Raw genomic sequence first — 70,913 nt, 5'->3', positions numbered from 1 at the left:
GGCCATATGCCACATCCCCTCGTGCCTTATTGCTTAAATATATGTTAATTAAAGAACATATTTCTACCGATCTGTCAATCAAAATTTTAAACGTCCCTAGCTCCCCTTCTCCAGCCCCGCGTCTAAACTGACAATGCAGAGGTTTAATTTTTTTGTCATGCGCACAAAATCTTTCTCATGGTTAATGGCATTTTATTTTATTATATAATCCGAACAATTATTTAAAATATGTTTTCACCTGGTGGGTGACAGAGGAAGACGATATTTTCTTCAACTGCCTGCAAGCAAGAGTTTTCAATGAGCTAGCTAACACAGCTAGCTAATGAACGTTAGTTAGCTAACAGCTAGCTAGCTCCTTTTAGTTTGCTGCACCACCACAACACGCAGTGTGACCGACCAAGGTTCTAACCAGATGGTGTTTTTGTTTCTAACAATAGGCCTAGGGCATACATGTTTAAAAAATAAATAAATATATATATATATATATATATATATGCATAGCTGATATTCCCCCTGTCACTCATGGGGAGGGGGATATTATATTGTAGATAATAAGAGTGATAAGGTTAACATGACCTACCCCACATTGAAGTTTAAATACCCGAGTAGGCTACTCTGTCTTGATACTGTTCAATTATTTGCGACACTGTGATTGACAACCTGCAATTTTCTGTGACTGATACAATAAGTAACAGTTACTTGCTTAGTAAATAACCACTATCATGTAGCTAACGTTAGATATAACGTTACCCAAATCCTAATGATAATTTGTGAATTCTCTGACGCAATATTATCTTGAAGAAAAATCACGATTTTCATGCTGAATTGTCTCTGTCAGATAGAGAACCGTATAAAACGGGCGTGTTCGGTCACAGAGCTACAGTATCAGTTAACTGGGCTGAATGACTTCCTTATTCCCGAGCTACGGTAGCGAGGAATTAGTTTACCTTGCAATCTAATGTGTGTAGAACTTCGGAGTAACTGCTCTTCAAATACTTGGAAAAAAGGTCAGTAAGATTGACTCAATTACATTCTAGTAATAAAAGGTAATTACTAGAGATACATTGTTGCCATGTATCTTATTTTGTTGAAACAATGTGTTAAAACCCGTATTGTGTTACCACTGAAATTGATGTGAAATTATCGTTAAAAACTGCCAAAAGTCAGACAATTGATTTCAAAAACTATATACCCAAATAATGTATAAAGGAAGTCCTTTTGCATTCCTTGATTATACCTATCTGTCACTTCTTTGTAAATTAGAGTCTTTAAAGCCGTGCTTTGACTGTGACAGCACAATGGAATGGCTGTGAATTCACATTCACTATCAGAAGGATACAATAATACTTTCTTTACTTCTTTCCCTAACAGGGTGGCTTCTAGTCACACAACGTCTGCATTGCTTGTCAGCAGGAATATTGTGCACTTTAGAAGAGGGATGGAATCAAAAAGAGAAGGGAAGGACAAGTTCTTTATAGTGACACGGGGGAAGGCGAGAAAAGGGTTCGCAAGAGGATGTATCGGCCGTGTGGAGGCAGAGATGCAGAAGGGAGAGCTGATGGGACTGTTGTACGGATGTGGCAGCAGTGGGGGTAACCCTAAGAGTGGGGGCATGGTGAAGATGGAGGATACATACCCCCTCACCTGCCACCAGGCCCAGCTGCTGCTCTTCGTGTCCCCCTCCAGCAAACGCCTGGAGCTCCTGTGTAATCCCCAGCTTTTTTTGGCTATCTGTGTGCTGTCTCAGGATGACCTGGTGGTAGTTAAGCACAAGAAGGGTCACCAACCAGGGCTGGTTAGGAACCTAATGCTGATCGGTAAGAAGGAGAACCAAGGAGACCTGCTGATGCTGGGCTTTGAGGTTGAGTTTGTGGTGAGTATGCAACTTATATAAATCTGGTATCTGGTATGTCCATATCAGCATAGACACTGCCATAGAGAAAGTTGAATAACTTTGAGCATTTTGCCCAATGTATAATCAAATAATCAGGAATTTCTACTGTCTTTGATCCTCTCATCGATAATTGAAAAATGTAGCCTAATGATTACACAGTATGACAGACACTGTAAACTGTACATGTCAAGTACACCTGAACCTCTCATTGATTTACATGAGTTTCAGGAAGTGACAGCAGGAGACAAGAATGTCTCTCACGCTGCGATCACACCGACACCGTCATTGCATTTTGGTACACCAGAAGTACATTAATTTCCAATGGAACGCTGCATTTGCCTTGCAGCATTGCGTTGCAGAGGCAGTTGCAGTGCATTCTGTATGGTGCATATTTGAATTTATCAAACGTATGCGTCAAACTGTATGCATAGACAGCTTGACAGAAATGGTAGCAGAAGGTTGTTTTACTGTTTTACTTTTGTTGCACACATATCCAGATGACGCTGTGTACCATTTTGCACAATGACACTGTAGGTGTAAAAGAGGCATCAGGGGAAGATCCATAATGTTACCGGATTAGTTACACTACATAACTTTTACGTAACATCTGAAACTTAATAACACTGAGGAATTTGCAGTTGTTCGAATGTATTTTGTTGTATTGCTGGCTTACCAGTAACAATTCTCAGCATTGCTACTGTATAGGGATTGTGTTTACTTGATCTATTTTTTCCTTTCCATTTCAGCAAGAATCTAATCAAACAGTGTCATCTAAGAAGCCTGCCCCTCTTCCCCTGTTCAGTGCAGCAGACATTGTCCAGGTTGTCCCAGCGTACTCTGTAGGCCTTGGCCCTAGCTGGAAAGACAGTCATTCAGAGGGTCAGTAGTGCATGTTTACTTGCTGGTGTTCAATCCCCATGCATTGTCATTGATCAGTAAGCAAGCTCATAGGCCTACGTGCATTTATTTACAAAATATGACACATTTACCTGGATTTTCTAGTCTTTAAACCCATTACATACTTTACTTGTTTTCTTGTAAGGAAAGAATATCAGCTTTCAGAACCCAGTGGCTTTGGGCTCTCATTTCAAACGTGCTTTGCACAGACATAATTCTTTGAATGGTTATCATCATTTTAGGACTTGCTGCGCATTGGGGTACCTGCAAGCAAAATACCCCTCCACCCGCCTCCCCCTTCTCAGAAAGAAATGCTAAAATATAAGTGCTACACGTTATTGGACGGCAATGAGCAGCACCTGTGGCTAGACAGTGGGCAAAGTGCGGTTCCTTGTACAGAACTGGTAAAACTGGCCCAGGTGCTCTGGAATGTAGCAGCAGAGATCATCACATGCTCTGAGCTCTCTACATACCTCTTATGGAGATAGACATGTTTACCACAGATCAGTCTCATGACATGGGTCTTGTGACAAGGACAGAAATCATGTGATCCGTCATTCTTACCCCTCTTCAACTTCTTCTCCCCCAGGTCTTAACAGAAAAGCGGGGTCACGTATCAACTCCATGCCTAATATGGGATCTTGTGGACGACAAGTGAGAGATATAAACCACGTAGACCAGAGTGTCACCCCACCAGAAAGCCTGTCACACCACACTTTTGATGTGGGATCCCTGGTGGAGGTAACGTCCAACACTGGGATCACTGTATATGGGGTAATCCAGTGGATGGGAGTCCTTTCAGAAAATAAAATTGACTGGGCAGGAATTGAGCTGGTGAGTGTAATGTGAACTGTTTAAGCAATGTTATTGAGCTTACCTATTATTCTCCTTTTTGAGATTTCAATATCTCAATCAGATTTGATTCCTCAGCAACTCTTTTGCCATCAGGATTATGAGGTGAATAATTGCTCAGATGGGACGTATGGAGGCCAGCGGTATTTCACTTGTAAAGGGGGCAGGGCCCTATTTTTGCCTCTAACAAAGTGCAGTCCAGATGGAAGGTTCCTATGTCTCCGCTCTGAAAAGGAGACCTTCAAAGCCACAAATATCCTCCCAGGTTAGACACTACTTGTATAGGTCCTTCCTAACACCAACACATGCAGAAACAGTGTTGATAATCTCAGGTTGTGCCGTTGTAATAATAGCCTTATAAGCATTGGTTTGCAGCCCACACCTCAAATCAAAGTTTATTTGTCACGTGCGCTGAATACAACAGGTGTAGACCTTACAGTGAAATGCTTACTTACAGGCTCTAACCAATAGTGTAAAAAGGGTATTAGGTGAACAATAGGTAGGTAAAGGACTAAAACAACAGTAAACAACAGTAAAAAGACAGGCTATATACAGTAGCGAGGCTATAAAAGTAGCGAGGCTACATACAGACACCGGTTAGTCAGGCTGATTGAGGTAGTATGTACAGTGGGGCAAAAAAGTATTTAGTCAGCCACCAATTGTGCAAGTTCTCCCACTTAAAAAGATGAGAGAGGCCTGAAATTTTCATCATAGGTACACTTCAACTATGACAGACAAAATGAGGAAATAAAATCCAGAAAATCACATTGTAGGATTTTTAATGAATTTATTTGCAAATTATGGTGGAAAATAAGTATTTGGTCACCTACAAACAAGCAAAATTTCTGGCTCTCACAGACCTGTAACTTCTTCTTTAAGAGGCTCCTCTGTCCTCCACTCGTTACCTGTATTAATGGCACCTGTTTGAACTTGTTATCAGTATAAAAGACACCTGTCCACAACCTCAAACAGTCACACTCCAAACTCCACTATGGCCAAGACCAAAGAGCTGTCAAAGGACACCAGAAACAAAATTGTAGACCTGCACCAGGCTGGGAAGACTGAATCTGCTATAGATAAGCAGCTTGGTTTGAAGAAATCAACTGTGGGAGCAATTATTAGGAAATGGAAGACATACAAGACCACTGATAATCTCCCTCGATCTGGGGCAAGACCACACAAGACCTCACCCCGTGGGGTCAAAATGATCACAAGCAAAAATCCCAGAACCACACAGGGGGACCTAGTGAATGACCTGCAGAGAGCTGGAACGAAAGTAACAAAGCCTACCATCAGTAACACAATACGCCGCCAGGGACTCAAATCCTGCAGTGCCAGACGTGTCCCCCTGCTTAAGCCAGTACATGTCCAGGCCCGTCTGAAGTTTGCTAGAGAGCATTTGGATGATCCAGAAGAAGATTGGGAGAATGTCATATGGTCAGATGAAACCAAAATAGAACTTTTTGGTAAAGACTCAACTCGTCGTGTTTGGAGGACAAAGAATGCTGAGTTGCATCCAAAGAACACCATGCCTACTGTGAAGCATGGGGGTGGAAACATCATGCTTTGGGGCTGTTTTTCTGCAAAGGGACCAGGACGACTCATCCGTGTAAAGGAAAGAATGAATGGGGCCATGTATCCTGAGATTTTGAGTGAAAACCTCCTTCCATCAGCAAGGGCATTGAAGATGAAACGTGGCTGGGTCTTTCAGCATGACAATGATCCCAAACACACCGCCCGGGCAACGAAGGAGTGGCTTCGTAAGAAGCATTTCAAGGTCCTGTAGTGGCCTAGCCAGTCTTCAGATCTCAACCCCAGAGAAAATCTTTGGAGGGAGTTGAAAGTCCGTGTTGCCCAGCAACAGCCCCAAAACATCACTGCTCTAAAGGAGATCTGCATGGAGGAATGGGCCAAAATACCAGCAACAGTGTGTGAACCTTGTGAAGACTTACAGAAAACGTTTGACCTCTGTCATTGCCAACAAAGGGTATATAACCAAGGATTGACCAAATACTTATTTTCCACCATAATTTGCAAATAAATTCATTAAAAATCCTACAATGTCCTACAAAATCCTACAATTTTTTTTCTCATCTTGTCTGTCATAGTTGAAGTGTACCTATGATGAAAATTACAGGCCTCATCTTTTTAAGTAGGAGAACTTGCACAATTGGTGGCTGACTAAATACTTTTTTGCCCCACTGTACATGTAGATATGGTTAAAGTGACTATGCATATATGATGAACAGAGAGTAGCAGTAGCGTAAAAGAGGGGTTGGCGGGTGGTGCGTGGGACACAATGCAGACAGCCCGGTTAGCCACTGTATGGGAGCACTGGTTGGTCTGCCCAATTGCAGTAGTATGTACATGAATGTATAATTAAAGTGAATATGCATATATGATAAGCGGAGAGTAGCAGCAGTGTAAAAAGAGTGGTTGGAGGGGCCTCCCAGGTGGCGCAGTGGTCTAAGGCACTGCATTCGAGCCCTGTTGCAGCCGGCCGCGACCGGGAGGCCCGTGGGGCGGCGAACAATTGGCCTAGCGTCGTCCGGGTTAGGGAGGGTTTGGCCGGTAGGGATGGCCTTGTCTCATCGCGCACTAGCGGCGACTCTAAGTGGTACTTCATGTTTTTGTTTGATTTGCATCAGTTACTCCATTGGAGGAAATCGATGAGAATGTCCCTCCTATCCCTGAGTCGGAAGCCTTGTCTTTGCTCGTGGGCAAGATGAAGGGGATCCAGGGGCACTACAACTCCTGCTACCTCGATGCCACTCTCTTCAGGTAAACTTACTTCCTGTTGCTCATTGTTCCTAACTCATAGTTGTATGACAATTTTACACTGTTGGGCATCATTTTTTGTTAAGCCCAGTTTCTTGTAAGAATGACTTAATTCTGTGCCAGGACCACTGCCAAGCTAACAAAGGTAATACATCTTTCCACAGTCTGTTCAGCTCCTCCATGACCCTGGACAGTGTTTGCCACAAACCAGCTGACACAGAACAGAGCATATCTCGCTCTCTGAGGAGAGACATCGTTAACTGTTTGCGCCGGTATAAACATTCTGTACTTTTTTCTAGATCCTCTTGACCCTCAGGCGTGCCTGTATTATCAACTGCTCTTCAAAATAAGGGCGTTATGACATTGTAATCTACCCAGACTGAGAAAGAAAATGCCTTTTCTCAATGCATGTCTGGTATTACTCTGGCACATTGGTAGTGTATGTTCAGGCCCAGTATATGCACTTTATATGAATGTGCATTTCCGTGTGTTGTGTGTATTTCTGTGTTGCCACTGAGAGTGACATCAGTGGGTGTAATCCACAGACAAGGTTTTGTGCCTGCTGAGAGCGTAATGAACTTCCGCAAGCAACTCGGCTGTGACACCTTTGTAACAGAAGAGAAAGGTACTCACACACTTCTCATAGTGTTGTTTCTATGGGTCTCTTAACATAAATGTGATACCAGCTAAGGGAAATTATGTCTAAATTATCATTTTTGAGTGGCTGCAGTGTCTCTGATTTCTCTTAAATGGTGTTATCCTGCCTCCCTGCAGACCCTGAAGAGTTCATCACAATCCTTATACAGCGGGTGCTGTGCATGGAGCCATTGCTTAAACTCAGGTTTGAACCAGTCACCTTTCTCTGCTGCTTAATTTGACCTCCTGACCCATATCTTTCTCTTTCTTGCAGGTTATGCCGTAGGCTACTTATTGCTCCTTGCTTCCCCTCCTCACTCTGCTCATCTCCATTCTAATTGTCTGGACTTTTTTGAGTTTCTGTTTGGTCACTCTGCCATGATTGAGTAGCTTAGCTTGATTGTTCTCTGGGTCTCAGATCGAATAACAACACATCTCAGGATGCCTACACATTCCAGATTATTCTGGATAAGGAGCAGGTGACACAGACTCCCACGGTTCAGCAGCTGCTGGATACCTCCTTCCTGTCTTGTGGCCTCAAGTTTGAGGAGGTTGGTGATACTGTGCAAGGTTGTCTAAGGAGTTATGTTTACGAGGCCTTGTAAGCCGCCCACGTTCTTTTTGGAAGGCAATCCCTTTGCTCTAATGTTTAATGTTTCTAATATATCCCTCAGATCCCATCCTGTCTCATGGTTCAGATGCCAAGGTTTGGGAAAAAGTACAAGATGTTCCCCCACATCATCCCTTCAACAGAGCTTGACATCACAGATCTTCTGTACAACTGTGAGTTACACCATCAGTCAATGTAATGAAGACTGACAGAGTGTTTTTGCAAAACGCTGGTCACACGTCTGCCACGCATGTATCTATGAATTAAAGGCCATATAGTAAATCCCTAAGCATAGCTTGCCATAGTAAACTGTCTTCAGGTTGAGTGACAGCTTCCCACCTTCTTTCTCCCATCAGCCCCCCGAGAGTGCTTCCTCTGTGGGCGTTTGGCAGAGTATGAGTGCCCCCAGTGCCTACAGGACCGCAAGCTCCAGCCAGGAAGAGTCAAACAGTACTGCACTACTTGCAAGACACAGGTAGACACCGTTAAGCAGCATTACTGTTTGATTTACATCTTTTCTACCTGCAAGTGTATTGATTTATTTTTCTTTATCTTACTGAATCTCCCTCTCTACTTTCCCTCTTCCCCTCCTCCATCTCCACTTCTCCCTTTGTGACAGGTGCACACTCATCCGTCTCGGAAGGGTCACTGCCCTAGAGCCCTGGCAGTGCCAGCGGAGGTTCCGGCAGATGCCCCTTTACCCAGGCACATGATGCAGTTGTTCGCTGTGCTCTGCATCCACACCAGCCACTATGTGTCTTTTGTGAAGTATGGGCCTGGCCCTCGCTCCTGGCTCTTCTTCGACAGCATGGCGGACAGATGTGGTGAGATTGATCTCAAAGAACACAATTATTTTATAAATACGAATTTAGTCTATTACCATCACAGGTCTGTTGAAGCACTGTTTATTTTAAAATCTATTCAGTGGATGTGTGTTAATGGCATCGGGTTGGTAAAACAATCTAAAAGGAAGAACATACTACTATTTTCATTTCTGCCGAGGTGCTGAACAAATAATCACGAATGTACAATTGCAGACTGTTCCATGCTTTGATGTTATTTGTCTTTCCTGTTCACTAGATCTCCAATAACATGCGTTTGTCTCTGAACCTCCTGACTTGATGTTGAGATAAGACTAGACATATGTCATGGTGCAGTGTTATCTATCTTCCACTCAGATAAATAATAATCTGCCCCCTCTACAGGTGATGACCACAGTGGCTACAACATTCCAGAGATCAGGGCTTGTCCCGAGGTGGGTGACTTCTTGTCTCAGTCAGAGGAGGAGCTAGTGTGGGCTGACCCCTCCCAGGCTGGAGAGCCTGTCCGCAGGCTGCTGTGTGACTCCTACATGTGTTTGTACCAGAGCACACCCATGGCCCTCTACAGATAAAGCCAGCACAAGGCTGAAGTGTACTGAAGAGAACACAGTGTTCTCACAACAGTGCTAAAATAACCTTGGTTTAAGCATCGCCATGGCATCAGTTTGTTTTCACAAAAACAAAACACTGATGATTAGTTGAAGAACTTAAACTTTAAAGGGATGCTTTTATGATAACTGAAATAATCACCAAGGTCTTCTCAAATGTTTTCCTTTGTCAATGTAATTGACCTTTGTTTCAATAAAGGTTGATTGATGAAGTTGGGTTTAGGAAGGGCAATTGAACTATTGGTACTGTTTTATTGTTGTACATTTCTATGTATACTGTAGATTTATGGAATTGAAGTGGATCTATGACTGCTTGTGGAATTCTGTTGAATGTCAGTGTTTTCCTGCTTTTTTTATGTTGAAGGAATGAAATAATATATTATATACTGTAGTACCTTGTGTTTTATTGACTGAAAATGTTGTTGAATGAAAAGGGCTAAGTTATCCATTCTCAGTTTAATTTGGTTGTAATAGTCTGCTTAAAATGATCAAAATGTGCATTTAAACTATTTCAATTGTGCTTCAGTTAAGATTGAATTATGCCCAGAAATCCCCCAGTTCTTAAAAAAAACATATTTTGGGTATGGAAGGGAGATAGAAAGAGCCATGCTGTAGATCAGGGGTCCCCAATTACATTAAGCCACAGACTGATTTTTATTGAGTAGATGTTTGGGGGCTGAAACAATTATAAATAATTAGTAACCTGCAAATTGACTGAAGAAGCCCAAACAGATATAATATTTGACAAAAACATTGATTACATTGGGATACAATCACATTATTGCTCTATTTATGCGTGGGAATACTTGGGAACAGATTTCTTAACTTAAAATCACTTTGATCTGATTTCCTGGTAATTGTACAGTCTTATGTCCAACAACGAAAAACCTTTTTATGAAAATAAATTAAATCAGAACTTGGGGCCAAATAAAATCACTGGGACCGAGCTCCCTGCCATCCAGGACCTCTTTACCAGGCGGTGTCAAAGGAAGGCCTTAAAAACGGTCAAAGACTCCGAAGACAGAGACTATTGTCTCTGCTACTGCACAGCCAGCGGTACCATTGCACCAACAGGACCCTGAACAGCTTCTACCCCCAAGTCATAACACTACTAAATGGTTAATAACCAAATAGCTACCTGGACAATCTGCATTGACGACCCTCTTTGCACTAACTCTTTTGACTCGTCACATATGCTGCTGCTTATTATCTATGCTGTCGCCTAGTCAATTTACCCTGTAATTATCTACCTCAATTAGCTCGTAACCCTCACATCGACTTGGTACTGGTACCCTGTGTATGTAGCCAGGTTATCGTTACTCATCGTGTATTTATTCCTTGTGCTATTATTCATTTGTTTTCCTTCATTGTTAGGAACGCCAGTTGTTTACAAACGTGACAAATAACATTTGATTCTATGTCAAGGCTTACTCTATGTTGAATTCTTTAAAATAGACAGATTTTATTTTCAGGTCATATTTGAAAGAGCTTGGGTTTGCCAAGAGGTAGGGAGGGCTGTTGATAAAGCTGCTGGGCAGCTGGTTATGCCTGAATTCTGGTCTGAGTACAACTGTTGATGAGGCCAGGGAAGTTAAAAGGGCCGAGAAGCCCTCTTGTGGATTTGGATTCAATGTCTTGTGGATTCAATGTCTCACACAGTGGAAAAAGTAGTTATGGTATGGGAAGTGATTGTCCTTTAAATAAAACCCCATCTCATTCCAAAATCATGGGCATTAATATGGAGTTGGTCTCCCCCTCTGCTGCTTTAACAGCCTCCACTCTTCTGGAAAGGCTTTCCACTAGACGTTGGAAAATTGCTGCGAGGACTTGCTTCCATTCAGCCACAAGAGCATTAGTGAGGCCGGGCACTGATGTTGGGCGATTAGGCCTGACTTATTCCAATTCATCCCAAAGGTGTTCGATGGGTTTGAGGTCAGGGCTCTGTGCAGGCCAGTCAAGTTCTTCCGCACCGATCTCAACAAACCATTTCTGTATAGACCTCGCTTTGTGCATGGGGGCATTGTCATGCTGACACAGTAAAGGGCCTTCCCCAAATTGTTTCAGCAAAGTTGGAAGCACAGAATCATGAAAAATAGCCCCAGACTATTATTCCTCCTCCGCCAAACTTGACAGTTGGCACTATGCAATGGGGCAGGTAGTGTTGTTCTTGTGACGTGGTGGAGTTGGATCCAGGTGCAGAGAATGGACCAGATGAGGAATCAGTGGTTTAGGATAAATGTAAATACTTTACAAAAAATAAGGTAACAGAATGATCACAGTAATACTGAAAAAAAACAAAAAAACACTAGGACTAGATAACGTACTCAGGCGACACACAGGGCAACCAAAATCAAGCTTCTGCAAACAAGGACAGAAAACACCTATTTTAAAAGGGAAATCATAATGAAATTATAAGCGACATCTGAGTAACAAAGAAAGTCTCTGCCGCCCTCTGGTGCCCAGAGGAACCATGACAGTACCCCACCCTAGGAGTGGCTCCAGGCTCCAGCCGCGGAGTCCTGACAACCACCACGTAGTCTGTTGAAGTCTCTTACCAGACCCCAATGCAGGATGTCCCGGGCCGGGACCCATACCGCTCCTTAGGATTGTAGCTCTCCCAGTCCACCAGGTACTGCAGGTTCCCTTGGACCTGGCGAGCCTCCAACAGATGCCAGACAGTGTAGCAGAGGAGCAGGTGTGGGGGGAGAGAAGGGACTGGTACTTACCAGCTTGAGACAGGAGACATGGAAGGACGGACAGACCCTCATGGACCTGGGAAGCTGGAGACGATAGGTAACCGGGTTGATGCGACTCAGGATCTTGAAGGGTCCTATGTAGCGAGGAATGTAGCGAGGAGCGAGTTTCCGTGATTCCACCTTTAAGGGAAGATCACAGGTGGACATTCACACCCATTGACCCGGTCGGAGGACCTGAAGAGGTCTTTAGTGATGGTTTGCCTGATGTTGATGTCGGGCAGAGGAGCGGAGCAAAGAGGATCGCGCTCTGATCCAGGTGCGACAACATCGTTGAATGAACGCCTCAGCCGATGGCACCCTCACTTCAGCCTCTTGTTCAGGAAACAGGGAGGGGGCGAACCCAAACTGACACTCGAACGGTGACAGTCCAGTGGACGTGTTTGGCAGTGTGTTATGAGCATACTGCGCCCAGTCGAAGAACCTGCTCCAGTTGCTAGCCTGAGTGGAGACAAAGCAGCGGAGGAACTTCTCTAGCTCCTGGTTGGCCCGCTCAGTTTGCCCATTCGACTGTGGGTGGAACCCCGAGGAGAGACTCATCGATGCCCCCAACAGAGAGTAGAAGGCCTTCCAATACCGTGCAACGAACTGGGGCCCCCGATCTGAGACAATGTCCTGGGAAAGCCTGTGTAGTCTGAAGACATGGGTAATCATTTAATCAGCTGTCTCCTTCGCTGAAGACAACTTTGGTAAGACTATGAAATGGGCTGCCTTGGAGAATCGATCGATGACCATCAGGATAGTTGTAAGCCCTTGAGATGGAGGTAGCCCAGTGATAAACACTTGGTGTTAAAGTCAGTTTTCCACTCACCTCCTTCCCTGATTCTCACCAGATTGTAAGCATTGTGGACATCCAGTTTGGTGAAGAATTGGGCGCCTTGGGCCAACTCCAAGGCAGCTGACATCAGTGTTCTCGGGAGCAGTGATCAAAATAAATCTAAGAGTCTCTGGGGTATCCATCGAGGGCTTGAATCTGCAGAGGGATAGGACATTTCACGCAGGAGATTTGTAATTCTCGGGCAAAATCTTGATCAATGAAGTAATCTGCGGCCCCGGAGTCCACGAAGGCTTGAATCTGGTGCTGACTGTGGAGGGTTGCGGGTAGTAACAGACGGTGACTGGGTAGCCGGGAGGTAACTCTACAGCTTGTCAGAACCATGACAATCCTGGCATTCACTAAACCCAGATTCGTCCATCGGACTGCCAGATGGTAAAGCGTGATTTACTTCTCCAGAGTCTAATGGTGGCGAGCTTTACACCACTCCAGCCGACTCTGGCATTGCGCATGGGGATCTTAGGCTTGTGTGCTACTGCTTGGCAACGAAAACCCATTTCATTAAACTCCTGAACAAACAGTTCTTGTGCTGACGTTGCTTCCAGAGGCAGTTTGGAACTTAGTAGTGAGTGTTGCAACCAAGGACAAACCATTTTAACGCTCCGCGTGCTTCAGCACTCGGCAGTCCCGTTCTGTGAGCTTGTGTGGCATACCACGTCACGGCTGAGCCGTTCTTGCTCCTCGATGTTTCCACTTCACAATAACCGCACTTACAGTTGACTGGGGTAGCTTTAGCAGGACAGAAAGGTGACGATCTGACTTGTTGGAAAGGTGGCATCCTATGATGGTGCTACGTTGAACGTCACCGAGCTCTCCAGTAAGGCCATTCTACTGCCAATGTTCATCTATGCAGATTGCATGGCTGTGTGCTCGATTTTATACACCTGTCAGCAACAGGTGTGTCTGAAAAAGCCAAATCCACTCATTTGAAGGTGTGTCCACATAGTTTTGTATATACTGTATAGTGTACTTTATAAAGAAAGGTACAGATTTGGCATATCATGAACTAAAGCATGTGGTCTCTACTGAGGGGAGGAGTTGTTGGCATTATCTCATGTTGTTCCTCCATCAACGTTGATAATCCTCATAATGAGATTTAGCCACACTGATCTGAGAGGATCTTAAAACGATTCAAACACAGAACAGACTTCTCTACTGGTCAATCTGAGAATTGAGGGGAAATATTGTAGAAACACCAATGTTCTAAATGTGAATAATTCATTGACTAAGAATGATTTGCTGACTCAGCAAAAGTGTGTATGATCCCCATAATGTACATGCACCACTAAAATGCTTATTTTCACAATGTATTCCTGTGCATTAGTACCTTGACTACAGTGTAAATAGAGTAATACTCTCAAATATTCCACATTCATTCAACTTGATCTTGCCAGACATCCTCAAATCTGCCAGCCAAAACTATGAGCCCTAGGAGAGAACTAAGTAGGATGCAAGGGAGTTGGGCTTACTGCAATATTCCTTATTGACAGCAGAGAGCATTATATCAACACACTGTAAAATGTTCAATCCAAAAATAGGCTTATAATATTGATATACCAACTCAGTGGTCTCCACTGTACACTTTGAATAAGTGTTTTAAATGCACTACAGTGTCCTCAGACATTGATGGACATCGAATACTGACATGTATCACAGATGATCTGGCTGGTCATGATAGTTCCATCCTATGGACATTCTCTCAGATACTGGTGGTGGACTGCAGTATTTCCACTAGGGCCAGGACAGCATCAATTGATTTATCAAATCACCATCCCATCTCCTATGGGCTCCACACAGTTGCTTCTGCATTTCAAATTGTCACTGCTAAAGAAAGATATGTTGCAGCTATTTATCTATTCAGTTCTAATGCACAAAGGAACCTCTATCTGATCAAAATGGCCCTTTGGTGTGTGCTGTTTGGTGCTATGTTGCATAGAATTAGGAATTAGAATACTAAAATGGACATAAAATGTCTTATGACAGTAAAGGTCAGCCATTTTGGTCAGGGAGTTGGTAAACCATGGTCAGCCAGTGTGCTGTGATAAGATTTAATTAAATCAAATCAAATACTTGTCACATGCTCCATATACAGCAGCTGTAGACCTTACCGTGAAATGCTTACTTACAAGCCCTTAACCAACAATGCAGTTCAAGAAATAGAGTTAAGAAAATATTTACGAAACAAATAAGTTTTTTTTTAAAGTAACACAATAAAATAACAATAACAAGGCTATATACAGGGGGTACCGGTACTGAGTCAAAGTGCGGGGGTACATGTAGGTAGGGGTAAAGTGACTATGCATAGATAATAAACAGCTAGTAGCAGCAGTGTAATAACAAAGGAAGGGGGTCAATGTAAATAGTCCAGGTGGCCATTTGATTAATTGTTCAGCAGTCTTATGGCTTGGGGGTAGAAGCTGTTAAGGAGCCTTTTGGACCTAGACTTGGTGCTCCGGTACCGCTTGCCATGTAGAAGCAAAGAGAATAGTCTAGGACTTGGGTGACTGGAGTCTTTGACAATTTCTTTGGCCTTCCTCTGACACTGCCTAGTATATAGGTCCTGGGTGGCAGGAAGCTTGGCCCCAGTGATGTATTGGGCTGTACGCACTACCCTCTGTAGCGCCTTACGGTCGGATGCCGAGCAGTTGCCATACCAGGCAGTGATGCAACTAGTTTGGATGCTTTCGATGGTGCAAGCTGGATAACATTTTGAGGATCTGGGGACCAATGCCAAATCTTTTCAGTTTCCTGAGGGGGAAAAGGCGTTGTCATGCCCTCTTCACGACTTTCTTGGTGTGTTTGGACCATGATAGTTTGTTGGTGATGTGGACACCAAGGAACTTGAAACTCTCAACCTCCTCCACTACAGCCCCGTCAATGTGAATGGGGGCGTGATCGGCCCTCCTTTTCCTGTAGTCCACGATCATCTCTTTTGTCTTGCTTAAGTTGAGGGAGAGGTTGTTGTCCTGGCACCACACTACCAGGTCTCTGACCTCCTCCCTATAGGCTGTCTCGTTGTTGTCGGTGATCAAGCCTACCACCGTTGTGTCGTCAGCAAACTTAATGGTGTTGGAGTCGTGCTTGACCACACAGTCGTGGGTGAACAGGGAGTACAGGAGGGGACTAAACATGCACCCCTGAGGGGCCACCGTGTTGAAGATCAGCATGGCAGATGTTTTGTTGCCTACCCTTACCACCTGGGGTAGGCCAGTCAGGAAGAGGGAGGTGTTTAGTCCCAGGGTCCTTAGTTTAGTGATGAGCTTTGTGGGCACTATGGTGTAGAACGCTGAGCTGTAGTCAATGAAAGCATTCTCACATAGGTATTCCTTTTGTCCAGGTAGGAAAGGGCAGTGTGGAGTGCGATTGAGATTGCATCATCTGTGGATCTTTTGGGGCGTTTATGCGAATTGGAGTGGGTTTAGGGTTTCCGGGATGATGGCGTTGATGTGACCCACGACCAGCCTTTCAAAGCACTTCATGGCTACCGACTTGAGTGCTCATTTAGGCAGGTTACCTTCGCTTTCTTGGGCACCTGGACTTGAAACAGATATTGTGTAAAACAATTAATTTTAAGATTATGCTACCCCGGGACCTCTCCAAATACTACTGCTGGACCATCGAGAGCGTCCTGACCGGTTCCATCATGGCCTGGTACGGGAATTGCTCCGTCCACAACCACAAGGACCTCCAGCGGGTTATGAAGATCGCCCAGTACATCACTGGGACCGTGCTCCCACCCATCCAGGACATCTACTCGAAATGGTACCTGAGGGAGGCCTGCAGAATTATCAAGGACCCCAGCCACGAGCAGTTCAATTGCTTACCATCGGGCAGACGGTATCGGAGCTTGAGGTCTGATAACAGGCTCAGAGACTGTTTCTATCTACAAACCATCAGACTGCTGAACACTTCAACTGGACTGAAAACCTGCTCTTATTCTCTGCACCTTAGCACACATTCACTCACTCACGCACACACCCACACTCATGCTACACACACATTACGTCTGCTGCTACCAGACTCTTTTTATGATTTCTAAATACTGCACAATTTAAACACTTGCCCCCCCCCCTTTTCACAAAAACATGTAAGTATTGGATTATAAATTGTGTGTGTATTCCTGCATTCTATTCTACTAAGCAATTTTACTTTATGTTCATATTCTTCTTTGATTGTTTGTTATTGTTGTTGCACTATCAAGAAGGAACCTGTGTAACGGCTCTCGTTGGTGGTAGGAAGAGTAGACCAAAGCACAGCGTGAAAGGGTTTATGATTCCATTATTCAAAAAACACTCAAACAAAATAACAAAAGCAAAAACGAAAGTGCACAGTTCTATCAGGCTAAGACACTAAACAGAAAACAAGATCCCTCAACCAAATGGTGGGAAAAAGGGCTGCCCAAGTATGATCCCCAATCAGAGACAACGATAGACAGCTGCTTCTGACTGGGAACCACACCCGGCCGAAAACAAAGAAACAGAAGACATAGAATTTCCCACCAGAGTCACTCCCTGACCTAACCAAACAGAGAATAATAAGGATCTCTAAGGTCAGGGCGTGACAACCTGTAAGTAAGCACTTTATTGGACTGTGTATACCATGTATCCCGTACATAAGATTAATTCAACTTGAAACTTGATCTGCACAGTATGTTTATTAGCTAGCAATCAATTGGAATGATTCCAATAATTTCTCAAATTAACTGACAAAATCACAACATTCCATACAAAAAATGCAGTCAATCGACAGCCACTGGCTGAAATCGGTTGATGATAAGACTTAGACAAGTTGTAAATGCAATAAATACTGATATTATACTCAAATCACCCAGATATTATAAACTGGGTGGTTCGAGCCCTTCGAAAGCCTTGGTATATCAGACTGCATACCACAGGTATGACAAAACATTTATTTTTACTGTTCTAATTATGTTGGCAACAAGTTTATAATAGCAATAATGCACCTCGTGTCACGCCCTGGTCGAAGTATTTTGTGTTTATCTTCATTTATTTGGTCAGGCCAGGGTGTGGCATGGGTTTTTGTATGTGGTGTGTATGTATTGGGATTGTAGCTTAGTGGGGTGTTCTAGTTAAGTCTATGGCTGTCTGAAGTGGTTCTCAATCAGAGGCAGGTGTTTATCGTTGTCTCTGATTGGGAACCATATTTAGGCAGCCATATTCTTTGAGTGTTTTGTGGGTGATTGTCCTTAGTGTCCTTGTTCCTGGCTCTGTGTTAGTTTACACAAGTATAGGCTGTTTCGGTTTTTGTTACGTTCTTTGTTTTGTAGTGTTTATAATTGATTTGTGTTTTACGTTTGTTTATTAAACATGGATCGAAATCTACACGCTGCATTTTGATCCGACTCTCCTTCACCACAAGAGAACCGTTACACCTCGGGTTTGTGGTCTATAGCCATTATACCATGGCTAAGGGCTGTATCCAGGCACAAACATTGAGACGTTTATGGTTTGTTTACATATATGTATTAGAGGCTAGTTATACAGAAAATGTGTATAACACCTGTATAAACTGTATTTATAATTATACAACCAGTGTTGTAAAGTACTTAAATCAAAAATACTTTAAAGTACTACTTAAGTATTTTTTTTGGGTATCTGTACTTTACTTTACTATTTATAATGTTGAGGACTTTTACTTTTACTTCACTACATTCCTAAAGAAAATTATGTACTTTTTATTCCATACATTTTCCCCGACACTCACTACATTTTGAATGGCTATCATAACAGGAAAATTGTTAAAACCATGCACTTATCAAGAGAACACCCCTGGTCATCCCTATTGCTTCTGATCTGGCAGACTCACTAAACACAAATGCTTCCTTTGTAAATTATGTCTGAGCGTTGGAGTGTGCCTCTGGCTATCCTTAAAAAAAATGTCAAAAGAAAATTGTGCCATCTTGTTTTCTTAATATTGGTAATTTGAAATTATTTAGAATTTTACTTTTCATACTTAAGTATATTTAATCAATTACATTTACTTTTGATACTTTATATTTTAAACAATTGTTTAAAACTTTTACTCAAGTAGTGTTTTACCTGGTGACTTTCACTCTTACTTGAGTAATTTTCTATTAAGGTATCTTTACTTTTACTCAAGTATGACATTTGGGTACTTTTTCCTCTACTGAATAGGACAATATTTTAGGTTAATAATTATATTACACAATTTCTGATAGTCGTATATATGTATGCATGTTTTGGAGAAACTACGTGGGACCACTGAACGCGTGGGACGGAGAGCACGTTTTGAGGAGGGGGGGCTAAAAGTGGCCAACTGCTTTTTCCCACCCATTTAAAAAGACACGCGCATGCTCACTTACTTACAATTTGGACTTAGTCTGTTACACAACTGTTTCTTTCTTCATTCTGCTCGCATCAGCTCGTCGGCGGTTTCCTCCAACACGTTTCACACTTTGCTTTTAACAGATTAATAATTGAAAATGAGTGGAGATCATTCCCACAACGATAGCCAGGTAACATTTGTAATCGTTTGCCGTGTCATTGCGAATGAGCTTTGTAGGACATTAAACTCGCTTGCTTTTTTATTTGCCTCAGCAGCCAGGCTACACTAACGTTAGCTAGCTAGGTAACTTGGCTAACTAGCCAATCAACAGTGAATATAATTGCAACAAATGTGACAGAAATAAGTGTTTTGTCATTCTTTCAATATTGTGTTTTTCAGATAATAAAAAGTAAAGTCCATTCAACTAAACTTTGTGGCTAACTAAGGATGGCAAAGGCACTGTGCGCTAGCTCGTTAGCCATTTTATCAGACTGGTCTCAATTGCCAACCATCAGCAGGGTTGCTAGCTAGTCGTTAGCCAGCGAGCTAGCCAACAAGTTCAAAGTTATCCAGCTAGCAAGCCATCAATCAAGGAACATGGCTAGTTAACCAATCTTTGTTTTACAATTTGCAGATAGACTCCGGCTCTCGGGTCAATGGTAAGTGTAACGTTAATGTGTAAAACAACTGTCACAATGATTGTCTCCTTCAAATTCTGACGTGTCCACACTGTAGTTAGCTAGCTATCTGCTAACATGGGCTAGTTCGCTAGCCAGACAAGTAGCTAGTTTAGCAAAGGGCAGAAATGGCGTCCAGAGACTAAGTCCTCTGCCTCACTCACAAGCGCCTATTGTTCAAATGGGTGGCTCTTTAATAGCTTTTAAACATTTTATAATCTCGATCTGATCACAAATTCTTAAAGAACTAGAGGTGTTTTATTGGTATACTAAATTAGATTTGTTGTTGGCCGGCTTAAAATGCCACATTCCGAGTCTAAAAGTAAGGGTTTGGGGGTTGAGAACTTAGTCTCTGCGCCATTTTCTTTTTTCTGTATAGCGGTCTGACTAGGAAACATAGCTGAAGTGCAGATGGCTGTGATATGGAGGGGAAACACGCAGGACCGTTTGCATCAAGACACGATTTCCAGCGGCGGAGGAAGTAAAATCATCCGATGGCCCCGTTTGGCTTTTAAATAATATTTTATCGTCTTATCCGAATGTATTATGGATAATTATGTATCATATAGAAGTTAATTTGCATTAACTAGTTGTGGACTCAAGTCCAATGCGGGATTTTATAACATCCCTGACAGGATTGCGGTGCAAGTTTGACAATGCACATTGACTTCCACTACTAACAATTTTTGATGACTTAATTCATTGATTTGATAGCTTTGTTGGCATGGAATAAACCACATGGCCACTGAGGCCTAACAAGTTGAACCCCCAGCAGTGGTATTTCACAAGTATGAATTACCTTTTTTTTTTTTAAGGTTTCAGAAGCTACTGCATGCTTCCCCTCACCACTAAGTACACATTTTTTGTGAAAGATTATTTCTGAACAATTTCAAAAAGGGTCATTTCGATTCATGTTTATTTCTCATATGACAGTGTATTTCTTACGGACAAGGACTCCACTCCAAGCCCTTGGGACAACATGGTTGGCACCCTCAAAATCCTACAGCTTTAGACAAACTATTCATCTTTCCAGATTAGTTTTGTGTGAATCTGTTTTGAAGTCCAGGTAGGGATTGGGATTTTAACATGCAAAGAAGTGATTGCTGTCCCAATTCAAATATAAAGTTGTCAGAACACTGCATTGAATGCATTTTCTACTGTGGCACATCTCAGAACAGCCTTTCCTGCATCAAACAATTCCCTCACAGCTATTTTTAAATGAATACTAGGCCTATATCATATTTGGTTTGTGGTTTTGGTTCTCACCATCACATAGTGGGCTCCTGAAATGGTTGTGTGTCTGTTGGTAGAACACTGCACTTGACATGCCATAGTTGTGGGTTCGATTCCCATGGTGGGGCAGTATGGAAATGTGTGCACTCACTAAGTTGCTCTGAATAAGAGCGTCTGCTGAATGAAAAATGTAAATGTAGTGTGAGCTGTCCATTGTTGGTCAGAGCAGCCTATGTCAAGCACAAAACCTGATACCTTGTTAGAACATGGAATACAGGGGTCCAATGGAGACTCAGGGGTTAAGAGTTGTCCCTGTATACAAGACATGTTTATTTCTTGTTTTGTCTTCTGCAGTAGTGGAGCATGGGGCCCTGAAGTGAAAACAGCCAGTCACTGATTTGCTCTTATTTGTTAGATTTAAGATCTACAAGAAAAGCTGTAATGATGTACCCACTACCTACATCATTACACGGTATATAGGCAAACATCTGTCCAAGCTCTGCAGGGGCTTGCCCCAAAGAATCCTCAGACTAGTTTGTTTATAAATACCATGATACAAATTGTTTAGATTTTATTTCATGGCTCTGAAGACCTATAGCCCACATTCCTACTGCAGTCCCTAACTAATAGAATCTACGGGTGCCAACATGTTAATTTAATCTTGCATCTGTGTCCTTTGGTTTCAAATGCATTTATTGCCTGCCATAGGTGATGTCAGATCATGAGGAAGAGGAAATCTGTTTATTGGTGTGTCGGCCAGTAGCTTGCTGTGGGGCATAGAGCCGTGTGACTGAGTCCCTTATTTTAAAGCCTCACACCTTTCAAAATATGCCTAGATTGCAGTAGGAGAAAGTAATTTGGCTGTCAACTTTTGTTTGACTGTGTGAAGTACCTGTGTTGTATATGTATCAACTAAGGAGAGAAGATTTGCATTCATTTAGCTACTATTGCTGCTTGTAGGGGGTTGGTTAAGTGAAAGCAGATGGACTAGCCTGTTAGCGCTTGCTCCCTCTTTTCATCCATGTTGATATTGTTTCCGAGTAAAAATGAACCACAACTGTCAATGGGCACTAGGAGGTGCTGTCTTACCATGTATGGCACATCCTCTCATGGCCCTAAGTCTGACCTGAATTTTTTTTAAACTTAATTTGTGAAGGGTGTTCTGTTAAGTTTTTGGTCTGTCATGAACAAGGTCCCCAAATCCAAATGTGCCTGAAGTTGAATGGAGATGGTCCTATTCTATGTAACCTCTACCAACCAGTAATGTATTCTGGCTGACACGGATGCACATACAATCCAATCCGACTGTCAGTATTCAGATTCACGCCCAGGTGTTGGATGAGTGTTCTGGCCTAGCACTTCCTGAGCCAAGAGGCACTCTTATCTAGTCAGACATTACAACACTGTCAAATCTTCCCATGTCTTTTTGTGCACATATTTGTATTTTGCATAACGTTTTTTTTCCTCACATTGCCTGTTGTATTCTTTTTACTAACCTTTTAGTTTTACCATGGAAACTTGTCTGAACTTGTTTTGTGTGTTTCTTAAGCATAGACTGGAGTATTGTTTACTTATTGTTCCTGGTGCGGTAGATGTCTTTTGTGTTTAGTATTAGCTGTTTTCACCTGCTGGGTGTAGAGAAGGGTTGAAGAAAAGTGGATATATTTACAGAATGTTTCTGTAGCCTAAATGTTTCCTATTCCTTTGGCAATGGTCATTTAGCCTTTCCGTCAGTCCGCATTTGAATAACTTTCTTATTTTGCAGATTCTCATAAGCATAAAGATAAGTACAAGGATAAAGAACACAAACACAAGGACCACAAGAAGGACAGGGAGCGTGATAAATCAAAATATGGCAACAGGTATGACTCTCCAGTCTTTTTAAGCAGGGTCACATAGGTGAAACTTAGTGCGTCACTAGGGCAGTAATTGACACCCACACATTTGCTTTGTTGAGCTCTTTAACGTAGCTGTTTGTTTGATGATTTGTCTGATAAGCAGGGTGTGTATGAATGGGCGTAGGACCAGCCAGAGACTCCTCACTGTTTTATTGCTATAGTATATCCTCAAATATACACTCTTAGTTGATTTCCTTATTGGTATGTTCAATCTGATGCTGATGTAATCTGTGAAATTCCAGTGACCATAAGGAGTTCTCGGAAAAGAAACATAGAGAAAAGGACCGAATAAAGCACGAAGATGTCAGCACAGACAGACACAAGGACAAACACAAGGAAAAAGACCACCGGAAGGATGAGGTGTGCTAATTATCCAACGGAGAGGGATGCATCGCTGCCATTTTGGTTTAGATGTGCCAATCAGTTTGTCAAATATTTGTCCAGTCTCTTTCTCAGTGAAAAACTGAATTTATAGCTCTTAACATTTCAAAAGATGCATGTTTTAACTCTTCGTTGTCATCTTGCAGATCAAGCCGAAGAAGGAAAAAGAGAATGGCTTTGCCAGGTATGTTTGGTTTCTATTGTTCATTTGACATTTGTGCTTCTTACAGATGCTGGTTACATATCTAGGGCCCTATAAAATCAGTGATTGTATTATTTATTTATATTATTTATTTTGAATTTTTTTGTGTGCAGAAGTTTAATGTTTTTCCCCAAATATAGTTTTTTTTCTCCAGTTTTTGGTCTCAATCACACTTAAACAACATGGGATGTTCTATTTTAAGTCCATAACCATGCTTAAACCACATCTGGAGACCACTTTTGAGGTCTGGAAAAAGCCAAGAAATGTATGTTTTTGGATGCAGTTATCCTTTAAGTGCCAGAGATGGTTAGCAATGTTTCTGTAGCGTTTATGTGATTCCAGAGTTTGCTAAATAAATTGCTCCTTGATTGATGCAAGTAATCACGATATCATTCTGCCAGTTATAGACATAGGCTACTTTGTATTTAACACTTAATTAATTGAGAAGGTTTTTGAGAGCCTTTCATCTCGACCAGCAGGTTATTATTAGCATCATTGCTATCGTCTACACAGTGTAGATATGTGCATGGGGGCATTCCTGTGCCGTTGCAGGAAAATACTAATCAGATTTTGTTCATGTGCTATGATTAACTTGGGCAAATTAATGCATTTTCTATAGTTCAATATATTAAGATTTCCTGCTAATTTCAATACATTTTTGAATATTGTTAAATTCCGTTATGTCTACATTCCGTGTGCGTTTTCCACAACAGATTTTATAGGACCCTACATATTTGATTTCAAATGCACAATGAATGTAAATGTTTGAATTCTATCACCAGCCCTCATCGCATTAAGACGGAGCCGGACAATGATCACTTCTACCACTCTCCCAAGTCCCTGAAAAGACAGCGTGACAATGACGAGTGAGTAGATCTGTACTTAACCCTGTCAACAGGCCCATTTCTTCCTTAGTCTTTGGCCCTGTTACATTTGTATGATAAAAATGTTGGCTGTAGTTCCCATGTTTAGACCAACCCCATCTGGTTTTTCCTCGTTCGGTTGGGCAATGACAATGTTTGGTCATTGTTGGCTTTGCAAGAACCACACAGCTGCCTTTCGGTATGACTATGTAGTTTGGTGTAGAGAAGACCAAGATAGTTGTTGAATCTACCATTAGTCAGGCCTCTTTATAAGGTGTTTATTTTTATTTTTTAGAACTGAATTCAAGCCCAAAAAAATTAAAATTGAAAATGACAGAGTGGACAAGAAAACAAAGAAGAGGAAACAAGATGAGGTACGTGGAAATCTTTGGATTTCATATTGGATATATTTCAGTGATCCGTTGCGAGTAAGGAGACTCATGCATTCTTTGTTTCTTGTAAAGGACATCAAGCCCAAAAAGACACAAAAAAACAAGAAAGGGGAAGTTGCTGACGGGAAAAAGAAAGCAAAGAAGGAGCCTGAGGAGAAGTGGAAATGGTGAGTGTCATAGTTGCCCTCCAGCTGTGTTGCTGCACAGAGCTTTTGTGAAGGCACGCTGACTGCCTCGTTATGGAATGCTCATTATGGTGATGGATAAAATGTGGATGTTTTTTGTATCTCTGTTGGACAAAGGATTTAGTTTGTGCATCAACCATCACTTCACGTTGTTGTACCCTGTTGGACTACAGGTGGGAAGAGGAGAGGGCAACTGACGGTTCCAAATGGAGGTTTCTGGAACATAAAGGCCCAGTCATGGCAGCACCGTACGAACCTCTTCCCAGCAAAGTCCGATTTTTCTATGATGGTAATATTAATACTCAAGTGCTGTTATTTCTATGACACTTGGTCCATTTATGAGTGGGCTTTGCTGAGTGGAAGTGGAGGGTTTGGCTGGTTGAACAAGTCTCTGCTGAAATCCCTCTGTAGGGAAGCAGATGAAGCTCGGCCCAGAGGCTGAGGAGGTGGCCACCTTCTTTGCCAAAATGCTGGACCATGAGTACACTACCAAGGATGCCTTCCGGAAAAACTTCTTCAAAGACTGGAGAAAGGTAGTGAATGTTTAAGGCTGTATACCTGGAGTTTGCAATTGCGTTACTTAGATGTCTTTCATATTTTTTAGAAATGGTGATTTGGAACAGTAATTCCATACACACATGATCATGACTTGTCTACCTCTGTTCCCTCCTACAGGAAATGACCTCGGAGGAGAAGTCTAAGATTACAGACCTGAAGAAGTGTAACTTCAATGAAATGGGGGAATACTTCAAGGCTCAGTCTGAGGCCAGAAAGGCCATGACTAAAGATGATAAACTGGTGAGCAAGAACAATACTTGGTGCTTTTTCTTACATTTAAAAAATAAATAAAATGTATAACCCCGTTCAGACCACGACTGTCCAGTGAAGTTCTACATGAGGCAGTGGAGTAATAATACCTGGAATCTTCAGGCTGATCCAGAGTTCCAACAACTGTACCCAGATCTAACTAGTTTGTCTCTGGTTCTCTGCTTCTTGTAGAAAATCAAAGTGGAGAACGAACGCCTCCTACAGGAGTATGGCTTCTGCATCATGGACAACCACAAGGAGCGCATTGCTAACTTTCGCATTGAGCCCCCGGGCCTGTTCCGTGGCCGAGGAGACCACCCCAAGATGGGCATGCTGAAACGCCGCATCCGCCCTGAGGACATCATCATAAACTGCAGCAAGTGAGTGACAGGGTCCTGGGTAGGGGTGCAATGGTTACATGTATTCGTACCAAACCGCTTGGTATGGGGTCCTCAATCCGGGCCGCACTGTGAACCTAAATGAATACATAAAATATAACACCAGGCTATATGGCTATGCCTACTCTGCGTTGTATGCCTCTTGGGTAAAGCTGAGAACATTTCAGGCTATTCTGTTAAAACGACTAGAGCCTATGCTCCCATTGTAATCAGAATTCTAGTCTTAATTGGCACGTTTTGTAAGGCGCAGCTGGGAACTAGTTCTGTACGATGGCGAGTGGTGGCGTCCATAAACTGGGAGTCTCAGTCATTTAAATCTCCAGTTTGGGAACATTTTGGCTTCCCAGTAGATTACGAGAGTACCCTATGCAGCTGCCAACACCTCAAACATGCTGACATATTTACGCCAACCTCACCCCAGTATTCCTACCACCGGAGCAAGACGGAAACGCAATAAAACACAACTTAGTATTCGCTCTGCATTCAAGCAGCCCTTCGAGCGTTGGGCCAGTAACCGGAAGGTATCCACCTTTCCCTTTCCACAGTTGATTACAAACAGTGGGTGAACCATTAAACTCATAGTCCTGGGTGCAGGTGGCAATATGAACATAATGAAAGAAAAGGCTTACAAAATGTTCTACAGCGCTTTCCCCTTCTCTTGATTATATTAACCGATGGACTGCTTGTTTGGACCAGATTAGTGTGTGTATGTCTGGATACTTGCTCTGACTCAGCCACTCTATTCTTTCTCTCTCGCACAGGGACTCCAAGCACCCCAAGCCTCCCCCTGGTACCAAATGGAAGGAGTTGCGTCATGACAACAAGGTGACCTGGCTGGTGTCGTGGACAGAGAACATCCAAGGCTCTATCAAGTATATCATGCTGAATCCCAGTTCAAGAATCAAGGCAGGTTCATCTTTATTATGGCTCATTGTGGTTGCAGTGAAGGTGGGAGCGAGTGACGTCTTGTATTGTTAGCTTTTAATGAAGTCTCTAGAGACGACAAAAGTCTGCAATCCTATTCAACATTTCTCAATTCATTTTTTAATTTTTTTTATCCCGTTTCTCGCCAATTTTGAAGTATCCGATCGCTGCAACTCCCGCGCGGACTCAAGAGGCGAAGGTCGAGAGCCATGCGTCCTCTAACCCAACCAGGCCACACTGCTTCTTGACACAATGTCCACTTAACACAGAAGCCAGCCACACCAATGTGTTGTTGGAAAAACATTGGCAACTGTTTCATCGTTCACTGCGCCACAGGAGCCGCTAGAGAGTGATGGGGCGAAAACATCCCTGCCGGCCAAACCCTCCCCTAACCCAGGCGACGCTGGGCCAATTGTGCGTCACCCCACGGGTATCCCGGTCGCGGCCGGCTGGGACAGAGCCTCGACTCGAACCCCGAATCTCTAGTGGCACAGCTAGCACTACAATGCAGTCCTTTAGACCACTGCGCCACTCGGGAGACCCAACCTTTCTCAATTCTGACCTGTTTGTTGACTTTTTTTTTTTTTTTTTTTTCATATTTGTTCATTGTTGTGTCCCCTGTCTCTTCCCCCTGGTTGCTGTAATGGTGGTGTGTGTTGATCTGCAGGGAGAGAAGGACTGGCAGAAGTATGAGACAGCCCGAAATCTGAAGAAGTGTGTGGATCGGTTAAGGAACCAGTACCGCGAGGACTGGAAGTCCAAAGAGATGAGGATCCGACAGAGAGCCGTGGCACTCTACTTCATCGATAAGGTGAGATTGTTGTCCCCTGTCTCTTCCCCCTGGTTGCTGTAATGGTGGTGTGTGTTGATCTGACTGTGAGACAGCCCGAAATCTGAAGAAGTGTGTGGATCGGTAGGAACCAGTACCGCGAGACTGAAGTCCTCCGACAGAGAGCACTCTACTTCATCGATAAGGTGAGACTGCTGCCACACACGCGCACACACACGCACAGCTCCAAGTTTGGTTGTAACATGTTCCCTGTGGTGTTGTGCACCAGCTGGCTCTGAGAGCAGGTAATGAGAAGGAGGAAGGGGAGTCTGCGGACACAGTGGGCTGCTGCTCCCTCCGAGTGGAACACATCAACCTGTACCCCGAGAAGGACGGCCAGGAGTTTGTGGTGGAGTTTGACTTCCTGGGTAAAGACTCCATCCGCTACTACAACAAAGTCCCTGTGGAGAAGAGGGTAAGGCCTTGAAGAATTGACATTTGGTTCACCAGAACATTCCTGTGCTTTTTCCCTCGAGTTGAACTACAATGGTTTCCAGATTACTCTCACTTCAGAGAAACTCTCACCTTGTTATTCTTATGAGTTGTAAATATTCTGTCCTCCTCTTCTTAGGTATTCAAGAACCTGCAGCTGTTCATGGAAAACAAGCAGCCAGAGGATGACCTCTTTGACCGGCTCAATGTAAGAACAAAAAAATACTTTCAATATACGTTACTTGTGAGTTGCAGTGTATTAGTCATGTCACTGGACCTTGTGAGGGAAAATGAGTACCCTGTTTGACGTGTGGGAATTGGATATCCTCTTGTAATTCTGTGTCTCTTGCCATCAGTCATATTTAATGGTGGCATTCCTCTCTGTCCTCCATTTCTCCAGACCTCCATTCTGAACAAGCACCTTCAGGAGCTGATGGACGGGCTGACGGCCAAAGTGTTTCGTACCTACAACGCCTCCATCACTCTGCAGCAGCAGCTGAAGGAGCTCACCAGCCGTAAGTCCCCACGGTCCTGAAGCCCCACCCAGAGACAGAGGGTCTAAGAATGCACAACCTACCCAAAGCACATTTATCTCATATTCTGGTTTGGTATGACCAGAGGTGCTGTTGTAGATAGTTGTGTGCTGGTGGTCACTTGTAATACCGTGTAAAGGCTATAGCAAGAGTCATAGTAATGTCCATTTTCTCCCCTACTTGTAGCGGATGAGAACCTTCCAGCCAAGATCCTGTCATACAACAGGGCCAACAGAGCTGTGGCCATCCTGTGTAACCATCAGAGGGCACCGCCCAAGACCTTTGAGAAGTCCATGCAGAACCTCCAGACTAAAGTGAGTCACGGGGAGGACACACGGCCAGTCGACCTGACAGAGGAGATGGCTCTTTGCTGATGGGAGAAAAGGAAACAAAATACTATTGCTATGATTTGGGATTTTGTTTGTGGTTTATTTGTGACTTGTTTTTAGAGTTATGTTTGGATGCATACTCTTTGTTATTTTGGGAATACTTGGCTCGGTAATGTCATTTTTTAATAGCTGCATAGTAAGAATCCAGCTATACTTGGTCTTAGTTTCAAGATTATTGACATTGAAAATATTTCTACCAGATTGACGCAAAGAAGGACCAGCTATCTGACGCAAAGAGGGATGTGAAGAGCGCCAAGGCTGACCTCAAAGTACGGAGAGACGAGAAGTCCAAAAAGTATGTGGATATGATTGGCTTGTTGAGGCATCCATTGGTACTTGTATGCTGGGATGTAGAAGTAGCTGATTCTTTCCCTTACTCCCCCAGAGCTGTGGAGACCAAGAAGAAGGCTGTGGAGAGGCTAGAAGAGCAGCTGATGAAGCTAGAGGTGCAGGCAACGGACCGCGAGGAGAACAAGCAGATTGCTCTGGGCACCTCCAAACTCAACTACTTGGATCCACGCATCTCTGTGGCCTGGTGAGACATGACCACAAACTTGTTGACAGTCATGCACAACATCTTGCTTTCTCCATTGCTTGTCCCTTGGCCCACACACTCAGTTGCTCAGGATATGTGGCACATGTCTTTTGATTAGTTAAAAGTAGTGAGTGAGTTGGTTTTAGTTTCGAGTGTCTAAACTCCTAGAGGGTTTATCATTCTAATATCCTCCTGCTGTCTCCTAGGTGCAAGAAGTGGGGTATCCCTATCGAGAAGATATACAACAAAACTCAGCGTGAAAAGTTTGCCTGGGCTATCGACATGGCAGAGGATGACTATGAATTTTAAATCCTGTTTGCGGTTTTATAATTGTGATTTCTATTGTAATTTTATTGGATACTTGTTTTTAGCTTAACCGATTATACAGAATGGCCAGCCTGACAAGGAAATTATAGAATGAGTGTACACTCAACAAGCATGGTGAGGTTGAATGTCAGGGGTCAGGACGTATAGGCCATTACAGATGAGCTGGAGGGAGGGGGGACGAGGTGGGTTAGTCTGAGGTCTGGTCGGATGTCAGATTCAAGGGCAGAACTATACCCATACCCAAAGGTGACGCGGTAACCTCTGATTGGATGAGAACCAGTGGATTGCCTTTTTTGCCTTTTGGCTCTCTTCCTCTTCAGCCACATGCACGACTTAAAGGTGTCTGAACTTTGAACTCTGGGGTCCTATTGCTACTGTATTCAACAAAAAATGACTGCTTTGTGTATTAGATTTTATTATTTTTTTGTTCACTCGGTCTGTATTTTTAGCCCTCCCATGTATTATTAATGGATTCTATATTTTAATAGAGAACAGTTAAATCAAATGAAATCCTGAAGTACACCCATGCGCCTTTGAGGAAATTAAATGTGACCTCCTAGGTATGAGTTGTAGGGGGGATAAAGACCATGAAAGCTGTGTTTTGGTGAGTGATGTTTTAAACTGGACTATGTTGATTGTGTACCATAAAGAGGATGCGTTGATGCGGAAGGGGGAAAATGCTATACACCCATGTCAATATTTACATAAGCAGGCAGGATGTGATTTAATTGTTTTACAGTATATCAGGGACTGATTTTCAATGTGAACCAATCATTTAATTTTTCTCCCCTTGCATTGCCAGCATCCTCTGGATCTTTCTGCATAGTCTATCTGGTTTTAACTTTATAATTTGTAATGATTGTTTGAGTGGAAAACAACTCCCTTATCTGTTACTTGAAAAAAAAAAGCTATTTTAAAATTTAGTTAATTGAAAATATTTTTTTCTTCCAGAAGGGTATGTGAGGGATATCAATTTTGCCAAAAAAAATACCAATCTGTTACAGTTTAGGCAGTTATTTTTTAAATTGTGTTAAAGACTGAGGATGAAGAACATTAACAGGAGTTTCAATGTGAATTTTATTCCACTCTAGTGTCAGAGGAAAGTTGGTGTTTAGCTCAACTTCCTTTTCCTGTTTTTCAACCTCTTCTGTCATAGCCTCCAATCATGTTCTTGTTTTATGCTCATTGTAGGTTAAATAAATAAAACCCCTCAACTCCACACTTGGGGTCTATTTTGTGTTATTGCTGCACTTGACTGAGGCCTTGCACCAAAGGGATAGTTTTTTTTTTCTTGTCAAATTTCCTCCACTAAAGTTGGATCTGTCATTGGTATGTTCAGCCTGCTTAGTCACTTTTCAACATTTCTCTTGAATGTGTTCTGTGGTTATGTTTCAGGAGGGTTCCTGTGTTCCCAAAACCCAGTGTAATAAGTAGCTCAAGTAGCTCAACAACCCAGGAAGCACCACTGCCTGTTGATTTAGACCAGTCGCTATGAGGGATTTAGCAGGGTTTGGCGCAGGCCTGGCTCTCATGTTTGGAGTTCTTTAACACCCTTGGATCTCTTTATCAATCCTTGACATCTGACAGACTGCTGTGTGCAGGATGACCGAGACCAGTTGAGTGCAGACGTCAAGGCCCGTACAAGTGCTACGTAAGATTTATTATAAACGGTGGTTTGAGCACTGAATGCTGATTGGCTGACAGCCGTGGTATATCAGACCGTATACCATGGGTATGACTTTTTTTTTTTACTGCTAATGACATTGGTAACCAATTAATAATGGCCTTATGGCACCTCTGAGGTTTGTGGTATATGGCCAGTATACCACGGCTAAGGGCTGTATCCGGGCACTGCGTGTTGCGTCGTGCTAAGAACAGTCCTTAGCCGTGGTATATTGGCCATATACCACAAACCTCCGAGGTGCTTTATTGCTTAAGATGGTCCATTTGCACTTGAGGGCATGTTTCTGAGCTGGGATCCATTCAACATGAGCAATAACTGAGGCTGATTGGACTGATATGCATAATGTTTTCAGCATTGTTCAATAAATATCATCAGTAAGGCAAACATCTGCAGATTTTGGATATCCTCTATTGTAACAAAGGTATCTAAAATGTCTTATCTTTAAACCCATTATTATGCATTCTTTCATGTCCCTAGACTTAAGTATGGAAAATCATTCGAAGGACCAGTGAAATGCCATTTCAAAAGTAGCTAGTGATCAGGCCTTGTTAGATTTGGAGTCCCAAGATCGAGCTGTTCATATTGACATAGGCCTACACAATACAGTTTTGTATGTCTCTGATTACAACTTGCCAAATACAGTACACTGGAAATAATGATTATAAACTTCTGCTGCCATGGCAGCAAGAGCTCAATTTCCCTAACCAATTGATTTTTCTTGTTGGCATGTAGTTCTTAATGGAGAGAACAGTGCATCAACTTGTCCTCTACCAGTAGATGGCACTACCTGTGTTTATAAAATAACCTGCCAATTCTTTGTTAATTCTTCAATGCAATTTATGTCAATTAATACACCCATATAAATATGCATTAGCAAATGTCATGTACTATAATCATTCTACAGGTGTGATAGCTTTTAATGTGGCAATAAAAAAACAAGTAAACAGTTTCTCAGTGAGTATTTATTCAGTAAAGATTCAAAGTGTAGAAAGGATGATACAACAGTGCTTTTTGATCAAACTATTTCATAAAAGTTAAAGTGATCATAACACCGTAAGTCCAGATTTGTTTTCATTATTTTTCTAACCAAAAAAATAAATTGGTAACATTCACAAGTGCATACACTGCTGGTAGGAGATCGCCTCCAATTTGGATGGTATAGCACCGTTCTTCGCTTATTTAGCAGCTTATCAGAGATGCAGCTTTGTAGGATGTATGTAGTGACTACGTTTGTATGAAAATTCAGTAGAGTGAAAAGATCTCTTCATTTGGCTCTCTAGCTAGCACAAGACCTACCTGTGTCCTCCAGGGCATTTGATCAAATTTACCTTTATTTTATAACATTTGCCAGTAATGATATTTCATATTATTACAGCTGAATGTTAAGCTTTTCCAAGAATACAGAAGCAGCATATTTTTTTTATTCATAGATGTAGACCATCACAGGAGTGACTAATGCACTGGCACCTTGTTTTGATCTCAACATCACAGCAGCTGGAAAGCTATAAGTGATGGGCAGACCAGTCATAAATGCATGGACAGACTGAGTAAGGCAACGTTTGCATGACAGGCTTCTTTTATGTTTGGGTTTGCAGATGAAGCCAGGGCAGTGTATTGATTCTGTTAGCGCTCTGCCAACATCTTTACTCTGGGGCAGTGTGGTTTTAACATTGCTTTCTGCTAGTCCATTGTATTGTCTGTTGCGTATAGCTGAACTGTTAAGTGATCACCAACATTTATACAGAGCTAAATAAAACTAAAGGCTCAATTGCTTCTGGACTTACAGTGACTATAGAAGAAGAGTAAGAATTGGGAAAAAAAATGTTTTACAGAGAAAAGTAAAATTCAAGGCAGTGAAGTACTGGTTGCTAAAAAAAAGTAAAAAATATCACAAAGCCAACAATAACATCTCCTAGACACTTGTCATTTTGTCCAGTCAACGAAAACCCTCTATAGTGCAGTTTGAATCATATACTGTACATCCCTCTCCCATCTTCCCTCAAGTCAGTTGTCCAGTCAGTGTGCGCCTCCTTTCTGTCTCATGTCTTACCGCCCTCTACATGCATCATCTTACTCACCACATGACCACAAAGAAGCATGAAGAAAGGCTTGAACATCACAGGACTCAATGGTGAGAAGTTATTTCTTTAGAGGATGGCAGGAAGTGATGGAATAGGGGGGTATTCACAGTTACAGTCCAACGGTCCAGCAACAATCACATCTGCTGTCATAATGAACACACCAGACCATGGCCATCTGTAAAGCCGGACAGCCAACCCATCCTGTACCCCTAGTACGTTTGGGCCACTCCATCAGACTTCAAGCAGCTCTATCCTCAGACGATCCCTGAAAACACGTGCACACAACACGCGTGCACACACGTATTAGTACAATATTGTTCTGATTAAATTACATTTCCCATGAATACACGTGTGTCTTTAAGTGTCTTTAGAATCAGCACCGTCAACAGGTGGTAGGAAATCAGAGACTAAGTTATGTAACAGCCAACTCATAAAAGACAAATTTCATGATTTATTCACATATATTAGCACTCTCTCTTAATCTATAATTCAATGGCCCAGACTCCAACTCTTCTAAAAATACACAGACCTTCTAATACACAGACCTTTGATTGTCTGTGAAAGCCACTCTGTATGAGTACCCACACTCCCTCCCTGGGTTTTTTTGTTTCTTCAGAAATCACAGTAACAACTACAAACTTAATTTTCACAGTTTACAAAGCCCTAAATAAACCATATCCAGTTTCAGAACAATATATAGCTACTGTAGAAATCAACAGTATAGTGTTTGACATTCTGTTATGGCCAAGGAGCAATATTAACCTTTGAAAAATCATCATCATTAGTCTCAAAGAGCCTGACAAGTAAACAACTGACCTAACATATACAGTACATTCCATGAAGGTATGGGGTGATCACAGATTGAGTCATTTTCATTAGACAACGGTAACTGATAGAACTCACCTGGCCTCCACCTGCTTCTCCCCAAAGGCCTGGCTGCTAACCGGCTGAGGGTGATCTTCCTCCCTCTCTGCCCAGTGACCATGTAGTTCTTCTGTCTCCACAGCTCTCCCTCTCTCCCCAGTCTCCTCTGGCTGTGTTGCACTCAGCAGTGGCCTCTGTGTGTCTGCGCCCCACCAGAATCCCAGCTGCCCCGAGTGGAGCTCCTTAGGTCCTTCATCAAGCTGCTTGTTCACCTCCAGTTCCACTAGTTTCCTATTAACCTCCTGGGGATTGATCAGTACCCCTGCTTCAGAGTCTCTGTGGCCCTTTCCTTCCTCTCCCTCTACTGGTAGGCACTGGTAGCCCTCCAGCCATTTCAGCTGGCCGTTCTGGTGGATGTAGCGGCTGTCGCTGAACCAGCGGACCACCTCTGGATTTGGCAGGCCCGTCATGATACTCAGCTCCTCATACTGCTGGCTGCTGGGCCACAGTGTGCTGGTGAATGCCTGCCTCAAAAGGTGCACCTGCTGGGGGCTTTTCTTGGATGGGTGTGAGCGGTCAGAGACATGTGTCTCAGACTTGAGCTCTGGAGGGAAGGCCTCTGAACCAGGTTTGGCAGCTGGATCGCTCACCATGAGCCTCTGCAGGTTGATCTTGATGGGGTCAATCTTTAGTTCAGGGCAGGTTCTGTCGTCCCCAAAATGGTCTTCCTCTTTGATAAGCTGCCGCAGGACTGAAAAAGCTTTCATAGGAACCTCCTTGATGCATTTGCCATCCTTAATGATAGATATGCTGTTGCTGCTACTGCTGCTTTTGGTAATGACACTGATGCTGGTGTTTTCGTTTTGGGCTTTGCTGGCAAGGTTCAGGTTGTTGACACTGTCATTATTTCTAGTACTGGAGTAGCCACTGCTAAAACTGCCATTTTTGGACTTGTGGATATTGTTGTTGTTACTGTCATCATCGCTCTTTGTTGATGTGTACTGATCCTGGTCAGCTGTGTTTCCATTGCTATGAATGTTATAGGCGATAACGTTAGATTTGCTGGTGTTACTCATGATCACTTTACCTTTGTTGCTGCTGTTGCTGAAGCCTTCCAAGACAGATGCAATGCTAATATGTCTGCTGCTTTGATTGTTTGGTTTGTCATGGCTGTCAGTGCTACAGTCATCTTTATTGCCAATGTTGGAGGAGCAACTGACAATGCTGTTGCTGGAACTGATGTTGTTCATTGGTTTCCTAGTGCCACGGTCCCTGTCGTTACTACTGATGGAGGAGTTACTACTGATGCTGCTGCTACTACTGCAACTACTACTGTTACTGCTGCTACTACTGCAACTACTACTGTTACGGCTGCTTCTGCAGCTGGTGCTAATGACACAACTGTTGCCCAGCCTCAGAGCAACAGTCTTGTCAGACTCCTGGCTGGCCACAGTAGTGGGGATAGTGTTCCTGGCCACTACCTGTGTTGTTCTGCTGACTACAGTCTGATATTTTGGGGGGATCATGGTTGGGGTAGCATAAGAGACCCTAGTGGTGACCGGGTGACCAGCGGCTGACATGCTAGCCGAAGTGGATATGACTCCAGTATGCCTGCTCACTACACTGCCATGGGTCACCTTGGAAGCCTGGTGGCTGGGGCCCACTGGAGCAGGCTGGGCATGGACAGTGTGATGGGTCACAATATGATTTGTGTGCCGTTGCTTGGGGGGCTGTTTTTGGGGTGCTGCTCCTTGGAAGACTGTGTTGAACATCTTCCTCCTGGCCTCCTCTATCTCCTCGGGGGACCAGCTGATCCCCTGTTTGAGTCTCTGGGCAGTGAACCACAGTTTGATCTGCTCCTCTGGCCAATCAGAGACCACAGTCAGGTAGCAGAGCTCAGCTTTGGTCGGGTAGGGGAACTTACCAAAGGAAGTCTTGAGAAAGCTGCTGGTGTCCATGGCAGCATCATAAGTGGGGATGCTGCTCAGGGGAATCATCACCTTTGGAAGGTTTTTGCTAGAATCCGAGATGGAGGAGAAGGTGGGAGAGCTGTGCTGGTGATAGGTTTGATTGGGCACTGTTGTTGTTATCACATGAGTGACAGGGTTTCTCAACATAGCAGCACCACCGGTCCCACTGAGAGACCCATTTTGTAGTTCAGGCACATTCGTCAACATGGTGGGGTCTGTCCGCTCCATTTTCTTCCCAGTGTCTATCCTCTGCACCTCCACCGTGTGGGAAACCACAATCTTCTTGTGCTCTCCCTTGGCCTTCATCACCCTCACTATAGGTGTTTTAGTGAGAAAGATTGCAGTATCGCTCAAGTCCTCCCCATTGGTCGTGAACAGACTCTGCTCTACGGTGGTCGCACCATCTCTCTTCCTGACATGTAGGGAAGCGGAGACAGAGCCCCCTGACACCCCAGGGTGTGCTTTAGCATTGTGCAGGGCCAGAGCCTCAAACCTGACCACTGACACGCCACAGTTCAGGCAGGAGAAGCAGGGTTGGGCCCTGAAGTCTATGTGGCAGTTGTGCAGGTGGTCCAAAAAGTAGTTCAGCTCTCTGGACTCAAAGCGGCAGGGTGGGCAGCTGTATGTGCTACCTTTCTGCCATTTGTCGCCCCTTTCAGGTCTGGAGGAATCATGGGAGAAATGGCCTCTGTCTTCTCCAGATATACTGAGGATGCTGTCCTCTGGGATTGTGGGTAGGAGCTCAGGAAGGCAGCCAAGTATGATCTCCTCACGCATGTGTTTGCTTTTAGATGTGATCATACAGGGCACTGTTGACTTCCTTTTGCTGGCCATTGTAATGTAGCTGTGTGCAGATGATGGGTGACTGACTGGTTGTCCCGTATGGTAACGGAGGGCGAGTGGTTTGTGGATAGGGCTGAGAGTTTAAGTGTCATGGGCCAGCCGCAATGACTTCACAGTGTTGCTTCATGTTTGCCCTCAGCTTCTGGGGCTCCTCTCACACGATGAGTTAGGGTTAGACTGTTTTAGAAGTTCACTGGGAACCTATAGGAGAGAAAACAGAACAAATATGTGATAAGGTAAATCATTCCTTATAAGAATAACACCACACACAATTGGTTATTAGCTATTTAGTTATTTAGTTATTTTTACAATGTCAGTAAAAAAAACGATGGTTGTATCCTATCCTGCTATATGGGTCCTTAACCCCCTACCCATACCATCAGCGAGTGTCTAATGAGCATCCTGATCATGTGCCTCATATTAATGCCAAACTCTTCTGCCAACCTTGGATGAGAGCCACTGTTCACATTTGATCCACTGTTCACATATTTAAGACGTTTGGTATGAGTGTTGGCACACACACACATCCATGCAGAGGCTTCATACCCATAGGGGACACAGGGGCATGTGCACCACCAGATCTGTCCGGTTTAAGAAATTATTTATTTAATTTAAAAAAAATCTCTCTCTCTGTAATACCTAGTGCATTCCCCAAGAGAGGATGGCTTTCACTTCAGCAGTAATAAATTCATGAACTTCTTTGAAGAAAAGATCATGATCATTAGAAAGCAAATTACGGACTCTTTAAATCTGTGTATTCCTCCAAAGCTCAGTTGGCCTGAGTCTGCACAACTCTGCCAGGACCTAGGATCAAGAGAGACACTCAAGTGTTTTAGTACTATATCTCTTGACACAATGATGAAAGTAATCATGGCCTCTAAACCTTCAAGCTGCATACTGGACCCTATTCCAACGAAACTACTGAAAGAGCTGCTTCCTGTGCTTGGCCCTCCTATGTTGAACATAATAAACGGCTCTCTATCCACCGGATGTGTACCAAACTCACTAAAAGTGGCAGTAATAAAGCCTCTCTTGAAAAAGCCAAACCTTGACGCATAAAATATTAAAAACTATCGGCCTATATCGAATCTTCCATTCCTCTCTAGAATTTTTAGAAAAAGCTGTTGCGCAGCAACTCATTGCCTTTCTGAAGACAAACAATGTATACGAAATGCTTCAGTCTGGTTTTAGACCCCATTATAGCACTGAGACTGCACTTGTGAAGGTGGTAAATTACCTTTATTTGGCGTCAGACCGAGGCTCTGCATCTGTCCTCGTGCTCCTAGACTTTAGTGCTGCTTTTGATAGCATCGATCACCACATTCTTTTGGAGAGATTGGAAACCCAAAATTGTCTACACGGACAAGTTCTGGCCTGGTTTAGATCTTATCTGTCAGAAAGATATCAATTTGTCTCTGTGAATGGTTTGTCCTCTGACAAATCAACTGTAAATTTCGGTGTTCCTCAAGGTTCCGTTTTAGGACCACTATTGTTTTCACTATATATATTTTACCTCTTGGGGATGTCATTCGAAAACATAATGTTAACTTTCACTGCTATGCGGATGACACACAGCTGTACATTTCAATGAAACATGGTGAAGCCCCAAAATTGCCCTCGCTAGAAGCCTGTGTTTCAGACATAAGGAAGTGGATGGCTGCAAACTTTCTACTTTTAAACTCGGACAAAACAGAGATGCTTGTTCTAGATCCCAAGAAACAAAGATAGCTTCTGTTGAATCAGACAATTAATCTTGATGGTTGTACAGTCGTCTCAAATAAAACTGTGAAGGACCTTGGCGTTACTCTGGACCCTGATCTCTCTTTTGACGAACATAACAAGACTGTTTCAAGGACAGCTTTTTTCCACTACATAACATTGCAAAAATCTGAAACTTTCTGTCCAAAAATGATGCAGGAAAATGAATCAAGGCTTTTGTAACTTCTAGGTTAGACTACTGCAATGCTCTACTTTCTGGCTACCCAGATAAAGCACTAAATAAACTTCAGTTAGTGCTAAATAAGGCTGCTAGAATCCTAACTAGAACCCCAAAATGTGATCATATTACTCCAGTGCTAGCCTCCCTACACTGGCTTCCTGTTAAGGCACGGGCTGATTTCAAGGTTTTACTGCTAACCTACAAAGCATTACATGTACGCTACGGTCACAAGACGCAGGCCTCCTAATTGTCCCTAGAATTTCTAAGCAAACAGCTGGAGGCAGGGATTTCTCCTATAGAGCTCCATTTTTATGGAATGTCCTGCCTACCCATGTAAGAGACGCAAACTCAGTCTCAACCTTTAAGTCTTTACTGAAGACTCATCTCTTCAGTGGGTCATATGATAGAGTGTAGTCTGGCCCAGGAGTGTGAAGGTGAACGGAAAGGCTCTGGAGCAACGAACCGCCCTTGATGTCTTTGCCTGGCCGGTTCCCCTCTCTCCACTGGGATTCTCTGCCTCTAACCCTATTAGAGGGGCTGAGTCACTGGCTTACTGGTGCTCTTTTATGCCGTCTCTAGGAGGGGTGCGTCACTTGAGTGGGTTCAGTCACTGACGTGGTCTTCCTGTCTGCGTTGGCGCCCCCCCCCCTCCCCCCCTTGGGTTGTGCCTTGGCGGAGATCTTTGTGGGCTATACTCGGCCTTGTCTCAGGATGGTAAGTTGGTGGTTGAAGATATCCCTCTAGTGGTGTGGGGGCTGTGCTTTGGCAAAGTGGGTGGGGTTATATCCTGCCTGTTTGGCCCTGTCCGGGGGTATCATCGGATGGGGCCACAGCGTCTCCTGACCCCTCCTGTCTCAGCCTCCAGAATTTATGCTGCAGTAGTTTATATGTCGGGGGGCTAGGGTCAGTCTGTTATATCTGGAGTATTTCTCCTGTCTTGTCCTGTGTGAATTTAAGTATGCTCTCTCTAATTCTCTCATTCTTTCTTTCTTTCTCTCACTCAGAGTACCTGAGCCCTAGGACCATGCCTCAGGACTACCTGGCATGATGACTCCTTGCTGTCCCCAGTCCACCTGGCCGTGCTGCTGCTCCAGTTTCAACTGTTCTGCCTGCGGCTATGAAACCCTGACATGTTCACCGGACGTGCTACCTGTCCCAGACCTGCTGTTTTCAACTCTCTAGAGACAGCAGGAGCGGTAGAGATACTCTCAATGATCGGCTATGAAAAGCCAACTGACATTTACTCCTGAGGTGCTGACTTGTTGCACCCTCGACAACTACTGTGATTATTATTATTTGACCATGCTGGTCATTTATGAACATTTGAACATCTTGGCCATGTTCTGTTATAATCTCCACCCGGCACAGCCAGAAGAGGACTGGCCACCCCTCATAGCCTGGTTCCTCTCTAGGTTTCTTCCTAGGTTTTGGCCTTTCTAGGGAGTTTTTCCTAGCCACCATGCTTCTACACCTGCATTGCTTGCTGTTTGGGGTTTTAGGCTGGGTTTCTGTACAGCACTTTGATATATCAGCTGATGTAAGAAGGGCTATATAAATACATTTGATTTGATTTGATTTGATTTAGTGCCATGGTCCCTACAGTCTGATATTTCTAGGGTGATCATTGTTGGGGTAGCCACCTAGCAATTTTATGAAGTTAGCTTTAGCTAGCTCAGATAGGTTGCCAACCTCATAACTACCTGCCAAGAAGCCATTTCAGGCTATCAATCAAGTTAGAGTAGCTAGCTTGTCCAACTACCTTAGCTGGCATGCCTGCTGCAAGGTTGGTAGACTTGAGAAAAGCAAGCAATAACTAAATGTAATGAATAAGTTTATCAATCTTTTACCCAGATTTTTGCAGAGAAATACATATAGAGTGGGGAGAACAAGTATTTGATACACTGCCGATTTTGCAGGTTTCCCTACTTAGAAAGCATGTAGAGGTCTGTAATTTTTATCTTAGGTACACTTCAACTGTGAGAGACGGAATCCAAAACCAGAACCAAATCCAATCCAGAAAATCCCATTGTATGATTTTTAAGTAATTAATTAGCATTTTATTGCATGCAATAAGTATTTGATCACCTACCAACCAGTAAGAATTCTGGCTCTCACAGACCTGTTAGTTTTTCTTTAAGAATCCCTCCTGTTCTCCACTCATTACCTGTATTAACTGCACCTGTTTGAACTCGTTACCTGTATAAAAGACACCTGTCCACACACTCAATCAAACGGACTCCAACCTCTCCACAATGGCCAAGACCAGACAACTGTGTAAGGACATCAGGGATAAAATTGTAGACCTGCCCAAGGCTGGGATGGGCTACAGGACAATAGGCAAGCAGCTTGGTGAGAAGGCAACAGCTGTTGGCACAATTATTTTAAATTGGAAGAAGTTCAAGATGACGGTCAATCACCCTTGGTCTGGGGCTCCATGCAAGATCTCACCTCGTGGGGCATCAATGATCATGAGGAAGGTGAGGGATCAGCCCAGAACTACACGGCAGGACCTGGTCAATGACCTGAAGAGAGCTGGGACCACAGTCTCAAAGAAAACCATTAGTAACACACTACGCCGTCATGGATTAAAATCCTGCAGCGCACGCAAGGTCCCCCTGCTCAAGCCAGCGCATGTCCAGGCTCATCTGAAGTTTGCCAATGACCATCTGGATGATCCAGAGGAGGAATGGGAGAAGGTCATGTGGTCTGATGAGACAAAAATAGAGCTTTTTGGTCTAAACTCTACTCGCCGTGTTTGGAGGAAGAAGAAGGATGAATACAACCCCAAGAACACCATCCCAACCGTGAAGCATGGAGGTGGAAGCATCATTCTTTGGGGATGCTTTTCTGCAAAGGAGACAGGACGACTGCACGTATTGAGGGGAGGATGGACGGGGTCATGTTTCGCGAGATCTTGGCCAACAACCTCCTTCCCTCAGTAAGAGCATTGAAGATGGGTCGTGGCTGAAGCCAGGGCAACTATGGAGTGGCTCCGTAAGAAGCATCTCAAGGTCCTGGAGTGGCCTAGCCAGTCTCCAGACCTAAACCCAATAGAAAATCTTTGGAGGGAGCTGAAAGTCCATATTGCCCAGTGACAGCCCCGAAACCTGAAGGATCTGGAGAAGGTCTGTATAGAGGAGTGGGCCAAAATCGGGCCAAAATCCCTGCTGCAGTGTGTGCAAACCTGGTCAAGAACTACAGGAAACGTATGATCTCTGTAATTGCAAACAAAGGTTTCTATACCAAATATTAAGTTCTACTTTTCTGATGTATCAAATACTTATTGCATGCAATAAAATGCAAATTAATTACTTAAAAATCATACAATGTGATTTACTGGATTTTTTTCCGTCTCTCAAAGTTGAAGTGTACCTATGATAAAAATTACAGACGTCTACATGCTTTGTAAGTAGGAAAATCGGCAGTGTATCAAATACTTGTTCTCCCCACTGTGTATATATTATATACTGTATATTATATATACGTTTTAAATGTACGAACCACCAGTCGGGAGGATACAGACAGCTCAAAAATGCATTGAATTAAGCATAATGATTATGACTCTAGATTGCAGGAAAAAGCTATTTCAGGTGTTTGAAAAATGTTAAATTCTCCAACATCCGGACCGGGGGCCTATCCCCCTTCCAGACCAACCCCCAGCCATCCTCACGTACTTTGTGTGAGGTGCATGATGCCTATCCATCCATGAATACCCCCTTTGTACTGTAAAACACTCACGCATGACGTTCCTCACAATTGCTTAAAATTTCACATATGCACACACACCCCTTAATGCAGTTTGAAACGGCTTCAGGACACAGGTCAGTGATTTCCTTTTATTCTGTTTCTACAGTTATGTAGCTAAATATCTCACAATGATTGTTTCTCTGGGCACTCTATCATTGGTAACAACATTCTGAGCACAAAAACAGAATCAGAAAGTGAGAAAACGAATCGGCTTCTCTTACTCGCTGCACTCTTGGTGAACCCTACCCTCCCCACACATATTTTTTCTCTCTCTCTCTATTTATTTATGTCTCTCCCTCTCTCTGCCTCTCTTGCTGTGAATTTGTTGATGTGTGATGTGGTGTTGAAAACTGCTCTTGATTCATCTAGTTCTCACAGAGATATCATGATGCTTTGGTAGATAAACATGCGTAAGCTCTCTTTAGCGAATGTTCATCACCATCCTCATCAGTGCCGCTCTCAGTACTTAAAAGTATTTATTACAAGGAGTGTTATTACTTTATATATTACAATGGAGCCCGCTGCTCAGTATGCAGAATGAGCACACTATTACGTTATTGAAATCTTAAGTCAAATTATTTACAGTCATCCGCATTCTCTTGAACATGGCTACACTCCTAAAACAAAACGATATGTCTTCAGCCAGTGAAACTGAATGGAGTCACATGTATGCATTCACCATGGCCTGCTGGTCGGTAAATAAAAAATTTACCTGTTCCAGAATTTAAAATCCCAAATGACTGCCCACAATACATGCTGATCCCAGATGGGCTGTGACGTCCTTTTTGTAACTGCCTCTTTTTATTTCTAATGATGGCTCCCTTTCAACAACAAAAAAAAACACCACAAAAAAATAGGTCACCAGCCTCTTATGCAGTAATCCCGGTTTGCTGTATCCAGACGTGGGCATTTGCTGTATGTTTAGCCAGCGGAGAGGTCATTATACAGCACACAATTAACCCCTGACAGCAGTTTTAGTGAGTGCATTCCATTGAGACGAAGGCTATAGCTCTCATGCAAGAGTCTGGTCTTCTCGTGCTCATCTAATAAAAAGTGATGCTATGGTTTTAGTATAGTGTGGACAGTGGATGGGCAGCCGATGAAGTTAAGTTACTAGTTATGATACCGTAGTTAAAGGAAAAATCCACTAAAAACAATGTTTTGGTGTGTTTTTCATTAGTCCACTGTTGATACTGTCCCAAAATGGCAGCCAAGCACGAGTGCTCAGTGTAGTATCCTTTTATCATCTAGACTTTTAGGACACGTGTGAGTTCGCTAATTCCATTCAAAAAGTTTCCTAAAGTAACCTGTCTAGACTCCATCACTTAATGACAAATAATATAAAAAATTGTAAAAATATAAGAAAATTATGATGATCAGCATATGTGCGAGGAATGACAACAGGTTTTTGAGTTTCTTTCCTCTCGTTATCATTAATGGGGATGCAACTGAAGCAAACATAGCTCGATTGAATCTTGTTGGCTAATATTTTCAGTATCATTAATTCTCTCTCATTACGGAGTCTTCTCTAGCCACTATGAACAACATGATCTTGCATTGACTGCAGCAGGTCATAACGGTATTGTTTATTGTTGTTCTTAAAATTCAAACTATATATTGCGCAACATTTGCAAGCCCCACATGTTCCATTACGTTGTCATGGAAAATATTAATGTTGTTTCCAACTACCAATCAGCAACTGTGCCATAAATCCGGCTCTATATTGAACGTTGAGATTGCCGAAAGCAAATGACAAGAGTGGCAAGGAGTGGAATGTTAGCTAAAAAGACCGGTAACCAGACTAAAAGAGACTGGTACTGATGCTGCGTTCAAAACAACTGGGAACCCGGAAATCTCCGACTTGGAACTCGGAATTCCAAGTCGGAAACACAGGCATCTTTCTAGAGCTCTTGCTTTCTGACTTGAAGATCACTGAGGTCATGATTTGACCTTGTTCTTTTCCAAGTTCCCAGTTGTCTTGAAAGCACCATCAGACTAGCCACATCATGATGATGATGCAATCATGATGATGTGGCAATGACAAATGGTGCTTTCAAGACAACTGGGAACTCTAGAAAAAAAACAAGGTTGAATCATGATCTCAATGATCTTCAGGTCAGAAAATCCGAGCTCTAGAAAGATGCCAGATTTTCCGACTTGAGGGGCTTCCCAGAATCTATAGTGGCACAGCCTTAGACCACTGCACCACTAAAGATTCTGGGTTTGATTCCAGGCTGTCACAGCCGACCGCGACCGGGAGATCCATGGGACGGCGCACAATTGGCCCTGCGTCGTCTGGGTTAGTGGAGGGTTTGGCCGGCAGTGATGTCCTTGTCCCATCGTGCACTAGCGACTCCTGTGGCGGGCCGGGCACAGTGCACGCTGACACTGTCGCCAGGTGTACGGTGTTTCCTCCGACACATTGGTATGGCTGGCTTCCGGGTTAAATGGTCATTGTGTCAAGAAGCATTGAGGCTTGGTTGGGTTGGGTTTCGGAGGACACGCGGCTCTCGACCTTTGCCTCTCCCGAGTCCGTACGGGAGTTGCAGCAATGAGACAAGACTGTAACTACTAATTGGATACCACGAAATTGGGGGAAAAAAGGGCTAAAAAAATACAAAGGCCATGCCATTTAAAAAAAGACCATGTGATGGAAAATAATGTTATCTGAGCACGAATAAGTTATTTGATGTAGCATGTGTGGATGTGGTCCAGGACAGGAGTACTGTGCTGAGCAATATTCTAGTGGCAAGACAGCCGTTGCCCTGGTATCTCTCCTCCTAAAACATCAAATTTCCTGCATGACAAACCAAAGACAGGCCAAAAGTTGAGCAAGGGTACATAAAGAACCAGGTCACCTTTCAAAAGAATGGGGTGCATTATCTAGCGAGCAAGACGTGCGATCAGACACAAGACAAGGGCTTCCCAGACAGGGACTGGAGCCAATGAATGGTGCACTCTGAAAAGAGGGGCCTCGTGTTTCAGCGCTGAAGGAGACGACTCAGACGAGCACCGTCTCCTGGTGTGTCATATGTCCCGATACTGGCAATGGCTCTATGGCTGAGATTAAAAGAGTTTCATCTCTGGTGAGTACTGATCTGAACTGAGGCAAAGTGACAGAGCTCTCAGACAAGCTCTTAGAACACCTCCGCTCACTCTTCACAAGCAAAGTCCTCATATTACCTTGTGTGCTCAACTCAGCCAGCATGATTTCATTTCAAGAGACTACTTAATGTTTGGCTTTTTAGAATAAAATGTTAAGAAAAAATGTGGCTTCATATCTGAAGGGGTGTAAAGTGGTACACATTCAATAAAATAGCCCATAGGCACTCGCACTGTTGACATTTGCAAACAGATTGGTATTTGCAATGCCATGTCGCTGGTCACATGACTGAGGAGTGAGGGGACAGAGAAGAACGACATAGGGAAAGCAGACCCAGACAGACAGCTGGGTGATTATGACAGAGAAAGTGTTTTAGTATTCCACTTCCTCAAAACACGCACACAACACACACCCTTCTTGCCTGTTCTCTTCAACATCGTTTTACACCAAAGCTTTCAGAAATATTTATCTTTAAACTCAACTGCCAGTAAACAGTCTGTGGTGCTGCAGTCACACAAGGGCTGATGAGAAATCTTGGCTGTTTTATGACAACATTTGTTTTCCATATATTAGCATTTCAGTGATCCACGGCTGTCTTGAAAGTCTGACAGCCTCAGCCTGCTTCCCTGGTTTTGAGTTGAAAATCAACAGAAACTGTGCCTGGCATAAGTGGGTGTGGGACAGGCAAACAGTTCCTGATAGACACACCTAAACAATAGGAAAAATCTGTTTAGGAGTACATCTTCTGCCAAATGTTCATTAAATAGATTAAAGTCATGTGAGTGGATCAACTGGACATCCAAATATAAGTCAGAAACAGATAGCAATTACTTCCCTGAACAAGGAAGATGTTGGGAACAATGGCGTCTCATTTATAAGAGAAATGTGACCCAGCACTGGGAACCTTATTTAGACGACTGTCCGTCAACTTGCCATTGTTCAATTTCCTGCATGTCTGGATGTCTACTGTGTCTATTATGATTTCTGTGTCTAGTAATGTGTGTTTGACTGAATGGATGTGACTTAGTTTGCACATCATAATTCAAGTGTATTCTAATAGGTTAATGTTTGTATGTCCACAATATCCACATTAACTACAGAGTTGTAAGCTCCACTGTCACACCTTCAGCCAAGGATGCAAGTGGTTAACCCAGTGTATCCGTCTTCAGCATCTGGTCGTTTGTATGCCCCTTAATTCTGTGTTTGACTGTGTCTTCAGGGCGTGTGTGTTTGTGTTCTATGTATTTATGTGTGTACCAGTATATGAGTAAGGGTGTGTGAACGTGTGAATGCCTGCTGAGAGACGCAGGTGTTGTCAACCGTCTCCTCCTTGCCCCCCTTACCTCCATGACTGCAGCCCGGTCCGCTGGGAGACCAGTCGGCGGTGCCACTCATGTGTTAACATTGCCATAGCAACCCCTCTCTTCTCCTTGCCCACCACACCACACACAGAGGAGTCTCTCGACTACACCCACCAGACGCATTTACGCACACACGCACACACATAAATGACCACCTTTTATGCCAGGCAAAGGACAAAGTTAATCCTCCTGCTGTGCCATCTTTGAAAATGCCAGTCTTGGCTTAGCTGTTCCGGACCATTGGGGTTGGGTGGGCCAGTGGTAAAGAGACCTTCTCACAACGACAATACAAAAATACCTGCTCGACTGCACAGTCCACTCTACTGATTAAGTGTTTGTGACAGTCCTTTCATAAAAGACAAATGTGGGATATATATATTGCAAAGGACATCCTGTCAGTGTCGTCTTGTAAAATTGGCACAGAGGTCTGAGGACTGGGGTATTGTACTACAGTATAATGTACACTGCCAAAGCATCTCTTGTTCTGTTCAAATGCATTTTAATGTCATCCATCACAATCTTATATTGTTCACCAAAGCCTTCCTCTATGGCCTGGCTGAATGACAGACCAAAAATGTGTAAAAAAATCCTGAGTAATGAGAACCTATTTCTGTGTTTTTTATATCTCCTTCAGTTCTGTATCTTGGACTCCAGGCCATTGATATGGCAACTTAAAAAGAAAAACTAAGAAAAATGGCGGCGTATCGCGCATTGTACTGTCCAACCTAAAATGGCTGACATCACAGCCTCTTGTAAGTACCAGAGCTTGGCAAATGCCAGCTCCTGCTGACCAAACCTTTCTTGCACGGGACAGAGAAAGTGGCAGGGGCTCTCCTCTCTAGCCCCCAGTTTTTTTCCTCCACGAGTGCAGAGAAGTTTCTTTTGGTTGGAACTGAGCAAACATGCTGTCTCAGGGAGGCTTTCGATCGCTTTGTGCCTCGAAACTCCTAAGACAAAAGCAATACCATACGATGAATAGGAGAGAATAAGAGCAAACCCATACAGAGTGGTATAGACTTTCAGACTAACATAACAAAGCTCTCTAAGTAGTATGCTTATGGGACTGTTTTTGTGAGGAGGGGGAAGTATGCTGTTATCACGAATATGGTTGTTTGTACAGAACTGCTGGGAAATAGATCTGGTTGGCATTAGATAGCTGATTTTCCTCTCTGAACTCGAGGAATGTTATACACTCGATGTCTGCTAAAACTGCAAATCACGACCATATGACCTCCTTGAGGGTGCTCTGGCAATGACTATACGGCACAGTGAAACCTAAGCCAAAGACATAAAAATATTATCTGACTGGTGTCAATAGACAGAACATTTAATCCTCAAAGCGGTATATTCGTACAGTAACTAAGGAGTGGCATACAAGGATGTTTTTTGTAGAGTGGGGTGGGCACTCTCTGCCCATTACACTGTGTCTGTGTATACAAACACTCTCTGTTATGGCCATAACCAAAACTGTGAGCTGTTCCTAATTGCAGGGAGTCAGGATAAAAAGCAATATGCCTGGCCTCATTAGAACAGTTCCGAGAAGGGAGATGGAAGAGCGTTCCCAGGGATCCACAAAGGGAATTGACATTCCCCCAGTGTAACCGCCTAGAAGAGTGCAAACCTCTACACAGACACACTCACTGGACTAGGCTGAACCTAGCTAGCCTAGAGGAGCCAAGCTATGGGAGCTAGCTTGTCTAGCTTTGTATTAGTCAGTAAGGAGAGACATCTGCCAAGCATAGGAGCAAAATGAGGCTCTTTTACGAACTTCATGCATCTATGTATTTTGATGGGGCAATAATGGTCAAATTAGGTGTCTGCATATTCATTCTAGTTTAATAACCTTAAATGATATTTCCTATACCACTGGTAGCATGACATGCTCCTTCAGTTCCAATGGGCATGATGCCCCTGGCTCATTGCATGTGCATGAATCACTCACACATTTCCCCTGATTAGAAGGTTGAATATTTAAACCAATAGTTTTCGGATGAATATTTTGTGCTGCTCATTCAAGAGGTAGAATACCATCTTATGGTCCAATATAAAGTGTAGGCATGATGGCCAGCTAAGAGACAACAAAAATGTGATTTTACAGTGTCAATTAATTGGCTACACATGAATAATGTGCGCTGTCTTGTCTGTTTTAGTGAGATTGGAATCGTGAGGAAAAGTTTACAGTGTGCAATATTCTGACAGTTTGACACACATTAAAAAAGACAGACGAAAACATGATGACAGCTCCCAAAATGCAGTTGATTGTCGAGCTCTAAGCATCAACGCAAGGCAGTAACAGGTGGGAAAACAAGATTGTTCAATACATAGGCTAAAACAACAATGTCTGCAATTAAACATAATACATTAGCCTACTGAACTGATTAATTGAAAGGAAGGATTAACGTCGCTTTAAAATTCATAGATTAAAAAGGAAGACATTTTGGGTAGTAAATCCAGCCGGACGTCTGGTTCGTGTAAATTAGACTACCCGACATCACATCCAATAAGATTATGTATTCGTTATATAAAAAATCCTTAGAACTTGGATACTGAAATAGTCAGCACTGACTCGCTCAAAAAGCAGGGGAAATATTCAGCGTTGTGCAATAAATTAATCAGAAACGTCACATTGTAGCGTGCGAGAGGGCAAGTACAACGTTGAGTAGACTACATTCTTGAAACTGTAACAAAAAGTCGAGTTAACCCTTTCACTCCAGTAGCCTGTTGGCAAACATTGGCTCGGTGTTTGGGCTATTTGCGACTATCTTCAATTCATACTGTAACGTTAGAATAAAACATATTCCCAAAAATCCTAACTCGGCACCCCCCACCTACTGTCGCCATTTTATATATTGGCGACTTCATATATACTGCCTAGACTACAGCACCAGATACAATTCAATAGACAGAATTGGAGTAAACTATCTGTGATTATACAAAAATAATTAGAGCTATTCTATTGTAGGCTACAAGGAAAAGTGTCCTTACCTTGATAGTTGGACCGGGGTAAAATGGAATACGACATTAATATAGAAATTATTAATATTAGATTAGCTCCGTTCGTTGCGCTTTGAGAGGAGGGGGGTGGGTCCTCTCCTCAGTTGAACCCGATAAACTGGCGTGAACCCGTCCGACAGTGACCACAGCAAGGTACATTACCTCTCCTCGCACACTGTATGGACAGAAAATAACTGTGGTCGGCGGCAGGACGAGGTAGCCAAAAATTATACAGAGTGTATTTCCTATGAACACGTGATTCAGAGCGTCACCCAACATCCTAAACCCTTTCATCTAAATTTTGGTTAAGGGCGGGGGTTGGACGGTGAATGTATAGAGAGATACGCTCTAACGAAGCGAAAGTGTTGGACACGAACCACGGTCGGTCATAATCTTGATGTCTGCCTGTTGAAAACTGAAGAGTGTATTTGAGAATTTGCCAAAGATGTGGCTTAATAATTTTGACGTCCTTTCCTATCAGAAAAGGTCTTACCTGCCACATAATGAAAGCAGTCTAGCCTAATGAATAGGCTACATAATAATTAGGTAACTCTGTTTTGCCAATTTAACGTGTGTTAAGGCGCCTCGTCTGTCGAACCACAGGAACGTTGAGAGTGAGATTGTCCCTGAATATCAAAAAGGCCTGCTCAGCGTAATGACTAGTGCGCGTAAAGGGGTGGATAGCTCATGCCACAAATATGTCGCACCGACGCGCCATATCCTATTTCTATTTACATTTTCCAGCTTTACTGACTCAAGATTCATCGAGGGACAATCCATCTGAGGTCATAGGTATACCAAAGACTAGGCTCTTACTCCTTGGTTGGTTATACAGTACGTGTGCGTAAAAATAAGGCACCATTATGTGGCAATACGGGGACATTTACTCCATCATTTGCATTGCCAGATGATAATTATTATTTTGATTGCCAACATGTTTAATCTTTTGAATTCAATTCAGAAATACATAGACCTTATCAATCACTTTAAATCATGCTGGGCTGGTATTATTTTTAAAAATGTCATGATAAATCAACCAATTAGACGTGTTATTTTATCATCATATGATATAGCTTACTTCAGACCAGGCCTTTACCCAAAGGCCTACCGTGAACCTTCATCGTGTCTGTAAAAATGTACATGGTCTTACTCCTTGGTTATAGACTTGTGGTAAAAACAGAAGGTTCCAATATGTGGCATTGGGACATTGCGTCCATAATTTTAATTGCAAGGTTAATTATTCATTTTATTGCCAACTACGCTGTTTAAACGTTTGAATTATTAGGCATAAACTACACATACATGATCTATACCATGATACCACAACTAACGTAACTTGATAACACACATGATTAATGATTACGTGGTCTCCTTTTTAAATATTAGGGACATAAATGTCGCCAGTCAGATAATTAGGCGTGTGCTTAGTTTTATAATCATATGATATAGCCTACTCCTTCCGTTGTGTCAAAATGTACAGTCGTTCTACAGTAGGCTAGTCCGGGCATTTGAGGTCGTGACTTGAGAGTGGATACTGGATAGGGTTTGTTTGCCTCCAAATTCAAACTGCTGGCCAATGAGCGAGCGCTTATAGCGGAGTGACAGGTGTATAGCGCAGGCTTGTCTACACGATTCTGGTTCCTAACTTTCGAGTAGCCAATACTGACTACGGATGGGCTGGAACTGAGTAAATTGCAAAATACAAATTTGCTTCTTCTGGCTAGGCTACATTATATCACGAGGGACACTGAATTGAATGGTTACTGTCTATTCTAAATAGTTCACTTAACGTTATGGCTCTATCGCAATGTTTGGAAGATTCACCTGTAAGGTGGCCGTCAAGAAGACAGGAAAGTGATTTGAATGTAAAGGAGTTATACAACGAAAGGCACCGACTGGCGTTAGAGGAACTTATTTCAGGTGGAGTTGATTCGTTTTTGGGATTTCTAAGAAGAGAGAGAATACCGAACTTTCTCTCGGATGACGAGATCAGACGCATTGGCCGTGCTGCGGTGGTTCCACGCGGTGTGTCCCTTCACGCGGAGGACGTGATTTTTGAACAGTCGGTAAGCAGCTCCATGGACTGCTCCTCGGTCACTTACTTCCCCGAGGTCTCGGACGTGGAGCCACCGCTGTTGGAAATCGGCTGGCCCGCCTTTACATCGGGCTCTTACCGAGGAGTCACTCGTGCTGTCGCCCACTTCCAACCCAGTTATGGAGAATGCATCTATAGTTGCAAGGAAGCTGCGAGAAGAATGATTCAAAGTGCCAAGGAGGTAATGCGTTAACAAACACTAAAATGGTGACCACAGTAACATCAACTAAATTGTTGAGCTTAGTCGGCTCTGTAGACTACAGTGTTTAATGTGTGCATTTAAAAAATAAAAATAAACTTTATTTAACTAGGCAAGTCAGGTAAGAACAAATTCTTATTTACAATGATGGCCTTATTTATACAGATTGTTTCAGGACTAGGCCTATAGCCTATGGAAATAACCATTTTGCTATTTTACTAAATTTTGTACACCTCAGATGTACAATTCAAACGATACCAGTCACGTATTGATTGTTTGTTTTGAGTCAGTCAGTCAATCGGCTCCTGACCCTGGGTGTGTCTGTTTACTCAAACGTGACCATCCAAAGCATCCACTCACTCACTAACTGACTGGTATTCTAGGCCTATATACAGTGCATTCGGAATGTATTCAGACGTTGACTTTTTACACATTTTCTTACATTACGGCCTTATTCTAAAATCGATTACATTGTGTGTGTCCCCCCATCAATCTGCACTCAATACCCCATAATGACAAAGCAAAAAAAGGTTTTTAGACATTTTTGGAAATGTATTAAAAAAATATATATTTACATAAGTATTCAGACCCTTTACTCAGTACTTTGTTGAAGCACCTTTGCAGCGATTACAGCATCAAGTCTTGTTGGGTATGACACTTGGCACACCTGTATTTGGGGAGTTTCTCCCATTCTTCTCTGCAGATCCTCTCAAGCTTTGTCAGGTTGGATGGGGAGTGTTGCTGCACAGCTATTTTCAGGTCTCTCCAGAGATGTTTTATCAGGTTCAAGTTTGGGCAACTCAAGGACATTCAGAGACATGTCCCGAAGCCACTCCTGCGTTGTCTTGGCTGTGTGCTTAGGGTCATTGAGGTCCTGAGCACTCTGGAGCAGGTTTTCATCAAGGTACTGTCTGTATTTTGCTCCGTTCAACTTTTGCTCCATCCTGACTAGTCTCCCAGTCCCTGCCGCTAAAAAACATCCCCACAGCATGATGCACCGTAGGGATGGTGGCAGGTTTCTTCCAGATGTGACGCTTGGCATTCAGGCCAAATAGTTCAGGCCAGAAAATCTTGTTTCTCATGGTCTGAGAGTCGTTTAGGTGCCTTTTGGCTAACTCCAAGTGGGTTGTAATATGCCATTTACTGAGGAGTGACTTCAATCTGGCCACTCTACCATAAAGGCCTGATTGGTGGAGTGCTACAGATATGGTTCTCCCATCTCAACAGAGGACCTCTAGGGTTCTGTTAGCGTGACCATCGGGTTCTTGGTCACCTCCCTGACCAAGGCCCTTCTCTCCCGATTTCTCAGTTTGGCCGGGGGGCCAGCTCTAGGAAGAGTGGCCATCTTTTCACTTTGTCATGATGGGGTATTGTCTGTAGATTGAGGGGGAAAATATTTAATCCATTTTAGAATAACACTGTAATGTAACAAAATGTGGAAAAGGGTAAGCGGTCTGAATACTTTCCAAATACACTACATCTTTCTGGGGTCTGGATGAACCTTTATACTGTGATGCTCTTCTCAATAATCATATTTAAAGTACTGTTGCATTTTCTTATAATTCACAGATAGTCACATGGGTGATATAGTTTTCAAAAAGACTAACACTTGTTAGTCACATGTTCAAACTCAACACATTTCTGGACGTGTTTGGAACTGTCTGTTTAATGCAGTTTCCTTACCATCCTGATGAGTTAGCGTTCCAGAATGGCGAGATTGATGAAAAGCTTCAACTCCAAGTCTGGTTCAAAGGAGCGCCTACAGTAATAGTACATTAATGAATGTGTCTGAACATGCTTTTCACGTGTAATAGTGTTGGTGTGCACTTTTCTTAATGCTTAGGCTTGTGTGTCATCTGCCTCTGTGTGCAGGTGAGCTGTAGGTAGGTTTACAGCTAAGTGGGAGAAATCAGAGTTGAGTTACATCTTTGTATTTACAGTGAATTTAATTACTCTCTCTGCTTCAGGCCTTATAGTTGATCAGCATCAGTTTCAGAATAACAATTTAGGAAATGCCCCAAATGGCCCTTGATCTGTAAGCTATTGAGTTATTGTTGATTGTCCAGATTGTCCATGTCATAGAAACACATTTGTTTGCAGTCCAAGCATTAAAGATGATTGCCATGGCAGCAGACCACAGTTGACTGCAGTGAGGCTCATCTAGATACACGACAGAGAGAGTGTGGCCAATAGAGGCGCCGCTTAGTGTTTTCTCCTTCTTAATGTTTGATTAAGACCTGGTTTGTGGGCACAAGCATGCATAAGAGCCCATTTAGAGTGACCCCGCCTCACAAATAGTAAGGCAGAAAAGCAGCCTCTTTTAAATTGTAAACTGGGCCGATATCAATGGTGCTTTGACTAACGAATGATTTGATTTACCATTACAGGTGATCGCCATAGTGACAGACTCTCTGACAGACCTGGACATCTTTAAGGATCTCCAGGAGGCGTGCACACAGCGCAGAGTTCCAGTCTACATCCTGCTGGACTGGTCCTGTGTGCCGGCATTCCTCAAAATGTGCAACAACGTCAATGTGCGCCTGGACGATCTTAAGGTATATGTTGTTTTGACTCCAGCTGTGTGTCATGTCTTATCGCAGATAAGCTGATATTTTATTACTGATTTAGAAGCATGATAATTCAGTATTTAATAAGTGACCTGTGACTGGCTTGTATTTCATACTGTTTTTGTTTCATTCCTCAACAAAGCAAATGCGAGTGCGGACCATAACTGGTGGTACATACTTCATGAGGTCAGGGGCCAAGATTACTGGGAAGGTTCATGAACGGTTCATGTTGATTGATGGGAACAGAGTGACTACAGGCTCCTACAGGTAAAGACTTCTTGCTTTACTACCACATAATTATATGCAGTATAGCATTGAAAAATGTCCCAGTTTTTTTTACAAGACCCCCGAGCAAAAAGCCTATAAAACACTCAATACTTTCAACTTGTATGAACCTAGCTGCTGTGAGTGACTTTGCCATCCCTTATTTGACTGATATGGGGTATATAACTGTAAAGCCCTTTGCTTACATTCTTAGGTTCAATTGGACTGATGGGAAACTAAACAGCAGCAACATGATCGAGTTGTCTGGCCAGATCACTGAGAACTTTGATGAGGAGTTCCGGATTCTGTACGCTCAGTCCATGCCTGTTATTACCAGGGGCCCAGCCAGTGCCCGAAACAGTGGCATCTACGACCACCTTCTCATCAAACACCCCGTCACCTCATCCCCTCAGCCAGGCAAAGAGAGGCCCCCAGTCAAGCCTGTCTGTCTGGAAGTATTGGGGAAAACTGTCTGTCTGACCAGCATACCCAGCCGGGCCCAGGCTGTGGCAGTGCCGCCCTCCAGAGAAATGACTGGGAAGAGCAGCCCGGTGTCAGCCTCCTCCACCATAGGGGAAGACTGGATGGAGCAGCGACACATGCAGGAGCTCCTGGCTGGAAGTGCCGCCCAGTGCCTGCCCACAGGTGACCCTGCCACTGCCACATCAGCAGTGGATGTGCAGGTCACACCCTCCGTCCCTACCTGCTGTCATGTCTCCACCCAGACCAGCTGCCCTGCGGTGGACCTTGGAGTGCAGACTGATCTGACTCAGTACACTAAGCACCTCTCCCCCAACAAGGCTACATTTACTCCCATTACCAGCACCACGACTCAGACCAACAACATTCAGAGTGAAGCTGCCGCCTCCTCAGATTCTGTCTCTACCTCCCCCAGGCAGCACCTCGCCCCCCATGGGGTGGACCGTCGCCCTGCAATCCGTCACTGTACTGCACCCCCTGATGGGAACCTGAGGGAGTGCTTCCGCAAGCTGACCAAAGAGCGTCAGTATCACTACTCCACCATCCGCTCCAAGCTGGAGCACATGGTGACCATGCTGTCCCACCGCCGTGAGCTGGTGGACCTCACCAACATGGCCCTGGGGCCCGGGCTGCACAGAGCATGCAATGCCCAGAAAGAGCGGAGACAGAGGCAGGGGCATAACCCTGGCCTGCTGATGGACAGTGTGGGCATGGGCACATGGCCACGGGCTAGATGTTTACACTAACAGGACTTACAGGGCTGCAGGGGCTTGAAGGTGGAGGGTGTTGTAGAAACCGCTCTGTGTTTCGTAGGTATACACTACGTGAAACAAATGGGTTTAAAGAGCAATATGACATTTGAGAATTAGTCTTCCTTAGAGTTTAGAATTTGAAAGTATGTGTCACTGTGTCTGTGTTATGATGTAGCCTTCTTCCTATTTTGATTGTGAATCTGTCCCCTTTCTTTGACCCCTGTTTGAACATTTCTACTTTAGAAACTGACGTCAAATGGCAGTAGACAGGTGATGGATATACTGTAATTTGCCTTGACTATTTTTGCTACAAAATGTAATGTTTTTAAGTGTAGACATTGTGCAGTAAGACACTATCTATATATGGTTTTGATGATTTAAAAAAATATATATTGAAACAATAAGATTGTCCAAAGATTTATTTGAGAAATACTCTAATTGCAATTCAGAAATTGATATTTGATGAACATTTTAACATTTTATTATACAGCATTCTAACATTCAGTTTAACTTGTTAGGTTCCAATTTTGTGTAAATAACTCACGGACACTAGAGAAGCTTAACCAAGTTTAATTCTTCCCAAAGAGTCGTTACAGCTATAATTCAGACCAAAACTCTTTTCACACAAGCACGGATATTTAACCCTTTCTCCTAGGCTGAGTCTCCTTTGCAACTGAACAACCAATGCATCTCTGTTGTTAGACAGAACTTTAGTGATATCTGACCTCTACCCCAAAGTGCTCACTCCTCCCCAACTCCAAGGCTGTCATGGTTATTGATACCAGACGGTGTCTCTTCTCCACCCAGAGGATCCCTGATGGCTAAAAATAACATATCCTGACATAATTATACATCACCCTCTTTCCCTCCGTGACATTGTTAGGTTCTAAGCTCTCCACCCGTCTCCCCTACACATTCCCAAAGCCATCTAACTCCTACAGATAACCATTCACTTCTGATGTAAAAACCAGTCTCTATCATCTCTCAGATACCATACTTCTGATCTATCATGTCTCTAGTATAGCCATGTTAAAAGTTTACCCAGAATCAAACAAACTAAATCTGAGTACTGAGAAAGCAGTTACGTGTTATGATATAAATGTATGTACTTTATTGCTGACACTTAAAATTAAAGGAGTATTTTACGTATCTTTTTTCATCTATCACTTTTTTTATTACATGTACACTCTCCAACCTCACAATGAGTACTTGGAACCAGTGACAGTGTGTCCTGAAGCCCAATGCTTAAACATGCTGATCATTGTATTATGAGACGTGATCACTTATGGAGATCTTTTTTTTTTTTATATATATGAATGATAATGTTGAGGGCAATCATTTTTTGAGTCTCAGTTTAACATCTGGGTATTTGTGAGCCACTTTGCAAGGGAAATCATCTCTCTTCACTCTAGCCTTTGCTTTACATGTGGTAGACGTTCATCTAGCCAATATTTTCAGAGAATATGTCAAAGGAAGCTGAGCGGCAGCACAAATGCAGTAATACAATAACAATATACGCATTAGACTAATGTATTTCCGGTATGTGTCGGTTATCTCCTATGACATATGTAAGGCCTTATACTATACTGCAATAGTTCATAGCGTCATCTGGGTTTGGCAAGAACATGTTGTTTTTCTCTCATCTGAGCACAAAGGTCCTTCAATGATCAAGCCAATGTCTTGGCTCCTTTGAAAAATGCCCTCATAAATGTGTTACTCTGACTTTTGTGAGCAATATTAACCCAGGGGGGAGGGACACGGTGACTGGTAGTATAGGTTCAACTTTGTCCCAAGTTTGAAGTCTGAAGTTAGGAATCACTTCACTATAAACCAGTTTATTGATTGGAATGTCCCTTGGTATACCACTTTTTTATAAAAAATATTTATTTGTAAATATTTTTGATATAGTTCATTCAATTTTTACAAAAGAAAAACATTGGATGTTTACCTAGAAGTGTGATAACACCCCCGCTGAAGACCAGAGGTAGTAGTGCTTCATTATTGTGTGATCTGTAGCTAACATTATCACTTTAGGGCCACTGCCTCATAATTATAATCTCCATAAAATATGATCATATTATTGAAGTAATAACAATGAAAAATACATTAACAGAAACATGTTTTTTATTTTAATGACGTTATCAGAAGCCAGCAGGCTCAATTTATGTTCCCAAAATAAGGCAGGCATTTTAACAACTCTCTTTCAGACTTGTATATCCCCACAGGGCAGCATATTAGAACCCACTGTATTCATGTATTCTAGTAGTGCAACCTAAGGGAACTGATCTGTGAGTAAATGTGCTGGTTGTGTTGTGAGGTTAAATGAGATTCTAATTAAGTGCTGTAAGGCTGTTTCTACAAAGGTAGCCCAATTCTGATATTTTTTCCACTAATTAGTCTTGACCAATCCCATCAGGTCTTATCCCATCAGGTCTTTTCACATTAGCTCATTTTCAGAGCTGATCTGATTGGTCAAAAGACCAATTAGTGAAAAAATATCGGAATTGGGCTGCCTGTATAAACACAGCCTAAGACAACAAGTGTGTTTGTAATGAAAGAAGCCACAGGAGTTCCATAATATTGCATTATTTTTTTTTTCTATTAGGTTTTTCACTCATTTGTAAATAGTGTGTGTCACGGGAGGCTGCTGAGGGGAGAACGGCACATAATAATGGCCGGAACGGCGCAAATGGAATGGAATCAAACACCTGGAAACCATGTGTTTGTATTTGATACCTTTCAACTAATTCCGCTCTAGTCATTACCACAAGCCCGTCCCCCCCAATTAAGGTGCCACCAACCTCCTGTCTGTGCATTTCCTGCTACACACAGCACTATTAATGAAATGTATATCATTTAGTGTATAGGTGGTTCGGGTAGGTAACAACACATCTGCCACGCTGATCCTAAACACGTGGGCCCCTCAGGGGTGCGTGCTCAGTCCTGTCCTGTACTCACTGTTCACCCATGACTGCATAGCCAAGCACGACGCCAACACCATCATTAAGTTTGCAGACAACACAACAGTGGTAGGCCTGATCACAGACAACAATGAGACAGCCTATAGGGGGGAGGTCAGAGACCTGGCAGTGTGGTGCCAGGATAACAACCTCTCCCTCAACGTGATCAAGACAAAGGAGGTGATCGTGAACTACAGGAAAAGGTGGGCCGGACACGCCCCCATTCTCATGAACGGGCTGTAGTGGAGCAGGTTGAGAGCTGGAAGTTCCTTGGTGTCCACATCACCAACAAACTATCATGGTCCAAACACACCAAGACAGTCATGAAGAGGGCACTACAGCGCCTATTCCCTCTCAGGAGACTGAAAAGATTTGGCATGGGTCCTCAGAAGTTCTACAGCTGCACCATCGAGAGCATCCTAACTGGTTGCATCACCACCTGGTATGGTAACTGTTCAGCCTCTGACCACAAGGCACTATAGTGGGTAGTGCGTACGGCCCAGTACATCACTGGGGCCATGCATCCTGCCATCCAGGACCTCTATACCAGGTGGTGTCAGTGGAAGGCCCTAAAAATTGCCAAAGACTCCAGCCACCCTAGTCATAGACTGCTCTCAATTCTACTGCATGCCAAATGTTCCCGGAGCGCCAAGTCTAGGTCCAAAAGGCTTCTTTTTTTTTTTACCTTAGTGTATTTTAGTAAATAATTTCTTAACACTTGTTTTTCTTAACTGCATTGTTGGTTAAGGGCTTGTAAGTAAGCATTTCACTGTAAGGTCTACATGGCGTGTGACAAATACAAATTGATTTAATTTTTGATTTGATAATTGACAAACTTTCAATTGCAAGTTTATCCTATTTTCAGACACTGAAAGGCTTCTGCTATTAAAATATTGTATTTGTTTTCAATTGTACATGGCACAAATTGGGGTACATGCTTTTGGACCCAACTAGTGGTTTTACATTATTAAGTTGTGCTTTAACTACTTTGACAGGAAAGAAAGGCATGCAAGATTGAGATTATCAGTAGGGTTTAAACTGGCTCTTGATGAGCAATTTTGGTACTGAAAACAAGTTTATTTACAGTTGACTGTCTCTTGTAGAAGTTCTACCATGTTCCGTCATAGCATTCATTAGGAACGACTATAATGATCTACTATAATTACTAAATTGCTAACTCAAACTAATGCTGAATGCTGTCTGAAACGGTATTGGGAAAAGGGATCTTCCTAATTATTCATTGCATCAACAGTACCATGTCTCTGCCACCAGAGAGAGCCGTAGCCTTGGTTATATCAACATGGCATATGGTGTGCTCTATTGTGTCGGTCTTCAATTCCTCTGAGACTCGAGGACTTACCATTTCATATCGTCTGTTTACCACAACAGTCCAGTTTCTCAAATTCATGGGAGGCTTGATATAGACAATGTACACAATTAGAGTCATTTGATGTCCTTTTCAGGTCATTTCTGTAATCCCAGGAGGGCAGAATGTTTCCTAAACCAAAAGCATGCTGGGTAAAGTCATAGTGGCTGACAAAAGGTGTAACATTATGTCCCGACACATATTGAATTAAAATGTAATTAGATTATTAACTTAGAGTATGCCATTAGTGATTACCTTTAATCAAAATTATATAAAAGATAATTAACCTTGTGCTTGTCTGTTTTTAGAGCAACATCTGTATAATCACTTTTTTCTATCTATAACTGAGGCAGACATGATGCATGCATTCCAGTCATACTAATGCTTTGTGCATTAACCTTTTTTGGCTGATAGGTCACAGTTTTTAAATTCTTGTTTTATAGCTCAGATAAGGTGGACAGTGTTTGTGTCAGTGCTCGTGAGCGAGTGTTCACATGTGCTGGGGAATTCCTCTCACCTATAACATCAACAATGTAAATTCACACAGGAAATCTTGCTGAAATCTTTAGCAATAAGAAAAGTATTTGGCAAGGGGCACTTGCCCTTTACTTTTGTCAAGTATTTCCGTACCAACCCCACCCTGTCCACCCCCCCAACTGACCCCACCCTGTCCACCCCACCCCCCAACTGACCCCACCCTGTCCACCCCACACTGATCCCTTATTGAACAGCATAGACTGGGTGAGATGGACAGTAACAGCCACCTCCATTGATTATTGGATTTGTATCCATCACCCTGTGGATTTGTATTGGCTCCCTTGGTGCCTGGGTGCTGAGATATTGACTGCTTCTATCTGTAGCCTAAGTCACACATATGCAATGACATTCATTAGAGGGTGATTTGAAGAGCACACACAGCGAGGTAGGCACACTCATCCTCTGTGCAGTTTTACTCAAATTGTTTTAATACTAGTTTCAAATGTAGGGTTTATAATGCCAACATAAATGTTAAGGCAGTTTCTGGTCACCACAACCTTCTGGTTTGCCTAGTGTTTAATTAATGTGACAGATTGAAATGGCTTTCCTGATGCCTAAAGTAAACCTCTCAATTACACACACACACACACACACACACACACACACACACACACACACACACACACAAACACACACACACACACTTCTCTCTGTTATCAGCCTGAATAACTTGGTCTAAGCATTTAATTTCAGAAGGCTACTAACTGTTAAAACACCCTGACATATGCATACTGATAAAACCTGCTCATTTGGCTGAATCCTGCTTTGTTTAACTGTCCCCTGTCTTGATGAATCCTGTTTTTAATCTCTGCTTTATTTTCCATGAAGGGATGCAGGGGTAGTCACTGCACTGGAGAGGGAGTGTTCTGCCTCAGGCTACAAAACGTAGATAATAAATGTTCAAGTCATTGGAAAATAAAGTGATTCTAAAGCATGTAGTCAGGTTTAATGCTGTTGTTCTGTGGTTGTTTGGGTGGGTGAGTAAGATGGCACGTATCATGGTTCAAATGCACAGAATTCTGTTACTTCCTTGCCTTCAAATGCTGATGACTCAGGCGGAGGGTATTGTTGATAGACTCTCTATGCTAACTGCATGCTCTGCATTTACACACTGTCCAACAACAGCATGACTGCTATTTTTAGATGAGTCCAGCTGCTCCCCTGCACCACCCTTTAACCAGCTATTCACCAATGATTTATAGGAAGAGTCCATGTGAAACAGTTGTGGTGTTGGGACACATGTTAGGTTTGTAAGAGCAGTGCCAGCTAAGATTGGTCAGGCCTCATTAACGGTGATACTTATTAGAAAAGTGAATATGAAAACTATATGAAAACTATATATAGGCCTATGCTTTACATATTTTCAAACTTACAACATTTACTATTTTTATTTGTAATGTGTAAGTACCAGGAGAAATCCCTCAAAGTGACAACTGTTGTTATGTTGCTGTTGTCCTTGCTGTCGTGGAAGTGCTGGCTCCGGTTCTGCAGATACACACTTACTGAGGTCAGACAGGGAACAACCATGTTTTAGACCTCTAACACTTGTCATATGATGTCACACAGTCACAGTAATGATGAGTCAACAGCACCTGGACCCAACCCAAGTAACACACTTGTGGTCATTCCATTGTATCCAACCCACAGACAAGTCCTTGCACAAAGAGACAACCCCCCACTCCCTGATACTGTAACTGTAGTCCAGTTCCCGGCTAAGGCTTTGCGACAACCTCCCTCTCTCAATGAGACCAGTATACATGATCACACTGGTAGGCAAGGAAACACCTTATCATTCAGTTACGGTCCTTACCACAAACACACACATTCACACACACGCACGTACACACAATACAATGCAGTCAAATACTCTTATTTTACAATGACAAATAGACAACTATTTTTGGCAAAGCATTTGGACAGTGTATTCTGTGTGTTCCGCGTGACACCTACTGTGGTGTCTATTTCAGCAGCTCTCTATCCATGTATTGATGCATGCCTTCCATCGATTCAGCCATTGATTTGCCATGCAATCCATTACCCATCTGTCTGTTTCAGCTGGCTTTTAAATGACCAGTCAGACTGAGCTATTAAGGTGAGTGCTGGTGAAGTCCAAAGGTTGGTGATATAGCCAAACAGAGACCGAGGCATGGTGGATAGTGCATGGATAAAGTGATTGAGAAAAGAGTGGATTGAAATGGACATATCAACATAAAAGGGATTTCATATCAATATTTTGTCAACAGTTTATGTGAAATAAAGTCAGAGGAACTAAAATGATTTTGCAATAACTGCTTTTATATTTTTGTTGCCTTAACTAGCCTAGGCCTGCTTCTATGACTGTGTTTACACAGGCAGCCCAATTCTAATCTTTTTCCACTAATTGGTCTTTTGACCAATCAGATCAGACATTTTCCCCCAAAAAATCCGAATTGGACTGCCTGTGTAATCGCAGCCCTTGATACTGGCCTAGGCTAGTTAAGGCAACAGGCTGCCACTGAGAAAGTAGAGTCCAGTTAACAGAGGATAAACTTTGACCCTGTTACTGAGGCCAGTCAATCCACAGTGGGGTCAAGTGGTGGGTGTGCCGTATTGGATGGATTCATGGCTAATGGGATTGATATCATTACTCCTTTAGATGGTCAATTATTTGTTTAATTAACTGAGATGGACCTTGGATAATTGAACTATTGACTGGCCTCTCAGTAACATTTGTCTTTCATAATAACGAGTGGTGCAGATAAAGCTACTGATCCTGGTGTCCTACATGTGTGGTTCAGAACAGTATGGGCTTGATTGAGAAGCATGAGATAATACTGAAATGTGACTAATTCTTGAGTGATCTGGTGCACTCATTGCATAAATAGAATCAGGACCCAATTTTCCTTTGGTTTTATTTTCCTTTCATACAGTATACAGTATAAACCTCGCTATAACCCTAAATTATATTATGTTGGAGGAGCTCCAAAAACAACAATGAAACAACCATTTCTAACCATTAAGCATTTTCTGCATGTCAGTCTGCTGGTTGCATGTCTGCAGCTGTCTCAATAATGCTGACAATGCAGCCAGTTTCTGCCCAACACCACACTGTCTCTGTATGTGAACTTGGATTTTGCTCAAGGGTACATCCACCCAGCTAATGTGATGTTGCTGGAAGAAGGAAACAAATTGGGCTGACATCTCATACAGTAGCTTGTCTTGATTGTGTGATGGCTACCGCTGCTAATGTGTTACGATGGGTAGACCTGCGCAGGGAGAGGGGTGCAGGAGTGGGGGAAGGGGCACAGACTGCAAGATCAGCACAACTGGAATTGCATTGATTCAGTTAACTGCAGAGTTGGCGCTTGATGTGGAATTCTGTTTATCGGGGGAGGTTTACACGCTGGTCTCCATTTTGTTCTCATTTCTTACACTGTAGCCATAATCATCCTATGCTCTATTACTTACAGTAAGCAGTAGCGTAGTACAATGTGGTATAGCTGTACACGAGATAGGATTAGTGTAATACAATGATGTGTGGGTGATGTTGATTAAATGTTTTTGGTGGTAAAAAGAAATGCCTGTAATGCATTTTCCCAAGGTCTTTATTTCCTAACGAGCACATAATTCATACATTAATTGATTAAAGGCCTTAATCTGCTGCAAGTGTGCCTCTCTGTCAACAATATTTAGCATAAAGACTGTGGGGCTGTCCTTTATGCTGGAAGGGTCTGATACTAGTGCGCTATTTCAGTTTGTCACAAGGAGACAAAGAGACATTTTAGGAAAAATCTTTCCCAGCGACCTAACCCACCCCCCTCTTTCTCTCTCTCCATCTAGCTGAAGGGATTTCTGTGCCTGAAGGTTTATTCTGATTGCCTCATATATTGCTTCCAGTTTGTAATTTTGCTGATCCAAACATTTCTCATATTTCAATATTCTTATCATCCAGCAGCAGAAAAATGATACATTTTACATCTGTCTAATAAGTGTGACTATGAGTCAATATTAAGGAGGGACAGGTAATAGTAGTAATCGCAGTTAGTAGTAGACGTGGTTCTGGACTCAATGATTTTATACAGAGTCAGCAAGGGTGTGATGTCAACCATCTCTCAGGGATGTGGTCCCATAGTCTTCTATTGGAAGCTTTAATCTTAATTGAGAGCATCACACATTGATATTCCAAAGGCCTCTCTGCCCTTCCCCTCTCAGCTACTTTCATTTAGAGGATAGCCGCACTGCACTAGAGCATGGGGAGTGCTTTGTCAGAGAGCCAAGAGGCCAAAGGCAAGGTCAACTCTTCTTTATAATGGCGGGTGACTAGGAAAGGTGGAATCGCTGCTTTGATGATGCTGCTGGTTTCTCTATTGGAATCTTCTGAACTTAGTGCAGCGCACGGCTAAATGTTACTTTTCTCCTTTCTCTTTCATCCATTATTGTCCTCTTGTTGGAATTGAATGATACATTTTGCCATAATCAAATGTTAGAGACTTTGAGAGTGTTTGTGTGTACTGACTGTAGTTGCTGAGTTATAAACAAACAGCTTTTCCCCACAATGCAAGCCAAGGCCAAGGACAATGGAGAGTGCCAGTAATAAACAAATCATTTCCATAAATGTGTAAGTCAAAGCTAGCTCAAAGCTTTACCTTTGAGGCTGCACAATTTCAGTGCCTTTGTGAACGTACTTGAGCAGGGTTTTTAGCATTGATGACAGAATATAGGAGTGCATTGTCTTGGGTTACAAGCAGAGAGCCCCTTATTGGCACGTTAACTGTATTAAACACCACAATGGGTGCAGTTCCGCTCTTTAATCCCCAAACGCCTCCGTGGAGTGACAGAACAGACCCATATCTGCCCTGTAGATCAAGGCAGTGATAAGTCACCTGTCAGGCCGGGGAGCGAGGTGTGGGACTGTAGCTCTCTCTCCACTCCTGAGGGAAGGCTCGTCCTGCCGCTTTTCCAGTGAAACACACACACACACACACACACACACACACACACACACACACACACACACACACACACACACACACACACACACACACACACACACACACACACACACACACACACACACACACACACACACACACACACACACACATACACACACACACAGACTGTTTAACAGTGTTAATATCACAACCAGGGGAGTCACAGCTGAGTTGACAGCCCCTATCTGTGGGACTGAGGACTGAGCTCTCCCCTGTGTCTCAGGCTCCAGCCTCAGCCCACTGCTGACACCGATACTGGTAGGCTATACAGAGATAGGGCCAGAGATAGTTATGTATGTGTGTGTCAAAATAGCCGTGGGGGCCGGTGAGTTTAGAAACATGAAGAGTGTGGGAGACGGTGTATGTGCTTGACAGAATGAGAGCCAAACAACTACAACATTTCCATATCTTGTTTCAGTAAAATAATAATAATAATAATAATAAACTAATCAGTGAGGTGTTAAATTGATACAATAAATAATGAGTGTATCAACATTTCCACAAACAAACACATAGAGATGAAGCGATGTGTTTCCTTATCTACTTATGAATTTAAATTGGTTTTTGGATTAGCCTTAACAGGATTAGAACTTATTATTCTGCTCTGTCTCCCCTTTGTGTAACTAGTCAATGTGTAAAGTTGAAATGACAGTCACAACTACTTGTGGGGGGAGTCTCGGGGTTGATTTGAACAGGTTTAGCAAGTGATCAGTGATAGAAGCTGCTCCTATTTCAAAGTGTCTCCCCTGATGCTGTGGGTAAGCCCAATGTCCCTGCTTTACACTTCCACCAGAAACCACAACTGCCACACAGTTCCAGTCATCATAGTCAACTAGTGAACGCAAAGCAGGATGAGGACTCTGTCAGATGTGTTCAACACGATATTGAGAAGTCACAATTTGGGAGGCGAGGGGGAGTTCATTTTAACTCAGAAATCAATGAACTCTATTTAAACCAAATTGTATTGAAAGCCTGTATCAATAAGTAGTAGCATAGTTTGTATCTCACCTGTTAGGTGACCTAGATACGACATTTCTGGGTTGTCCTAAATATCCAAAGGATTTGCAGATGTATTTTTATCTTCATGTGAGAAACACAAAGCAGCCAAAGGAGCCTAATATGATCTTGAATCCAGGCATGACCACTTTCCTGGCATGTAAGCTTAAAATTAGAGCTTCATTTTTCAACGATCTACATAAAATACTATTTTTTAAATGTATTTTTATTAATGAAAAAGAACATATCTTAATTAGATAAGTATTCACCCCCCAAGTCAATAAATGTTAGAAACACCTTTGGCAGTGAGTATAGCTGTAACTCTTCTTGGGGAAGTCTATTAGAGTTTTACACACCTGCACTGTGCAATACTTGCCCAATATTCTTTTAAAAATTCTTCAAACTCTGTCAAGGTGTTGGGGACCATGACTAGACAGCAAATGTCTCTTGCCATAGATTTTCAAGCAGATTTAAGTGAAAACTGTAACTTGGCCACTCAGGAACATTCACTGTCTTCTTGGTAAGCAACGTTAGTGTATATTTGGCCTTGTTGTGGATTATTTACTGCCAAAAGGCGAATTCCTCTCCCAGTGTCTGGTGTAGTTAAATTTTTAAGTTTCAAGTTTTATTACTCATATGTAATACACAAGGTATACACCGTCCAACCAAATTCTTACTTGCAGGGTCCTTGTCGACAATGCAACAACAATAATAAATAAGGAAATATAAGAATACAAACATAAAGTAAATGGTTCAGTAGAAAATACATTTTTGGGGGCATAAGTATAATAGAGGAAGGCACAATTTATAGTCCAATATTTATATGTCTTAAAGGGAAGCAGGATTGGGGGGAAATGTAAAAAATTGTGCAGCATTTAGCAACCATAGTCTAACTCTGGTAGCAACAGTTGAGTGTGTGTAGCATGAACGTACACTAAGTGTAAAAAACATTAGGATCACCTGCACTTTCCATGACATGACTGACGATGTCATGAAACCTATGCTCCCTTATTTATGTCACCTTCATGTCACCTAAAAACACTTCATCACTGTAGATGAAGAGGAGGAAATGGAGGAGACAGGGTAAAGAAGTATTTTTAAGCCTTGAGACAATTGTGACATGGATTGTGTATGTGTTCCATTCAGAGGGTGAATGGGCAAGACAAAATATTTACAGCGCATACTGAGAGTATTCAGTCCCCTTGACTTTTTCCACATTTTGTAACATTACAGCCTAAAATAGATTTAAAAAAAAATTCAGACCCTTTGCTATTAGACTTGAAAATGAGCTCAGGTGCATCCTGTTTCCATTGATCATCTCTGAGATGTTTCTACAACTTGATTGGAGTCCACCTGTGTTAAATTCAATTGATTGGACATGATTTGGAAAGGCACACACCTGTCTATATAGTGCATTCGGAAAGTATTCAGAACCTTTTACTTTCCCCACATTTTGTTACGTTTCCTCATCAATCTACACACAATACCCCATAATGACAAAGCAAAAACAGGTTTTTAGACATTTTTGTTAATTTATTAAAAATATAAAACTGAAATATCACATTTACATAAGTATTCAGACCCTTCACTCAGTACTTTGTTGAAGCAACTTTAGTAGCATTTACAGCCTTGAGTCTTCTTGGGTTTGACGCTACAAGCTTGTCACACCTGTATTTGGGGAGTTTCTCAAATGTTGTATTTTTTTAATACATTTTGCACAAAGAAAAAAATCAACTGTTTTTGCTTTGTCTTTATGGGGTATTGTGTGTAGATTGATGAGGAAAAAGACCGTTTAATCAATTTTATAATAAGGCTGTAATGTAACAAAATGTGGAAAAAGACAAGGGGTCTGAAGACTTTCCGAATGCACCGTAAGTGCCATTGAAATGGGTATGGCAGTAGGTGCAAGGCACACTGGTATGAGTGTGTCAAGAACTGCAATGCTGCTTTGGTTTTCACGCTTGACAGTTTCCCGTGTGTATCAAGAATGGCCCACCACCAAAAGGACATCCAGCCAACTTGATGCAACTGTGGGAAGCATTGGAGTCAACATGGGCCAGCATCCCTGTGGAACTTTTTCGACACCTTGTAGAGTCCAAAATGGGTAGTGCAACTGTACACTCGGTGTGTGTGTTGTGTTGTGTTGTGTGTGTGTGTGTGTGTGTGTGTGTGTGTGTGTGTGTGTGTGTGTGTGTGTGTGTGTGTGTGTGTGTGTGTGTGTGTGTGTGGTGGAAGTAGCTATAGGATGACGCGCTCATTGTAATAGCTGGAATGGAATTGATGGAACGATATCAAGCAAATAAAACATATGGAAAACACATTTGACTCTGTTCCATTTACTCCATTCCAGCCATTTCAATTAGCCATCCTCCTATAGCTCCTCCCACCAGCCTCCACTGGTGTGTGTGTGGATGTGTGGATGTCTGTGTGGGTGTGTACGTGAGAGAGTGCATCTATGCTAAGGTGCGGAGAATCAGAGCAGGTTTTCAGTCCAGTTCAAGTGTTCAGCAGTCTGATGGTTTGTAGATAGAAACTCTGAGCCTGTTGGTATCAGATCTCATGCTCCGATGCTGTCTGCCTGATGGTAAGCGAGTGAACATCTCATGGCTTGGATGTGTCATGTCCTTGGTGATGTGGGGGGCCTTCCTCAGGCACCATTTCTAGTAGATGTCCTGGATGGGTGGGAACACGCTGGAGGGCCTTGCGGTCCTGGACAGGGTAATTCCCGCACCAGGCCGTGAAGCAACTGGTCAGGATGCACTCAATGATGCAGCAGTAGTATTCAATACATTTCTTCAGCCACCTGAGGAAGTAGAGATATTGTTGCACCCTCTTGACAAGAGTGGTGGTGTTGTTGTTTCGGCCATGTCAATAGCGATGGACATGGCAACTTCCGTGGATCTGTTGGAGCGTTAGGCAAACTGGAGTGGGTTCACTGTGCCTGGCATGCTGGCCTTGATGTGGGCCATGACCAGCCTCTCGAAGCACTTCATGATGACCGGGGTGAGTGCTACGGGGCAACAGTCATTTGGGCATGTCACACTGTTTTTCTTGGGCACTGGGATGATGGTGGTCTCCTTGAAGCAGGTGGGGACTACAGCCTGGGACAGGGACAGATTGAAGATGTCAGAGCAGTGACAGTC

At 42.9% G+C, this 70,913-nt stretch overlaps 4 protein-coding genes across 6 annotated transcripts; 3 read left to right on the top strand and 1 right to left on the bottom strand.

Annotated features, from left to right (window-relative positions):
* The first annotated feature begins 838 nt into the window (after nt 1-838).
* cyldb (cylindromatosis (turban tumor syndrome), b) lies at nt 839-9,487 on the top strand. Its single transcript, XM_024381318.2, has 14 exons — nt 839-1,007; nt 1,372-1,873; nt 2,641-2,773; nt 3,381-3,625; nt 3,740-3,908; nt 6,292-6,424; nt 6,586-6,693; nt 6,967-7,046; nt 7,196-7,262; nt 7,476-7,608; nt 7,732-7,840; nt 8,024-8,142; nt 8,287-8,491; nt 8,873-9,487. Exons 2-14 carry the CDS (start codon nt 1,439-1,441, stop codon nt 9,058-9,060), a joined length of 2,124 nt encoding a protein of 707 aa, XP_024237086.1. The 5' UTR covers nt 839-1,007; nt 1,372-1,438; the 3' UTR covers nt 9,061-9,487.
* A 9,542-nt stretch (nt 9,488-19,029) lies between these two features.
* On the top strand, nt 19,030-31,214 carry top1l (DNA topoisomerase I, like). 2 transcript variants are annotated; one of them, XM_024381337.2, is made up of 22 exons: nt 19,115-19,180; nt 19,625-19,649; nt 20,047-20,148; nt 22,666-22,762; nt 23,041-23,158; nt 23,326-23,363; nt 24,164-24,247; nt 24,540-24,618; nt 24,709-24,803; nt 24,995-25,110; nt 25,233-25,354; nt 25,497-25,619; nt 25,821-26,008; nt 26,788-26,932; nt 27,618-27,761; nt 28,009-28,194; nt 28,351-28,419; nt 28,612-28,726; nt 28,931-29,058; nt 29,334-29,428; nt 29,519-29,668; nt 29,875-31,214. In XM_024381337.2, exons 3-22 carry the CDS (start codon nt 20,079-20,081, stop codon nt 29,975-29,977), a joined length of 2,265 nt encoding a protein of 754 aa, XP_024237105.1. In that variant the 5' UTR covers nt 19,115-19,180; nt 19,625-19,649; nt 20,047-20,078; the 3' UTR covers nt 29,978-31,214. The 2 variants fall into 2 exon arrangements, with proteins under 2 accessions (XP_024237109.1, XP_024237105.1); XM_024381341.2 differs by lacking the exon at nt 20,047-20,148 and having other exon boundaries at nt 19,030-19,180.
* Nucleotides 31,215-32,623: 1,409 nt separating this feature from the next.
* On the bottom strand, nt 32,624-51,334 carry si:ch211-232b12.5 (zinc fingers and homeoboxes protein 3). 2 transcript variants are annotated; one of them, XM_024381329.2, is made up of 3 exons: nt 51,075-51,334; nt 34,664-37,638; nt 32,624-34,025 (listed from the first exon to the last, which is right to left on the bottom strand). In XM_024381329.2, exons 2-3 carry the CDS (start codon nt 37,426-37,428, stop codon nt 33,992-33,994), a joined length of 2,799 nt encoding a protein of 932 aa, XP_024237097.1. In that variant the 5' UTR covers nt 37,429-37,638; nt 51,075-51,334; the 3' UTR covers nt 32,624-33,991. The 2 variants fall into 2 exon arrangements, with proteins under 2 accessions (XP_024237097.1, XP_024237092.1); XM_024381324.2 differs by lacking the exon at nt 51,075-51,334 and adding an exon at nt 50,573-50,992.
* A 272-nt stretch (nt 51,335-51,606) lies between these two features.
* On the top strand, nt 51,607-58,087 carry fam83d (family with sequence similarity 83 member D). Its single transcript, XM_024381352.2, has 4 exons — nt 51,607-52,857; nt 55,263-55,430; nt 55,585-55,709; nt 55,921-58,087. Exons 1-4 carry the CDS (start codon nt 52,375-52,377, stop codon nt 56,930-56,932), a joined length of 1,788 nt encoding a protein of 595 aa, XP_024237120.1. The 5' UTR covers nt 51,607-52,374; the 3' UTR covers nt 56,933-58,087.
* Nucleotides 58,088-70,913: the final 12,826 nt, after the last annotated feature.

The sequence above is a fragment of the Oncorhynchus tshawytscha genome, linkage group LG02, assembly GCF_018296145.1.
Source record: "Oncorhynchus tshawytscha isolate Ot180627B linkage group LG02, Otsh_v2.0, whole genome shotgun sequence".
Taxonomy (NCBI): domain Eukaryota; kingdom Metazoa; phylum Chordata; class Actinopteri; order Salmoniformes; family Salmonidae; genus Oncorhynchus; species Oncorhynchus tshawytscha.
Note: the sequence above shows the minus strand (reverse complement) of the source record. Positions and strands in the feature narration are given on the sequence as shown.

Excerpts from the sequence above, each read along its gene's own strand:
- cyldb (XM_024381318.2), top strand. The coding sequence starts at position 1,439 with ATGGAATCAAAAAGAGAAGGGAAGGACAAGTTCTTTATAGTGACACGG. Across the intron at positions 8,143-8,286 it reads GCACTACTTGCAAGACACAG|GTGCACACTCATCCGTCTCG; the intron begins GTAGACACCGTT and ends CCTTTGTGACAG. Across the intron at positions 8,492-8,872 it reads CAGCATGGCGGACAGATGTG|GTGATGACCACAGTGGCTAC; the intron begins GTGAGATTGATC and ends CCCCCTCTACAG.
- top1l (XM_024381337.2), top strand. The coding sequence starts at position 20,079 with ATGGCTGTGATATGGAGGGGAAACACGCAGGACCGTTTGCATCAAGAC. Across the intron at positions 24,248-24,539 it reads AGACAGCGTGACAATGACGA|AACTGAATTCAAGCCCAAAA; the intron begins GTGAGTAGATCT and ends TTTATTTTTTAG. Across the intron at positions 25,620-25,820 it reads TGACTAAAGATGATAAACTG|AAAATCAAAGTGGAGAACGA; the intron begins GTGAGCAAGAAC and ends TGCTTCTTGTAG.
- si:ch211-232b12.5 (XM_024381329.2), bottom strand. The coding sequence starts at position 37,428 with ATGGCCAGCAAAAGGAAGTCAACAGTGCCCTGTATGATCACATCTAAA. Across the intron at positions 34,026-34,663 it reads GAGAAGCAGGTGGAGGCCAG|GGATCGTCTGAGGATAGAGC; the intron begins GTGAGTTCTATC and ends ACGTGTTTTCAG.
- fam83d (XM_024381352.2), top strand. The coding sequence starts at position 52,375 with ATGGCTCTATCGCAATGTTTGGAAGATTCACCTGTAAGGTGGCCGTCA. Across the intron at positions 55,431-55,584 it reads TGCGCCTGGACGATCTTAAG|CAAATGCGAGTGCGGACCAT; the intron begins GTATATGTTGTT and ends TCCTCAACAAAG. Across the intron at positions 55,710-55,920 it reads GTGACTACAGGCTCCTACAG|GTTCAATTGGACTGATGGGA; the intron begins GTAAAGACTTCT and ends TTACATTCTTAG.